Source organism: Dromiciops gliroides, chromosome 4, assembly GCF_019393635.1.
Source record: "Dromiciops gliroides isolate mDroGli1 chromosome 4, mDroGli1.pri, whole genome shotgun sequence".
Taxonomy (NCBI): domain Eukaryota; kingdom Metazoa; phylum Chordata; class Mammalia; order Microbiotheria; family Microbiotheriidae; genus Dromiciops; species Dromiciops gliroides.
Window position 1 is genome coordinate 162,431,933 of NC_057864.1, and position 72,089 is coordinate 162,504,021.

Consider the following 72,089-nt stretch of genomic DNA (forward strand, 5'->3'; position numbering starts at 1 on the left):
AAAGAGGTTATCCCTAGAACTAACTTCCCTTTCATCTAAACTGATGAAAGGAGGGCAGAACACACACACACACACACACACACACACACAATGAGTTTACTGTAGATTTTTAAAAAGTAGAGATGTGGAGGGCGTGTTACAAATATGAAATGGTACATCAACCAATCAATAAACATTTATTAAGCACCTACTATGTGCCAGCTACTGAACCAAATGTGGTGGATACAAAAAAAGAGGCAAAAGACAGTCCCTACCTTCAGGGACCTTACAGTCTATGGGGGAGAAAACATGCAAACAAATGTATGTAAAGTAAGCTATATACAAGATAAATAGGAAGTAATTAAAAGAGAAAAGGCAATGGAATGAAGAGGGGTTGAGGAAGGCACTTTCAGTTAAGGTCACTGTATTATGAATTTTGAGTAGCCTTTTAACCTCTGATGAAATAAGAGTAATCTGCAAATATTTGTAATATAAAAACACATCCATGAAACTTCTTTTAAAAGTCTAGTGGTGGGGGCAGCTAGGTGGCACAGTGGATAAAGCACCAGCCCTGGATTCAGGAGGATCTGAGTTCAAATCCGACCTCAGACACTTGACACTTACTAGCTGTGTGACCCTGGGCAAGTCACTTAACCTTCATTGCCCCAGATCTCCCCCCCCCCCGCAAAAAAAAAAAAGTCTAGTGGGTAAGACAGCAAACAAATAACTACATACAAACAAAATATGGATGGAATAAATTGGAGGCAGATCTCTAATACTATGAGCTGCAGGGCAGCTAGGTGGCACAACATTGAAATCATGTCCAGAATGTCCTCCCTGCTCCCTGCACCCCCCAAATCAAAACCATTGTTGGGAAACCACACCAAGATATACATGGCTTTCCAGTTCCAGGTGATGTCATTCTTCCCTGTCCCTTTGACAGTGGTTCATCAACTTGTAACGACTTGTTGAGGAATTATCAGGTTTCAAGTTTCCCAAGAATCCTTAAGTTCATGCCAGTGTCAAACAGGATGCTTTTGCAATAAACAGAGAAGCCTTTCTGTCCTGTCACCTCTGGGGGGCAGTGTTGGCACTATTGACTGATGTGTGAGTTTAGATTCCCAACCTGCTACCTACTACCTCTATGACCTTGAGTTACCAAGAACCTTGTACAGAACTAACAAAGAAAATAGAAATTGAAAAGGATCAGTTAAAGATAATATGTGATTTGATCACTGAATCGTTAGGGAGTCACTGGAGTTTATTGAGCTGGGAAATGACATCGTCAGATCTACACTTTAGGAAAATCCCTCTGTCAGATACAGGGAGCATGAATTAGAGAAGGGTGAGATTTGGGCTGGGAGACCATCAGAAGGCTAAGGTCACAGGTCATAAGTGGTAAAGCTAGGACTTGAACCTGTATCTTTGACTTTCCTAATAATGGTCTTTCCGTTCCATCAGCAACAAGGTGTCAGCTGGATAAGAGGGAGGGGGCAGCAGCATTTGGATACTGGACCCAGGGATACAGTGAGGGGCACCACTCCTAATTCTGAACTGGTAGCTTTAGAAAGAGGGTGGTATTACACCAACATGTTACATAATTAATATTTACTAGTTGCCAAGGCTCTGTGTTGAGCACTGGTGACACAAAGAAATAAGCAAGACCCTCTCTGTCTCAAGAAATATGTGTGTGTATGGGTATATACATATATACACACATGTATTTATGGATGGATGGATAGAAATGGATGGATATATATTTGCTTATTTCTTTGTGACCCCAGTTCTCAGCATAGTGCTTGGCAACTAGTAAATGTTTAATAAATGTTTGTTGCATATGCGTGTGTGTGTGTGTGTGTGCGCATTCTGTTGTTGTTGTTCATTAATTTTTCGGTTGTGTCTGACTATTCATGACACCTATTTGGGGTTTTCTTGGTAAAGATATTGGAATGGTTTGTCATTTCCTTCTCCAATTCATTTGGCAGATGAGAAAACTGAGGCAAACAGAGTTAAGTGATTTGCCCAAGGTTACACATCTAGTAAGTGTCTCAGGCCAGATTTTAACTCACAAAGATGAATCTTCCTGACTCTAGGCCCAGCATTCTATCCACTGTACCACCTAGCTACCTATAGATAGATAGATAAATAGATTAAATAGATTAGATAGATAAGATGGATGATAGATGATAGATATACATACATACATACAAATATGTGTGTATACGTATTTACATATGCATACATATATTTTGTATACAAATATACACACATATGTTTGATCCATAAAAATTAGACACAAAATTATGTCAGAAGGGAGTATACCAGCAGCTGGTTCACTAGAAATCTCATGTGTAGGGTGACAATTGGACTGAGACTAGAAAGAAACTAGGGATTCTAGGAGATAGATGCAAAGAAAGACAGCATTTCAGGAACATCAAGTACACCCATAAGAAGAGTAAAATTGTAGGAAAAGGACCAGCTTGTGTGGTCTGATGGAAAAGAAGACTGTGCTAAGAGGCAGGTAGATGGCGCCATATGCACAAAACACTGCACTTGCAATCTCAAAGACCTCAGTTCAAATGTGCTGTTTACTAGATTACTATAGTCATTTACTATAGTGTAATTTCTACCTATTCTATTCCACTGACCCACCTCTCTATTTCTTAGCTAGTACCACATTGTTTTGATAATTACCACTTTATAATACAGTTTGGGATTTGGTACTGCTAGACCACCTTTTGTATTTTTTTCATTGATTCCCATGATATCCTTGAGCTTTTGTTTTTCCAGATAAATTTTGTTGTAATTTTTTCTAGATCTATACAATATTTTTGATAGTTTGATTGGTATACAAATCATTCCCCAATTGATAAATGATCAAAGGATATGAACAGGCAGTTTTCAGACAAAGTAATCAAAGCTACCTATAATCATATGAAAAATGCTCTAGATCACTATCGATCAGAGAAATGCAAATTAAAACAACTCTGAGGTTATCACCTCACACCTATCAGAGTGGCAGATGTAACAAAAGAGGAAAATATTGGATGTTGGAGGGGATGTGGGAAAGCTGGGATGCTCATCCACTGTTGGTGGAGTTGTGAAAAGATCCAGCCATTTTGGAGAGCAATTTGGAACTATGCCCAAAGGGCTACAGAACTGTGCATACCCTTCAATCCAGCAATACCCCTTCTAGGTTTATATCCCAAAGACATCCCCAAAAGAGAAAAAGACCTATTTGTACAAAAATATTTATAGCACCTCTTTTTGTGATGGCTGAGAATTGGAAATCAAAGGAATGTACATCAATTGGGAAATGGCTAAACAACGGGTGGTATATAATGATGACGGAATATTACTGTGCTATAAGAAATGACAAGCAGGATGATTTCAGAAAGGCTTGAGAAACTTGTATGATTTGATGTATAGTGAAGTGAGCAGAACCAAGAGAATGTTGTACACGGAGACAGCAATATTGCTTGATGAAGAACTGTGAATAACTTAACTATTCTCAGCAGCACAATGATTGAAGACAATCCCAAAGGACTATCGATGAAACATACTACCCACCTCCAAAGAAAGAATTGATATTGATGGAACACAGACTGAAGCATGCTGTTTATCACTTTCTTTTTTTTCTTTTACTCAAGTTTTCTTGTACAAAATGACTAATATGGTAACGTTTTACGGAATTGCACACATATAACCCATATCTGATTGTGTACTGCCTCACAGAGAGGGGAGGGGAGGGAGAGAAGGGGAAATAAAATTTGGAACTCAAAACTATAAATTAAAATATTTATTCTTCACACTGACATTTACAAGTTCTGTGATCCTGAGCAAGTCACTTAACCTCTGCCTGCCTCAGTTTCCTCAACTATAAAATGGGGATAATAAATCGCATATATTTCCCAGGGTTATTGTAAGGATCAGATAAGTTTAACATAATGCCTGGCACATAGTGGCTGCTTAATAAATCCTTTTCTCCTTCCTATGAGTTGGGAGATGAGTTTTAAATCTGACTCTGCCATGAATATGTTGTACAGTCTTGGGCATGTCATGTTTTTCTCCCTCTAGACCTCAGTTTATTCACGTGTAAAGTAATTGAGATGTGACCAGAGAATCACTTACAGCTCAATGGGTATGGGTTGAGGGGTGGGTAGGGGTATAAACCCCATGTCTTCTTTGGATGAGTGGGAATTTGCTTAACAAAAGAAATCATAATGGGATTGCATATCAAATTTAAATGTGACTTTCCCTTACTTAGACTCCAGGAGGTAGAGAGTGAAAATATCATTATCTCTGTTTTAAAGAAGAAAGCTAGAGTAAGAGGAGTACACCCATTTGTCTAAGTTCACAACAATAGCAATCAATAAAGCCAAGACCTGAAGCTCTTTGGCTTCCAGTGCCAATGGTCTTTTCATTTCACCAGCAGCACGGTGTGAGCCGGTGCAGGAGAGGGAGAGGTGCAAGTGGAGAGAGGGGTAGCACCATTTGGATTCTGGACATGAGTTGGACGCAGGAGTAGAACCAGGTTTGCCAGGCCCAACTCTGGACTGAGTAACCTTAGCAAGAGTGTGTGCATAATCATCCATCCTATGCTTGGCTTTTTTGTTTGTTTATTTTGGGGGTTTGGGGGAGTTGGGTTTTGGGGGTTTTTTGTGGGGCAATGAGGGTTAAGTGACTTACCTAGGGTCATACAGCTAGTAAGTGTCAAGTGTCTGAGGTTGGATTTGAACTCAGGTCCTTCTGAATCCAGAGTCTGTGTTTTATCCACTGCTCCACCTAGCTGCCCCAATCCTATGCTTGTCAAATCTCTGCTGGGTGCCCATAGCACTGCCAGCTGGTCTGGAAACTCATGCCAGGATTAGATACCCTACACCTTTACCCACCCTAGCCCCAACCTTGGTTGAGAGACCCCAAACCAGTGAGGGATATTCTCTAGTTTCCCTATAACCTCCATCCACTTCAAACCTGGAAGGAAGAAAAAGAAATAGAGGACAAAGAAGCAATCAATGACACATAGCCCGAATAGCATGAAAAGGGAGTTTAATGGATGAGGCAAGGATTTAATGATTTCTGGATTGAAGCCTTCCTGGATTTATCATGAGTCTGACGGCTGAGTAGCCAGAGGGCAGGCTCAGGAAGATGTCACTTCAGCTTGATCCTCGCGCTTGAGTCCCAGGGTGGAGACACATGATGAAGGACTCAGATGAAGGGCAGGGCCCTTGCTAATTGATTGGAACATGTGAATTATAGGCTGCAAATCACCAGAGGAGAACTTTCCCAGGAAACACAGAGAGTTTGAGCAATTAGGACTGGAAAGCTGATTATAAGGGAGGTTCTGCTTACGGAAGTGGGTCCCGGGGAGGGTGTAGTCCTGAGCCATCTTACTTTTGCTTGGTCTTGGGGACCTGTGGGCACTTCTGTTGAGCAGGAGTGACAGTGGTTATACAAGGCTCTGGCACCTTGGGATGACAAGGCTCTGGCACTTTGGGATGACAAGGCTCTGGCACTTTGGGATGACAAGGTTCCTTGGTTTGGGAAGCACATGGCTTCTGGGGAGGTGGAGTACAAGGCTGCTTCTGCTGTTGGGAAGACATGGCTTGGTGTCGTGGATAGACCTGGAGAGGAAATGATAGCAATTCTTTTATCATGGGGAGAGAACAAGCCCCATCTAGAAAAGCATGATTTTTAAGGGCATTTCTGGGCCTCTCTTGCCCATTTCCTTTTTAGAATATACTTTGAATCTGGCTAACTTGGAAGACAGAATGATAGTCATCAATTTCCCCCAATTCTTTGTCTTCTCATCCTTACTAGCCCTGTTGCAGAAACTACCCATGAGCAGTGTCTGCTCTTGAAACTCCCAGAGACATTTTTCATCTTTGTCGCTGCCTCTCCTCCCACATCCCTATCTGCCTTTTTTTTTTTTTTTGCATGGGGCAATGAGGGTTAAGTGACTTGCCCAAGGTCACACAGCTAGTAAGTATCAAATGACTGAGGTCAGATTTGAACTCAGGTCCTCCTGAATCCAGGGCCAGTGCTTTATCCACTGTACCCCCTAGCTGCCCTACCTTCTTTTCTCCAAAGGTTTATTTCTTTCACCCTACACTTTTCTTTTCCCTTTTCCTCCCTAAGAGCATCATTGCAAAGGAGCATTAGAAAACATTCTTCCAATCTCTTCACTTTACAGAGAAGGAAATTGCTAAGGCCTAGTCAATTAGGATTGATAGTGCTAGGATTGGAACCAAATCTAGTACTCCAAATCTTGTGCTATTTTCCCAGCCTATGCCTGCTCCTTCTCTTTCTTTCTCTTTTCTTGTACTGTCCAAATCTACAGCAATGATGAGTATAATATAGTATATTTCTGGGATAAACTTAAAACACTTTAAAGTCACTTGGAAAAAACTATGTCAGAAAGATTCCGATCTGCCAATTAAAAACCATTAAAAATTGCTGCATCTATAGGATAATTAAATTGAAAACCTTAGATGTATGCTTCTATATAAATCAGGTATTTTTAACCTTTTTTTGTGTCATGGACTCCTTAGGCTGGTAAACCTTATAAACTCATGTTTTTAAATGCATAAAATAAATTATATAGGAGTTCAACTAATTATATGAAAATGTAGTTATCAAAACATTAAAAAGCAAAGTTCACAGACCCTATATTAAAAAGCCTTGAAACCTCCTAATGTGAATAATGTGTTATATTTTGGGGGAAACATAATCTGCTCACACACACACACACACACACACATATATGCATACACACACACACACACAAACACACACTCAGGATCAAGAGTCCTGGTGTTAAAGTCCTAGCTCTTCCACTAACTAACTGTGTGACCTTGGACAAGTCCCTTTGCCTCTCTAAAAATAATGATAATAGCTAGCATGTATATGGAAACATACTTTACAAATATCTAATCAGATCCCAAGAGGCAGGTGCTATTATTATCCAGTTTTACAGATGAGGAAACTGAGGTAGATGGAGATTAAGTGATTTGCCAGAGACACACATCTAATTTAAACTCAGGTGATTTAAATTCGGGTCTCCCTGACCCCAGGCCCAGCACTCTATCCACTATACCACCTGGCTGTCTCCAGGTTCTCATCTGGGTAATAAAGCATTTTGACTCTAGTACCCAGAATCACATCATCTCAAAGTCAGAAGTGAATTCATAGGGGCAGCTAGGTGGTGCAGTGGATAAAGCACCAGCCCTGGATTCAGGAGGACCTGAGTTCAAATCCAGCCTCAGACACTTGACACTTACTAGCTGTGTGACCCTGGGCAAGTCACTTAACCCTCATTGCCCTGCCAAAAAAAAGAAAAGGAAAGGAAAGAAAGAAAGAAAGAAAGAAAGAAAGAAAGAAAGAAAGAAAGAAAGAAAGAAAGAAAGAAAGAAAGAAAGAAAGAAAGAAAGAAGTGAATTCATAGGCCAACTAGTCCAACCCTTACCTGAACAAACATCTCCTCATTCTATAACATACTTCATCCAACCTCTGCTCGAAGACTTCCACTATCTCCCATGACGTTCCCAAATTTCGGATAACTATCAGGAAGTTCATTCCAGCAAAATAAAATGGCCAATGATGCTTAAATCGCTCAGGTCAGAAATGAGGAAATGCGAATTCTAGCCTTAGTATGTTACTACGGTAACTAATTGTATGACCTTAGTCAAGTCACTTTTCTCCAAAGGTCTGATTCTTCCTCTCCAAAGGAAAGTTCTAAGATTATGAGATCCCAAGGCTCAGGTTATTTGATAGAAATGCAGAGTAAAGAGACTTACCTGGTGTCCAGAGAAAGGAAGCTTGTGAAAGCGTTCAGGTCTGTTGCTCAGTTGTGGATATGTTGGGAACCTTTTATATAGTGTCTTCTCCCTGCCCCAAGGAAATTAGATGGCTTGGGGCTTTACCATTCATTCTTTCCCTGCCCAACTGTGAATCATGTCAATTTTCCTCATTTACCCGTCCATTCAGTCTTTTTGATGAAAACCACCCATTTGACAGCTATTTGGCACCAGGAATCTGACATGATGTCACCTCACTCTTCCCCTTTCCCCTTCCCCTGCTGCTAGTGAATGGTGGGAGCAGAGACAAGGCCCTCCTGGGGTTGTTCCATGTTAATAGCAATAGTGCTTTAATATTGGAAAAGCATTCACTTATGTTACCTCATTCGAGCCTCACCACAACCCTGTGAAGTAGATTCTATTGGAATCCTCATTTTATACAGGAAGTTGTAAGAGTTTAAGGGGCTTTCCTAGTCACATAGCTATTAAGTATCTGAGGCAAGATTTGAACTCAGGTCTTTCTGACTCCAAGGTGGGTGCTCTATCCACTGTGTAATATAGGGAGCGGGAAGATCAAAGCCATCTAGAAGTACAACCACTGTCTCTATGTATACACCATTCTCTCAGGGGCCAGTGCCCCAACCCCAAGCTTTGGGGGTCAAATCCCTTCCTAGTGTTCTCTGTGTACAAACAGATCATTTCCTGTAGTTACTTAGTATAAGGGCAAGTGAGTAGGGAAGGGAAATAAAGGAAGGAGGAATGTGGCCTAGTGGAGGTGGGTGAGGGGAACATTGAATGAGGATATTAGCAATTTCTTAGTAGAGGTTTCCAGGCCCAGCTTTTCTCCTCCCTCCCCTAGTAATACATCTCCATTCCTTATTACTCACTTCCCCAGTGATTTATTCAAGGCAGCAAAGCTGCTTCCCATCTCCTGACCATGTCTCACCCTCTCTGGACTCTGAAATTTGCATAGGCTGCAAATGACATCAGTGGATTCTGATGTCATTGGTTTGAGTATTCCTTCAAAATTATACTTTACATGGTTTCCACACCTTATCCTGTGCAAGTTTTGCCTGCGTCTTTTCTGCGTCTTCCTTAAAGGATTTTTCTATTAAGAAGGCATACTGATGAAAAAGGATCTTTACCGGTAGATATATGATTCATTTCAATAAGACTCCATTCAAATCAAATCAATAAGAATTTATTCAGGACCCTTTGTATGGAAGGCACTGTCTCAATGCTGGGGGTACAAGGACTTCTACCCTTGAGGAGGTTATATTCTTAGTCTAGCTATTGGAATCTGGTTAGATCATAAGCTCAGGAATCTACAAGAGCCCTTTCTTTTCTTATAACCTGCCCCCCATCCCAACCATATTATCTCCAAACTCAAGTACCAAACCAAAAACTAAACACAAACAAAACTAAGGATCTCTACAAACTGCATATTGACTTTGAAACCTGCACATGTTTATATATGTATTTTTATTATCAATTTATTTTGTTAAATATCTCTCAGTTACATTTTGATCTGGTTGGGGAAGCACTTGGGAGTGTTGTTGGCTTCATGTGTCTCATGCTCCATGTCTATGACAGCTCTGATCATCATCAACTTCATTAAATTCAGTGAAAGTTCAATAAACTCTTATCATATTCAAAGCACTGTTACTTGATGTTGGGGATTCAAAGACAAAAAACTGAAATTATCTATGTCCTCAAGGAGCTTTCTGAAGAGAGAGAACATATCCACAGTGTTAAGGGGAAAATATCTCCTCTTGGAGTTCATGTGGTAGGTAACTGTAGCCAAATATTCATTTAGCACAGTGCAGAAATTATAGAAGTAAAAACCTAGATTTTATTATTATGCTCAAGCATAGGTTCAAGCCCCAGAGAAACTCTAATAAGACTTCTTATGGGCAAAATGAAATCCAAATGACAGAAATAATTCTTTTACATATTGCGATCTTGTGCATTCTTCTTAGGCTATAAAAATTAGAGAAAAAAATGGATCTATAATCCCATATGTCCTTCAATGTCATAAAAGTTGAATAAACAGGATCATAATCTCAAACCTCCCCTAAGGAAAAACATTTTGTCAAACAAACCTCTCTAGGTAAATTAAGTCAGGTTACAGATTAAACAACATTTAGAGAGTTTACAAATAGACTCCAGGGAGTCAGGGACAATTAGCTTCTTAAAGAACATTTGGACCAATGCAACCAAGATTAGAAGGAAAGCAGAAAGCTGGGAAACAATTTTTACAGCCAGCATTTCTGAAAAAGGCCCCATTTATAAAATATATAGAAAATTGAATCAAATTTATAATATAAATCATTCTCCAACTGAGAAATGATCAAAGGATATGAAGAGGCAGGTTTCAGATGAAGAAATTAAAGCTATCTATACTGACATGAAAAAAATGTTCTCAGTCACTATTGATTAGCAAAATGCAAATTAAAACCACTCTGAGGTACCACCTCACACCTATAAAATTGACAAAAAAGGAAAATGATAAATGTTGGAGAAGATGTAGGAAAATTGGAAAACTAATATATTGTTGGTGGAGTTGTGAACTGATACAACCATTCTGGAGAGCAATTTGGAACTATGCCCAAAGGGCTATAAAACCACGCATGCCTTTTTTTTTTTTTGTCATGAACACTTTCTAATTTATTTATTTAATGTTTTGAGTTCCACATTCTATCCCTCCCTCATTCCCTCCCTCCTTCCCCAAGGTTGCAAGCAATCAGTATAGGTTATACATGCACAATTATGTAAAACATTACCAAATTAGTCATTTTACATAAAGAGACTCAAGTTTAAAAAAAAGAAAGTGCAAAATAGCATGCTTCAGTTTGTCTTCAATCAATATCAGTTCTTTCTTTGGAGGTGGATAGTATGCTTCATCATTAAGTCCTTTAGGATTGTCTTAGATGATTGTATTGCTGAGGGTAGTTAAGTCATTCACAATTGCTAATAGAGCTATAATGCTGTCACTGTGCACAATGTTCTCCTGGTTCTTCTCACTTCACTATACATCAGTTCATATGAGTCTTTCCAGGTTTTTCTGAAATCATCCTGCTTGTCATTTCTTATAGCACAATAATATTCCATTACAATTATATACCACAGCTTGTTCAGTCATTCCCCAATTGATGGACATTCCTTTGATTTCCAATTCTTAGCCAACACAAAAAGTTGCTATAAATATTTTTTGTACAATTTTTTTCCTTTTCTCTATTTCACAGTTACTGTTATTAACTGTTTCCTTTTCCCATTTAACTGTTTCCTATTCCCTTTCCCATGATATTTACTCTATTATCTATCTTCTTTCACCCTATCCCTCCTCAAAAGGGATTTGTTTCTGACTGCTCCCTCCCCCAATTAGCCCTCTCTTCTTTTACCCCTCCCTCCTTATCCCCTTCCCCTCCTACTTCCCTGCAGGGTTAGATAGATTATTCCACCCAATTGAGTGTGTATGTTATTCCCTCCTTGTTTTTTGTTTTTTTCAAACAAGAAAGTTGTGAGGATTTATTGTACAGGTGCGCTACACTAAGCCACAACTAACAATCAGTCCGGAATGATAGGAGTTCCACAGCACAAAATCAAGAATTAGGTAGGTGGAATCTGCATTAAGAGGTGGTATGTCCTTTTGTCAGGGAGGTGTCAAATGGTGGTGAGAGTCCTCCATCAGATGGTAGAGCTAGCAGCATAGTGCTTCATAGGGAGAGTGAAGTTTCCAGATGATTTCTGCCTTCCCGAGAATATCACCAAGGGTCATTCCATCTCTGCTTCTGTGGCCTCAGGGCTCAACATGGTCTGATTACTTGGACTTCTGGCTCATCTTTCTCCTCTTGCATTTCATCCTACACATTCGCTTCTTCCTCCACTTGGCACAGTGGAAATTGACAAGATGGCACTAAGAAGAAGAGCTCAGCCAACTTTTGATGAGATTAAGCTCCCACTATACCTTTTGGCCCAGCAATACCACTACTAGGCCTGTATCCCAAAAAGATAATAGAAAAAAAGGAAAAGGATGAACATGTACTAAAATATTTATAGGAGTTTTTTTATGGTGGCAAAGAATTAGAAACTGAGGGGATGCCCATCAATTGGGGAATGGTTGAACAAGTTGTGGTATATGAATGTGATGAAATACTATTGTGCTACAAGAAATGATGAGCAGATGGATTTCAGAAAAACCTGGAAAGACCTACATGAACTGATGCTGAGTAAAGTGAGTGAAACCAGGAGAACGTTGTACACAGTAACAGCAATATTGTGTGATGACCAACCATGGTAAAATTAGTTCTTCTCAGCAACGCAATGATTCAAGGCAATGCCAAAAGACTCATGATGGAAAATTTTCTCCAGATCCAGAAAAAGAACCATGGAGTCTGAAGGCAGATCAAAGCATACTATTTTCCTTTTGTTGTTTTCTTTCTTGAGGTTCCCCCTTTTGTTCTGATTCTTCTTTTGATATGGGATGGAATTTAGGTCAAATTGGTCGTGAGTCATCCCCCAAAAAATTACAAGACTCAGTGACTCAGTTTCCCAAGTTTTATTGCAATACTGTGAGTGATTACAGGGAGAGAACCAGAAAAGTAGAAAGGTATCTCTCGAATAGTGAAAGAAAAGACAGTTATATTTATAGAATGGATAAATTGATTATCAGTCTCATTATAATAATATCCACCTTAGGGAGGTACAGGGGAGGCCTATCCTAATTTGGAGTTCCTGGGGTCCTAAGCCAACCCCCAAGGTATGAAGGTGTGTTTTCGGCAAGTCATTTAATCCTGATTGCCTCCCCCCCCCCAAAAAATGTTTAAGACTGAGTAAAATTTTACATTCCTTCACAGGGATTTTGGCCAGGTAATGTTAGTATTAACAGAATATAGATTTTTAATTAACTGAAATTTGCAGAAGGAATGGCCCTGAGTCCTGAACAATAAAATGAAAATTTTAAATCCCATGACAACAGGTAAGTATATACAAGTTCCTTTTGGCAAGGAGAGAACATTGACTGCAGAGACGAGCCAAGAGGAGGTAGAACCAACCTCAGTTGAATCTTGAAGAAAGGCTGGGATTCTAAGGGACAGAGGTGAGTAGAGAGTGCATTTCTGGCATGAATAACAAAAAGCACAGACATAAGAGCTGGGGTGCCAAATATGGAGAGCATCTTATAGAACAGTTTGGCAGGAACGTAGAATATGTGAAGGGGTCTGATATGAAACATCCAGAAAAGTAAAATGAAACCTGATTGTGCAAAATTTTAAATGTGAGGATGAAATGTGTTTCTTTGGCAAGAACTATATGAACTGATGTAAAGTTGTATGGAGCAAACTGCCTCAGTTTACCCAAATAACTCGAGGAGACCACCAAGTCAAGCAGAGACAGATTTATTACATCCTCATGAGGACGGGCAAAACCCAATTACACATTGAAGTCTTGCAAAGATATGCCCAATCCTCTAGGTTTTTATAGTAATCTTGAAAAGGACTGTCCCCACATACACCTAGGGTGGATGAGCTCACAATCTAACATCCAATCCTGTCTCACCCAGGGTGCGTATGGAGACATGCATACATGTTCCAGGGACAAGGGAGAAAAGGGGAGGGGGAACAAGGTCAAACCAAAGGAAAAGGAAACAGGGGAGTGAGAGTCAGATGTTTCACATCTCACAGTTCCCACTGACTCCCCTCTCCAGGCCCCTGTCTCTAAAGATAAGGATGACAGGGTTAAAATTTATCTTTGGCTATGTTGGGAAGAAAAGAATAATCCATTGTTGGGACCCCAAGGCCAAGGGGATTCTGCTCTGAGAAAAAGAGACAATGTTACTTAACATCTGGTCTCAACTCAATGGCTGCATTCTGTGCCTAGTCCCATCCTTTCTTCTTGAGTCCCGAGTATTGAATTGGTGGGCAAACTCCCTGACCCACTGACTGGGGTTCTGACACATGATAGATTGCAGACAAAACTAATATGTAGCTGACAAGTGGGGAGACTGAGCAGAAGTAAAAATACTGTTAATTGGCAATAAAACTTAAAGGAGACAGTGAGAATTTTGACAAGCAATAAACTTCTAACAAACTATACTGGGGCAGGTCTGGGTACCTTCCAGACCCCATGGTCAGAGTTTAATCTGACTCAAATCCATAATCATATCATACAATCCTCCATTTTTCTTTTATGCTCAGAGAGCATATTCTGGATTTGAGTCACTGTCATTGAGCCCTTCAGCCATGCAGGATTTCAGCCCATCAGTCCAAGTCCAACTCATCACCAGTCTCTCCTTCGTGAAGTTTCAGAATCAGGGTCTTTAATCTTTTCTCAGTGAACTGCTGAGTCACCATCAGCTGCATCTGTTGAACTGCACGTTGTATCAAACCTATAAAGCAAGGGACTAAACAGGGACAAATATAAGGAGAACTCCAAAATTACAAATGAATACCTAATCCTGTCCCATAGGCATCTTTCAGGAGGTAAATTGGGGTCTAATTAATTATCCCAATATACCATATACATGTCAATAACTACCAATATTATAACAACAAATATGATTTAAAAACCTCTTTATAATTTCAGTGATGTGCTCCCAGTGTCCATTCACTTAGCAATTTTCATCTTTGACCTCAGGTACCCCTATTAGAACCTTTTACAAAGCAAATTTAAATAGCAAATACAACTGTTTCCCAACTTTATCCAAGGAAAGAGTAATCTCTAATTGACCTCTTCTAGGCCTGAGTATCCCCAACTAGACTCAGGCCCACCAGGCTACCACTACATTTCCCCACCCCTCCTTCCAATAGCTAAGGAAAAAGAGGGCGAAGATCTCTTCTTCTGTAACTGCTTCCAGCTGAATATGTGTGTAGAGCTGACAGTGGAAGGTGCAGAAATCCTTGCAGGCCTGGTCCAGATGATGAAGGGGGTATATAGTCTGGAATTGCTAACATAAAATTGAAAGCCTTGAGCCTAGATAAAACAAACTATCAAGAGGTTAAAGAGACAAAGACAAAAAATTTTAAAAGACAACAATAGGGAAAAGGGGCAAACCAAAAGAGTGAATCCAGGAACCCCCAGATCCTGCATCAGGAGCGAAAAGCTGTTCACAAATGTCCTTCATCCAGTGAAAGGTGTCATGAATGCCCCGTGCTGTTCAAAGCTTTACCTAGTTCTGTATCTGACAGACATTATTAACAACAAGTCAAAGGGTTACCACTATCTTGCTACATGCAAGCCATATAATCTAAATGTTTCAAAATGCCACTGATGGCAGAACCCTTAAATTTTTCCAAATTACATCTATATCCATTTCACTTTATTTCTCCAAAAGTTTTCACTCAATTGTTTAAGATGTAATCCTCACATAAAACTTAGGTTACAAAATACCTTTGTAAGAAGATGACCACAAATGAACTTACATAAGAGTTACCAAGTTAACTTCAATTCTAATAAAAGACTTAGGATGACATTTAACCAATTAATTTCAAAACAGTGCATGTCAAATAAGTTGTCCATAATAAACCATGTTTGTATTACAGGACATGCTCTATAGACAGATATTATTTCTACATTACACAATAAACTTATATAACAAAACATTCTATATTTTACTCTTCTCTGTTTTCTTGAAACAGACTTGAGATGTCTCTGGTTCAATTTCTAACATGCATAACTAATAACAGACAGATGACAAGGCTAAATGCTTATACATTCTAGTTGTTCAGATTCTGAAAGGGACTAGAATTTCTAAGGCAAATAGCTTAAATCTTAAACCTGCATCTCACCCAGATGTTACAGTATTAATCTAGGGATGAAGAGACAATATTGTGTTCGTGCTTATCAAGTGACATGATTATAGGAACTTGCCACAAAAGAAAAAGAACAAAGCTCTGGGGGAAAGGTACTTTCCCAACTCCCAGTAGAAGTTTTGTGGACAACCAATGCAATATGCCAGACCTAAAATCAGCCAGGTGGGAAAGTTTGCATTCCATATGTAATATTCGGGGAAACCGAGTCAGGAGACACCTACCTCAGCCTTTGCCAAACAGTCGGTCTCCCATCCTTTCCCAAGAGAACTCCACCTGCAGTGCACACATGTAAAACCCCTATAGGGTTGCTGGTATCATGAATCATATGGCTCACCATTCCTTGATAGTAATAACTGGAGTCAAACTCAGAGCAATAATGATTAATAGTCCCATAACATCTTAAATAGCAAGTCCCAACAATCAGCACTAAAAGTGAATTCATTTCTCAAGGATCGCATATCCTAGACAGCAAGTATTAACTATACTTGTACTTAAATAGGTTTCTCTTTTCATCCATAGGTTAGCACTACACAAATGAATCTGCTTTGAGATGCTCAATAACAAGCAATGGTTGAAATAAGTGTAAGCAATCCCAAATTGCATACTGGGAACAAACTAGAAAATGCCCCACACAATAGCACATGGTAAAATGGGTTTAGATGTTAAACATAAGATACTGTCCTCAGAATTCCTCTAAACAATGGGAACATCTTTAAAGTGACAACTAGTTTGCATGTGTTTCTACACATGTTCTAATTCCAATTAAATAAAAACATAAGTAAACTTCAGATTCCCTATTAAGATGATACAAGATAGCTCATAAGTTATTTATTGTTCACTAACATGTCATACATGACAAGTTCAGGCACCAATTTAACTATTACTTAGCACCAATAAATCCAGATCAAAACAGCAAGATCTTTCTCATAACTTACAAATTATTTAGATGTTCTTGTATTAATTCAATAACCAATTAATTCAATGTTGCAATAACAAACTTCCACTTTGTCCATTCTCATAATAGAAATATATACCAAACCTTAAGAATAAAACTCAAATATTCAGATATTCAGGATTCCAGAAAAGCTTTTTCCATTAATTAACACAATTTCACAAATCACAGTAAGTTTGAACATGATTGTTATCAATATCAAATCACCATTGCAACAAATTAGCTTAACTTTATCTCTGCTCCCCTTCTCTCTCATCTAAAGTGTTTGCAGTGGGGAGGAATTTCAGCTTCTTCCAAACCAAAGAGGAAATATTCAAATAACCCGTTCCAATCATAATAACAAATTTTACTAGGCCCCTTTTTAAATCCTCTCATTATCTCTTGTTGTAGTTGTAGTTGTTCTTTCAAACTACAGTATACCAGATCACAATACAACTTGAAGTAATCCAGCAGTTTCTTTTGCCAGTTTTTTTTTTTCTTTATCTCTAGATTTCGTTTCTTCCTGTCCTTCAAGGTAAGAGACTGCACTAAGGATTTCAAGTCCCATCCCCCTCTAATACCAAATTACATTTCACAAAGAGATCCCATCAAGCTTCTAACTTTTAGAAAAAAAAGCAAATCACTATACTTTACTGAGGATCTGTTGGATCTTAAAGCCTTAATATACAGCTAAGAATATTCTTACTATGCCCACTTCACAGAAAACCATTATCACATTCAATTAAATTCATAACCCAAAGTAATTTAGAGAGTCCAAATCTGACCATATCTCCAATACAATAAACTATTAAACTATTGGGCACTTTTCCTTTCCATATTACAAATCACCTTGAGGTAGTCAGCTTAAAGTTACACAAATAGAACAGTATATATTTCACTTAGAGTTAAATCAGAATTAATTCAATTAAACCCCAATTTATTTTCTGAACGATATCGTATAGAACCTCATTGATAATTTCATATTAGTATTAATTCATCCCATAATCACTTAATCTAAACACTTCCTATTTTCCTGTTTTTGTTTCTCCTTAAACAGTTCCATTACAAAAGAAAATTTTTAAAGTGGCAGTATATAGTTTGTATGATTCCCAAAGTTTCTTAAATAGATAGCCCAATCAAATTCAATTACCCTTCTTGATTCCCTAATTACACAAACTTTTCTTTTGCTAGTTTAAAGGAATATTTTAATGCCACATTTAGTCCTCCAATTCAGTCTGAAAGACAATGCCAGAGCAGCAAGATTCCCCCTGCTCCTCCCCCACTTCCTTAACCTAGCAAGTTGTTTGTTTTTTTTTTTTAAGGGTAGCTTCTTCAATTAAACAAAACTTTTCCCTCTAAATTCCAAGCACAGACTTATGCTCTCTCCTCCCCCACAGCAGAAAAAGGGGAAGGGGTGGCTTTCTTTTCTTTCTTCTTTCTCTCTCTCTCTCTCTTTCCTTCTACTTTCCTCTCTTTCTCTCTCTCAAAAATCCTAACTATTCACTCTCATACCCCTGGTCACAGTCAATGCAGACAGGGCAGACCATGTAGGCTAGCAAACAACTTCCTAACCATTCATTCCCCCTCACTTAATCAAACTTCCTCGTACCTTCTCAACATACTTAAACCATCTGAAACTAGCAAAGTGACAGCTTAGCCAATATCTCACCAAATAACCCCATTTATCTATTTTAAGATAGACCCAGGGGATTCTCTTCTTTAATCTGCCTATTACAAACTTTAGGTGTTCCCTAAGAACAAACTTCACACTCACTCTTTCTCCTTTGTGGTCAGCAGCCTTTTACCTAGGGCTGCAGACAGATCACATTTCAATGGCTCAATTCAAATTCTGAGTAATTTACAATTCTACAATCCCCTTCTCAGTCCCTTCTCTAACCCAGACTGCAGGGATCAATTTCCCTTTCTTCTTCTTTTGTCAATACAGTTATTTTGATGGAATTTTTACTCCTGGACCTCTACTTTTAATTTCAATTGAAAAGGTCTCCTTCCAATTATCTAATCCAGGATTTTTTCCAGCCTCCTCTGGCTCTTTAAACTTGCCCTACTCTAGATGTTCTACCCGTATTTTGTTCAAGATCCTAGCCTGGTCTGGACTTTTTAACCCTGAACTCACCGGGCTCCTGTTTTTGCTCAGGATGTCTATTCAACCCTGGCTCAGCATGGACCTCCACCTTTAAAAGGTCTCTACCATCTAGCCGGTTTTTCAATCCTGCAAACAACAGGTACTAAACCCCCCCTAGGGGCGTTCCTATATTTTGTTCGGGGTGTCTATTGTTGGTTGGGCGTCCCCAGACCTTTTCAACCCCGCAAACTCAATAGGACCTAGAGGGCACCCTAAGGTTAATTCTGTATCTCGTATCAGGGTGTCTATTCAGTCCTAGTGACCTGTTCAACCCTGCAAAACTTCAACAGACCTTAGGATGATAACTAGGGGTTCCCCGATTTCTTCCTAGAAATCCCCCTGAATGGTCACCCAGTTACTCACCAGTCTGGGTCTGTGCACACGTTGTGACCGAACCAATCCGGATACTCCTCATTACTTTAGCCGGCATCCCTGTGTCTGGTTGGCTTTTAAGTCTCTCTCTTTCCGGGCATGGATGCTGAGAAGCCTCACCAAGAGCCAGACCCCTGAACCTGCTGAACTCAGCAGGGACGTCCTTGTTCAGAAGGACAGGCTCCTGGGAGTCTCCAAAGATCCCCAAAGAGATCCCGGACGCGCCCCCATCTGTATGGAGCAAACTGCCTCAGTTTACCCAAATAACTCGAGGAGACCACCAAGTCAAGCAGAGACAGATTTATTACATCCTCATGAGGACGGGCAAAACCCAATTACACATTGAAGTCTTGCAAAGATATGCCCAATCCTCTAGGTTTTTATAGTAATCTTGAAAAGGACTGTCCCCACATACACCTAGGGTGGATGAGCTCACAATCTAACATCCAGTCCTGTCTCACCCAGGGTGCGTATGGAGACATGCATACGTGTTCCAGGGACAAGGGAGAAAAGGGGAGGGGGAACAAGGTCAAACCAAAGGAAAAGGAAACAGGGGAGTGAGAGTCAGATGTTTCACATCTCACAGTTCCCACTGACTCCCCTCTCCAGGCCCCTGTCTCTAAAGATAAGGATGACAGGGTTAAAATTTATCTTTGGCTATGTTGGGAAAAAAAGAATAATCCATTGTTGGGACCCCAAGGCCAAGGGGATTCTGCTCTGAGAAAAAGAGACAATGTTACTTAACATCTGGTCTCAACTCAATGGCTGCATTCTGTGCCTAGTCCCATCCTTTCTTCTTGAGTCCCGAGTATTGAATTGGTGGGCAAACTCCCTGACCCACTGACTGGGGTTCTGACACATGATAGATTGCAGACAAAACTAATATGTAGCTGACAAGTGGGGAGACTGAGCAGAAGTAAAAATACTGTTAATTGGCAATAAAACTTAAAGGAGACAGTGAGAATTTTGACAAGCAATAACAAACTTCTAACAAACTATACTGGGGCAGGTCTGGGTACCTTCCAGACCCCATGGTCAGAGTTTAATCTGACTCAAATCCATAATCATATCATACAAAGTGAAGTGAGAAGAATTGGGAGATAATTGTACACAATAACAACCATGTTTACTGATGATCAACTGTTTTTTTTGTTTTGTTTTGTTTTGGTTTTTTTGTGAGGCAATTGGGGTTAAGTGACTTGCCCAGGGTCACACAGCTAGTAAGTGTTAAGTGTCTGAGGCCAGATTTGAACTCAGGTACTCCTGACTCCAGGGCCGATGATCTATCCACTGCACCACCTAGCTGCCCCACTGATGATCAACTGTGAAAGACTTGGCTACTCTAATCAATGCAGTGTAAGGGGCTAAAATTCTAGCTAGTCTGTCTAAAATATCTAAGGAGTGGTTGCCAATAAATTAGAAGCTTTAGCGAGAGTTTGACTTTTAAGCATTTATTAAGGAGAATAAGAATTTGGTGAAGAGAAAGAGAAAGGCCTAGATTCATCTATTTATTAAAGAGAGAGCACATTTCTCACTCCCTTCTCCACCTGAGTCCTGAGGAAAGAAGGCGAGAGAGCCAGCCTTGCCCCTTCTTCCTCCCACAAGCAAAAGTCACTTCCTGACACCAAAGAAAAGCTGCATGGCCTTGCCCTCAGAGGCCTTCTCCTCATGGTGGAGCTTTCCTACAGTAAGTCTCCAGCAGGTGGCATCATTCCAATTGTTACAGCAGGGATCCAAGACAATTCCAAAGGACTCATGATGGAAAAAATGCTATATATCTACAGAGAGAGGATTGATGAACTCTGAGTACAAACTTGAGTATAATTTTTTCACTTTTTCGGAAATATGGATAATAGGGAAATAGGTTTTGCATGAATTCACATGTATACTTGACATCTTATTGCTTGCTTTCTTAGTGGGTTTGGGAAATGGTGGGAGAGAGGAAGAGAATTTGGACCTCCAAATCTAAAAGGAAATGTTTAAAATAAATAATATATTTTTTTAAATGTGTTTCTTCTCTTTGGAACATTTAGAAGATTTTTGAGTCTCAGAGTAAAATGCTCAGACTTAAGAATATTGCTTTGGTAGCTGTACAGGCAACAGATTAGAGAGAGGAAATGCTGAAAACAAACAGGGAGACTAATTAGAAAGCAATTTCAATAATCCATATGATAGGGTTTGTCCACAAAAGTAGTCATGCAAATGGTGAAATGGAAACCAAATACAAGAAATCCTGTGAAGGTGGCATCAATGGGACTTTGTAATTGATTGGATATGGGGCAGGGCAGGGAGAAAGAAGAGAGAGGGAGTGATGGAGGGAGAGAGGGAAGGAGGGAAGAAGGGAAGGAGGGAAAGAGAGAGAATGATTGAGATTGATTGAGGTTGCGAAACTGGGTAAAAGGGGAGATGGTAGTGCCCTCAAAAGAAATGAGGAAATCTGGAGGAAGAGTGGATGGTGGGGGGAAGGAGGGGCAGACAAAATGAGTTCTGTTTTGGACATGCTAAGTTTGAGATCCTGCTGTGGCATCTCCTTGAACAATGTAGAATGAAGCTGGAAGTGAAAAACTGGAATTCATGAAATTGATTAGGCCTGGGTGGATATGTAAAGTTGGGAGTCATCTACTTTGAGATGATAATTGAATTCACTAAAACTGATGAGATGACCAAATGACAGATTAAACAAAGAAGAGAGGATACAGGACAGAACCTTGGAAGACACACACACTAATTGAATGGAAGATGGAAAAGAGCCCAAGGAGGAGTGGTCAGATAGGTAGAAGGAGAATGGAGAAAGAGCAATTTCATGTAAACCAAAGGAGGAGAGAGAATATCTATGAGGAGGGGATGGTCAGTGATGTTAAAAAAAAAAAAAAGTACTAAAAGGCCAAGTAGAGTGAAGCCTAAAAAAAACAAAAAAGACCTTTTCATTAATCAGCTAAGGTACATATTTTGGAGAAAACAATTTCAATAGAATTGGGGCCAGTTCAAAATCCAAATTGCAAATGGTTGAGAAGTGAATGAGAGGGGCAGCTAGGTGGCATAGTGGATAGAGCACTGGCCCTGGGGTCAGGAGGACCTGAGTTCAAATCTGGCCTCAGACACTTAACACTTACTAGCTGTGTGACCCTGGGCAAGTTACTTAACCCCAATTGCCTCACACACAAAAAAAAAAGTGAATGAGAGTTGAAAAAAATGTATTAAATGATCATAGAGGTTTCTTACCAGAAGTGTGGCTGCAAAATGGAGAAGAGACATAGAGCAGTAGCTTTAAGTTAGGTGGTACAGTCAATAGAGTGTTGGGCCTGGAATCAGGAAGCTCTGAGTTCAAATCTACTTATTAGCTGTGTAACCCTGAGCAAGTCACTTAACCCTATTTGCCCCAATTGTCTCATCTGTAAAATATCCTGGAAAAGGAAATGGCAGACCACCCAATTATCTTTGCCAAGAAAACCCCAAATGGGGTCACCAAGAGTCAGAAACAACTAAAATGACTGAGCAACAAGAAGAGTCAAATGTAGGTTTTAGAGAAGAGGTGTGACTTGGCCATATTTGTAGGTAACATTGAAGGAATCAGTGGATAAAGAGAAATAGAAAATGAGAATATAAGATATTGTGTGTAAAATCCTTAAAGGCAAGAACTATTTCAATTTTTTCTTCTTCTTTTTTTAAATAAATGTATCTTTTCACAAGAGATTGTGTCTCAGTATAATAGCTTACACATGTCAGGTTCTTAATGAATTTGGAAAGGAATAAACTAGTGTTGGGATAAGGGGGAAAGATATCCTAGGATCTTTTGGGATATTGTGGTATTGACCTGATCCAACAATAGGATCAGGACAGTGTCAGGAAACAGTAAAGGGGTAAAGAATTTGGGGGATAGGGAAGGGCAGAGGAACTGCTGGACAGGATAAGAATTGTAAGTTTAGGAAGAGGAAGACTGAGGGAGAAATGGGAGGACAGTTTCTCCTTAAGGGAGGGACAGATTTCAGGGAAGAATTTCAGAGTTCTGAGTCATGGAGGTACCACAGTCATCACGGATGAGGAGAACAAGGGTATGACCATCTGGTTAGGTGACTGAAGTGAATTAAAAATACATGATGGAATTTGAAGTGGTGAATTTAGAGGTTGGTATGTTTAAGAAGAAACTCACATGCCTATTGGAAACCTTCAAGTATGAGGACAGGGGTCGTAGCTGGAGAAGAAGATGAAATACTGACTTTATTGATAAAAGAAGGAAAGTGGACTGGAAGTCAACAGAAGACAGCAAGAAGGATCTGAACTGAATGTCAGAGAAGAAAAAAGTAACCTCAAAGAAAGAGACTGATGAGTGATAGTAATAAAGGTTCTATTTTGAAATGATGGAGAGTCAGGGCTTCTCCTAACTGGCCCAGTGTGTCAGAGGACATGAAAGAAGGTACACTCATTGCTGGAGATGGTGGTCAGGAATGCAATGTCTTCCAAGGAAGCTAAGTGCATAGAACACTGGACCTGGAGTCAGGAAGACCTGAGTTAAAATCCAATCTTAGATACTCACTGTCTCTGTGACCCTTAGTGGGTCATGTAATCTCTGGTGCCTCAGTTTTCTCAACTGTAAAATGGAAACCATATTGGCAACTACTTCACAGAGTTCTTGTGAGGATGAAATGAAATAAGATTTGTGAGGCATTCAGCACAGTGCCAGGCACATAGGGGGCACTTAATAAATCTTTGTTCCATCCCCTTCTTTTTCGAGGGAATCAGGCTTCTACAAATACTGGCTCATGGAAAGCATAAACTGAAGAGAACAAGACTGAAGGGGAGTTTCTTAACAATAGAGTGGAGGTCCCAGAAGGCATAAAGAAACAGGGAGCTAGAAGAGGGTATGGGTTTAGGTGTAGGGTTGAAGTGTTTAGAGAGACTGGTATGGAGAGAAGTACCAAGGAGGAGGGATTATTTGCTTCTACACATGGCAATTCTGAATCACAGGAATAAAAGCTAGGATCTTGCCTGTCATAAGATGTGGGAAGAGTAGTTAATTAGGGCCCTTACCTTCCAGGGTCCTATGATAACTGACCAGGGTACCTGTGTGGGTACCAGTGGTGTCAGCTCTTATAGTTGGTCACTCCAAATACAATGGAGCTGGGCTGGAGAATATAAGATACAGAGAATTCTGTCTGTGCTTTTTATCTTTCTGAGACCCCAGTGGGGGCAGGAGATATCTGTTTTAATTAGGTCCTTGGAGGCTAGCATGAACTTACTTTGGGTGCTGGCCCCACAGCCCCACCTTAAGATAATGGAGTTTGAGTCACATCCAGCAGAAAGTATCAGGGCTGGACCTGGACTCAGGGAAACTTGGTTTTGAATCCAGCTTCAGACACAAGCTGACTTACCCCTAGACAAGTCACTGACTTCTCTGCAGCATCCTAATCTATAAAACGGGGAAAATAATAAATGGCCCTTTCTTCAGAGTTCTTGTGGGAATAAGATGAGATAATGTACATAAAGCATTTTTGGAACCTTAAAATTTATTTCAATGTCAGTTATTATTATTAAGATGGGATAAAAGCAAAGGCTCCTGGGGATGGGGATGGGGCAAGGGGGCAGAGCCAAGATGGTAGAGGAAAGTCAGTGACTTGCCTGAGCTCTCCCCAAGACCCCTCCAAGTGTCTTCAAATAATGCCATAAGACAATTCCTGGAGCAGCAGAACCCACAAAAAGACAGGTTAAAATAATTTTCCAGCCAAAGACAACTTAGAAGGTTGGCATGAAAGGTCTATTTTACCAGGGTGAGAGTGGAGCATATCCTAGCACAGGCCACACCAATGCAGACCCAGCCACATCCACGGCAAACCCGGAGCAGGCCTTGGGAGCCTCTGAATCAGCAGTAGCAGGAACTGCTTCTGGAACTCAGCTCACAGATGGTAAGGGGGTTGAACTATTGGCCAGAAGGAGATTACAGGGATCTCTTTGCTAGCACTGAGGCAGGACTGTTGTTTTGCCCATACTGGATCCAGGTCACAGCCTTGGATGGTGGTCCCAGTTGGGGGAGGAGCACAAGCACACAAGATCTTGAAGCCACAGTGGAGTAGAAATCTGTTCATAGTTCCAGGGAAGAAAAGCAGGCCTGTGGTTGCTTGTAGACCAGAGCACAGGCCAGCATAGTGGTAAACATACCTCTCTTTAAATCATACCACCTCGGAAGAACTAAAAACTTACAAATACCTAGAGGTATCTCTGAAAACAGCTGCACAAACTCCCTGAAGCAGTATACCCTCCACCCTGGAAGCAGTGCTCCACTTTAACAAAGAGTTAAAAGTCAAGAAATAGGTTAGGAAAATGAGCAAACAGAAAAAAATGCTGACCATAGACATTTTCTATGGTGACAAGGAAAATTAAAATACACCCTCAAAAGAAGATAACAAAGTCAAAGCTCCTACATCCAAAGCATCCAAGAAAAATATGAATTGTTCTCAGGCCATAGAAGGACTCAAAAAGGACTTTGAAAATAAAGTAAGAGAGGTAAAGTTAAAAATGGAAAGAGAAATGAGAGTGATGCAAGAAAATCATGAAAAAAAGTCAACAGCTTGGTAAAGGAGACACAAAATAATACTGAAGAAGATAACACCTTAAAAAACAGACTAGGCCAAATGGTAAAAGAGGTACAAAAAGCCAATGAGGAAAAGAATGCCTTGAAAAGTCTAATTGGCCAAATGGAAAAGAAGATACAAAAGCTCTCTGAAGAAAATAACTCCTTAAAAAATTAGAATTGAGCAAATGGAAGCTAATGACTTTATGAAAAATCAAGAAAAAATAAAACAAAACCAAAAGAATGAAAAAATAGAAGGCAATGTGAAATATCTCATTGGAAAAACAACTGACTTGGAAAATAGATCCAGGAAGAGATCATTTGAAAATTATTGGACTACCTGAAATCCACGATCAAAAAAGAGCCTAGATATCATCTTCCAAGAAATTGTCAGGGAAAATTGCTCTGATATTCTAGAACCAGGAGGTAAAATACAAATTGAAAAAATCCACTGATCACCTCCTGAAGGAGATTCTAAAATGAAAACTCCCAGGTATATTATAGCCAAATTCCAGAGCTCCCAGGTCAAGGAAAAAATATTACAAGATTCCAGAAAGAAACAATTCAAGTACTGTGGAGCCACAGTCAGGATAACACAAGATTTAGCATTTTCTACATTAAAGGATAGTAGGGTTTGGAATATAATATTCCAGAGGGCAAAGGAACTGGGATTACAAGCACGAATCACCTGCCCAGAAAAATTGTGTATAATCCTTCAGGGGGAAAAATGAGAATTCAGTCAAAGAGAGGACTTTCAAGCATGTAGAAAATTTGACTTTCAAATACAAGACTCTAGAGAAGCATAAAAAGGAAAACAGAAAAAAGAAACCATAAGGAATAATAAAAGTTTAAACCGTTTACATTCCTACATGGGAAGAAGATACTTGTAACTCAAGAACTTTCTCATTATTAGAGAAGGTGGGTGGAGTATATTTAGACAGAGGGCACATGTGTGAATTGAATATTAAGGGATGATATATCTTAAAAATAAAATTAAGGGGTGAGAGAGGAATGCCCGGGGAGAAAGGTAAAGGGAGAGGTGGCATGGGGTAAAGTATCTCACATAAAAGAAGCAATAAAAAGCTTATACAGTAGAGGAGAAGATAGAGGAAGTACTGGGAAGTGAGTGAACCTTACTCTCATCAGAATTGGCTCAAAGAGGGAATAACATACACACTCAGTTGGGTATAGTAATCTATCTTACCTTTCAGGAAAGTAGAAGGGGAAGGGGATGGGGGGGTGATAGAAGGGAGGACAGAGTGGGGGAGGGGGCAGTCAGAAGTAAAACACCTTTGAGGAGGGAAAGGGTGAAAGTAATGACATGAGTCAAAAGGGTGAGAGTAAATGACATGGGGAGGGAGTAGGATGGGGGAAATTCAGTTAGCAATAGTAACTGTGAAATGATGAGCAGGATGCTCTCAGAAAAATCTGGAAAGACTTACATGAGCTGATGCAAAGTGAGATGTACCGTATACAACATAACAGCAATATTGTACAATGATCAGCTATGAATGACTTGGTCCAGGAGAGATAATTTGAAAATTATTGGTCTACCTGAAAACCATGATCAAGGAAAGAGCTTAGACATCATCTTCCAAGATATTCTCAGGGGAAAATTGCCCTGAAATTCTAGAAGCAGAAGCTAAAATAGAAATTGAAAGAATCCACTGATCACCTCCAGAAAGAGATCCCAAAAAGAAAACTCCTAGGAATATTATAGCCAAATTCCAGAGCTCTTAGGTCAAGGAGAAAATATTGCAAGCTGCCAAAAAGAAAAAAATTCAAGTACTGTGGAGCCCCAGTTAGGATAGCACAAAATCTAGCAGCTTCTACATTAAAGGACTGGAGGACATGGAATATGATATTCCAAAGGGCAAAGGAAATGGGATTACAACCAAGAATCACCTACCCAGCAAAACTCATCATAATCTTTCAGTGGAAAAAATGGGACTTTAATGAAAAAGAGGACTTTCACGAATTCATGATGAAAAAACCTGAACTGAATGGCAAATTTGACTTTCAAATACAAGACCCTAGAGAACTATAAAAAATTGGAGTTGGGGGACATACCTGGGGTCGTACAGTGGGTGACTGTCTTGTGTCTGAGGCTGGGTTTTGGCTGGAATCCCCCTGGGTCCAGGGGTGATGCTTTGTCCAATGTGTCACTTAGCTAGGTGATGACATCTTTTGGGTTAAATTGAGGGATGAAGGGAATTCACTGGGGGAAGGGGAAGGGCAGAGGTGAAATCCTACATGAAAGAAACAGGAAAAGGCTTATGGAATGGGGGAAAAGATGGGAGAGGAACAGGGCAGTAAATGAATTTTACACTCATCAGAAAAGGCTCAAAGACCTTAAACTCATCAGAGCTGCCTCAAGGGGGGACTAACAGACACACCCAACTGGGTGGAGTAATCTATTTAATCTGGGTAGCAAATGAGTTTAACACTCATCAGAATTGGCTCAAAGACCTCAATCTCATTAGAATTGACTCAAGGAGGGAATAATGTATGCACTCAATTGGGTGGAGTAATCTCTCTAACCCTGCAGGAAAAGGTGGGGGGGGGGGATAAAGAGAGAGGGGCAAAAGAAGGAAGGGCAGAGTGGGGGAGGGGACAGACAGAAGCAAATCCCTTTTGAAAAGTGATAGGATGGAAGAAGATGGATAATAGAATAAATATCATGGGGAAGGGAATAGGATGGAAGGGAAACAGTTAACAATAGTAATCATGAAAAAGAGAAAAGTGGGAAAAATTGTACAAAAAATATTTATAGCAACTCGTGGTAGAGGCTAAGAATTGAGATTCAAGGGAATGTCCATCAATTGAGGAATGATGGAAAAAGCTGTGCTATATGATTGTAGTGGAATAGTCTTGTGCTACAGGAAATGACAAACAGGATTGATATGGGCTGGAATTTGGGGTCCAGTTGATTGTGAGTCGTCCCAAAAGAATTACAAGACTCAGTGACTCAGTTTCCTAAGTTTTATTGCAATACTGTGGGTGACCACAGTGAGAGAACCAGAATATTGGAAAGGTATCTCTCAAATAAGGAAAGGAAAGACAGTTATATTTATAGTATGGATAAATTGATTATCAGTCTCATTATAATAATCTCCACCTTGGGGAGTTACAGGGGAGGGCCTGTCCTCATTATAATATTCTCCACCTAGGGGTGTTAAAAGGGAGGGCTTATGCTAATTTGTAGTTCCTGGGGTCCTAAGCCAACCCCCAAGGTGGGCACCTTTTTCAGTGGAGGTGTGTGTTTGGGGTTTACACATCATAAGGTGAATCTGGGGACAAATTTGGCCTTTTCTGTGCATGTCTCTTTCTGATTCCCGTGGCTAGTTTCAAAATATAATGATTTTTCATTAGAATTTCTATTGGTTGTCTTTTTCCTTTATTGTTATTTTGACCTGACCCATTCTGGTCCGTTATGGATGTTGACCACTATGGATACGAGAACCTAACATAAGTTATCCATTAACTGGGATCTGACTCCCTTTTAGAGCTAATATCTGTACTAGAGCTTGGGTCTTATATTTTTCTATTAACTGTTTTTTGCCTCCTACATCAGGATGATCCCCGAAAAACCTGGTAAGACTAATGAACATCAATGTATAGTGAAGTGAGCAGAGCTGGGAGGACATTGTGCATAGTGACAGCAGTATTGTTCGATGAGCAATTGTGAATGACTTAAGTAATCTCAGTGATGCAATGATCCAAGACAATCCCAAGGAAATAATGAGGAAGCTTACTATGAACCCCTATAGAAAGAACTGATAAAAATAACACTTGTGGATTATACATATATAACCTGGTTGCAATCTTGTGGAGGGGGGAGGAAAGGGAGGGAGGGAGGGAGAAAAATTTAGAACTCTAAATCTTATGAAAATGAATGCTGAAAACTACCCTTACATGTAACTGGAAAATAAAATAAATGTTTGTTGCTGGAAAAAAAAAAGACATCTAGGTGACACAGTAGATAATGACTTAGACCTGGAGTATGGAAAGCCTGAGTTCAAGTCCTGCCTCAGACACTTATTACCTGGCTGAGATATTACATGTCTCAATTTCAGTTTCCTCATCTGTAATATCTTAATAATAGCCAACATTTATATAATACTTTAAGATTTGCTCAAGTACTTTGCAAATATTATCTAATTTGATCCTCACAACAACCCCAGGGAGATAAATGCTATTATTATCTTCATTTTACAGTTGAAGAAACTGAGGTTAAGTGACTTGCTCAGGATCACGGGTTGGGGTCGGATTTGAACTCAGGTCTTCCTGACTCCAGGCTAAGGGTTCTATCCACCAGCCTTAAGATACTAATAAGTATCTGCCTCACAGGGTTATTGTGAGAATCAAATGTGATAATATGTTTAAAGTGCCATATAAATATTAGTCATTATTATTAAAGAGTGGGCCCTCTGCTACCCCTGGCTCCCTAAAACTTTGGTTCTTTGTGATTATGAGTGCCTTTGGCTATGCATGCCCTCAGTTGCCAAAAGTCTATTTGTCATTCTTTGATGAGTCTAAATAGGTCTTCACTGCCTGCCAGAGGCAATGGAAACAGATGGTTGCAGAGTTAATTGTTAATTATCCCCTAGGCATATTTAGCAAGACAAGATAATTCTCAATGAATGTTACTTGACCTTTTCTAGCGTTAGAGTCCTCAGTATAAGGGGGGGGGGGGCTTCAGTCAGGGTATGTTCTAAGATTTGGGCACTGCTGGCCCAAGGGCATATGTTAATTTAGAGCTGGGAGAGTGAGCCTGTGTTTAGGAAAGAGAAAGTCAGGGGGCCTAGGTGGTGATTCTGCTTTCTGAGTGGCCTGAACTAGAGGCTGTTGCTTCAGTCTCTGCACTGAGCCCTGAAGGGAAAGAGATGGAATGGGTCATTTCAGCATGAATCAGATCAATAGCAAGAGCATTAAAAAGATGAGGGAAGCTACTGAGGATCATGCTTCTTGGAGAAATAAGAGGTTCACCCAAACATACCACCCCACCCCACCCCCCTTGATTTTTATGGATAAGGACTAAAGCCATTCCCTGAGGTAGAAGAAGATCCTCATGTTCTGACTGCTTTCCCTAGTATTGCCAGGAATCAGAACCTTCCCTCTCCCCACATACCAAAACCCCCACTATTACCTCAAATGATTTAGACCATCTCTCTTTTTTTTTTGCAGGGCGATGAGGGTTAAGTGACTTGTTCAGGGCCATACAACTAGTAAGTGTCAAGTGTTTGAAGCTGGATTTGAACTCAGGTCCTCCTGAATCCAGGGCTGGTGCTTTATTCACTGTGCTGCCTCCTGGACCATCTCCTTTTGATGGGGAGTTACCCATCTAGCAATTCCCAAGTGTGTTCACTGTTCACTTTCCTGGGGAATCTAAACCAAAGAGTAATACTTCAAGGTTAGGAGAGACTCTATGGAAGAGTGAGAAGGAGGGATTTCACACAAAGGTCAAAGGATTGCTCTGCTTCAAATTCATTTCCCATACATTGAGAACTGTGTGTGTGAAGGAGTGTGAAATAAAGGGTGTCCTCTATTCACTGTGTCTTTTTAATAGACAACACTAGGGCCCCCTGGCATCTTGCCAGAACTTTGATATAGCTATAATTAAGCCAGACTTTCAGAAGATGAAGCAGAATCAGAAAGGTGGGGGGCGGGGGTGGGGTGCTGATGTGTGCTCACTTCACACTAATAGACAAGTCCTCTTTAATGGGGTGAGGCCACATCAGCTAGTGGGAAATAATTTCTGCTGGACCATAAAAGTGACTTTTCTGACCTGACAGAATCCCAACTTCACATAGATTGCTGTTATGCAGAGGTTATGAGCTGTCATTGATGGGAGGATAAGGAGAAAGGGGAAGCTATGTTTTATGATCATGTACCCTTGCTAGTTGTTTTACTGGTTGTTAGATGCTACTTGTTCATTAAAACTTTTGGTTTAATAAATCAATAAAAAACCCAACCGTTTAAGTAAACATGTACTTAAAATCAACATGCATGTAAGCAATACTTTGGCTCCAAATTCTCATTGCTATCACTCACCAGGCCTGGCTTAGGATAATTGGCATAGCCAGCAGGATCCATCAGGGGGACACTTTGGTTTTGAAAAGAAGGAACTGGAGAGGATAATAAGATTCCTCAGGTGTTAGGATAGTGAGACATGTCTTTTTAATCCTGAGTGAATAACATGATGAATTAGAAATGAATACAACTGGAATAGAAGAAGATTAGCTAAATTCACTGTGCTCTGTCACCTACTGATAGTTAGAGAAACAGGGGAAAGGCATTGCCCATCTAAAAAGATAAAAACAGAGTGCCCACAGGAAGAGATTTGGCAGATACTCAAAGGCCCCACCTGGAGATTAATCTAAATTGATTGAATTAAGTGAGAGTGATTGACTTTTCTGATTAGCTTAAAGCTAATTAGATTGTAACCACACCTGGCTGTCCCTTAAGAAGGTATTGTTCTCAGAAGCTAAGGACTTTGAACTCAACTCGAGACCACCTTCAAGTCCAATGAACCAATGGGTTTGGATGACGCTAACCAATCAGCTTGAAGCAGTGTGTTAGGACCGCCTCTCCTCTGGACCTATAAAAAGCTTCCACACTCAGTTTACTCAAGCAGTTCGTGGTTGAAGCAGGCTCGTGGTGGAGGAGTTGAGGAAGAACCAGACCAGGTTGGAACTCTAGGCTAGATAGGCCTTTTCTTAACTTTCTGAACTCCACTTGTTCTCCTTTTACTAATACCTAGTATGCTCTTTCTTTCTTTCTTTCTTTTTTTGTGAGGCAATTGGGGTTAAGTGACTTGTCCAGGATAACACATCTAGTGTCAAGTGTCTGAAGCCTGATTTGAACTCAGGTCCTCCTGACTCTAGGGCTGGTGCTCTATCCACTATACCACCTAGCTGCCGCCCCCCCCCCCCCCAGTATGCTTTAATAAATGCTTACTGCCCAAAGACTGGTGCTAAAGCTTCTAATTTAAGGCGACCACACATTTAGATTTTAAACATCACAAAACCATGGACAGTACAGATAAACCTAAGGTTCTCTAGCTGGAGCAAGGAATAAGAGGAGATAATGAAATCATGGGAATCCAATTATGACAAGTAAGATCTCCTTTGAGGAACCTCATCTTTCCAAGGAGGCACTATGTATTGGTCCCACATTTGCAAGTTCTGTCAGGCCGACATTTGGTTGTGCTGACCCTCCTTTGTACCAAAAAAATGATGGGAAAAGGAGGAAGGTTGGTCATGGAGTAAGAGTGAGAAGTAGACAGTCTACATGCTGTGTTGATAACCAAGAAATGTAAAAAGACTAGTACATTGGAGAGATCTTCTAGTGAGTTTTACTGGAAGAACATGGACAAGATTCCATGAATCGGCCCTTGTTTATTAAGTACTTCACTGTGTCAGAAGTTATACTGGCCCCAAGAATACAAAGAAAGAAAAAAAGAACTCCTTCCTGAAAAGAAAAGACTAACATGGTATCATGGAGATGATATGTAGACATGTAAGTATGTACAAATGAAATACAAAGTCCAAATCTGAACTTTTTCTCCTTTTTTTACTTTTTGTTTTTTGGGGGTTTTTTTGTTTTGTTTTGTTTTGGTTTTTTGTGGGGCAATGGGGGTTAAGTGACTTGCCCAGGGTCACACAGCTAGTAAGGACCAAGTGTCTGAGGCCAGATTTGAACTCAGGTACTCTTGAATCCAGGACTAGTGCTATATCCACTGTGCTATCTAGCTACCCCTCCTTTTTATTTTTAATAGTATTTATTTTATTTTTTCCAATTACACATAAAGATAGTTTTCAACATTCATTTTTGTAAGATTTTGAATTCCAAATTTTTCTCCCACCATTCCTTACCTCCCCTACCCAAAGCCAGCAAACTATCTGATAATAGGTTATACATTACAAACATGTTAAACATACTTCCACAAGAGTCATGTTGTAAGAGAAGAATCAGAAAAAAAGGGAAAAAAAACACAAGAAAGAAGAAACAACAGCAAACGTGAAAATAGTATGCTTTGATCTGCATTCAGACACCATAGTTCTTTTTCTGGATGTGGAGAGCATTTTCCATAATAAGTTTTTTGGCATTGTCTTGGATCATTGTGTTGCTGAGAAGAGCTAAGTCTGTCACAGTTGATCATCACACAAAGTGTATACTATTCTCTTGGTTCTGCTCATTTCACTCAACATCAATTCATTTAAGTCTTTCTTCACAGGTTTTTCTTAAATCTGCCTGCTCATCATTTCTTACAGCATAATAGTTACATCATAGTGAACTTTTTTCAATTTCTAACTTTTGTACCTAGTTTCATCCTGAACCATCAAACAAAACAATATGTAGATGAATTGCAATCTGAACTATTAAATGAAGAGGATGCACATATCAGTGAAAATACATATTAATTGAATTAGGGAGTATTTTCAATTCAAGTTAAGAAGAGAACAAAGAAAGTAGAATTTAAGAGTCTTTAGAGTAAAGACTTTTGCAAAGGAATGACCATCAATTGGGGAATGGCTGAATAAGTTGTGCTATATGATTGTAATGGAATATTATAGTGCTAAATGAAATGACAGGTCTGATGACTTCAGAAAGGCTTGTAAAGACATATGAACTGATGTATAGTGAAGCGAGCAGAACCAGGAGAATGTTGTACATAGTGACAACAATATTGTTCAGTGAAGAACTGTGAATGACTTAACTATTTTCAGCAATACAATGATCCAAGACAATCTCAAAGGACTATCCACCTCCAAAAAAAGAACTGATATTGATTGAACACAGATTGAAGCATGCTATTTTTCACTTTTATTTTTTCTTTTATTCAAGTTTTCTTATACAAAATGATGTTTTACATAATTGCACATGTATAACCTTTATCTGATTGCTTATAACCTCAGGGAGGGGGAGGAAAGAGGAAATTCCTATAGAATTTGGAACTCAAAACTTTAAATAAAAATGTTTATTATTGAAAACAAAAATAAAGACTTTTAAGTTTTTGTCTGTGTATCAGCCCCTCTAGCTGTTTCTTTCCTCCAGATGCTCCACATTTTTACCTCACTTCCACCAGCTGCTGAAAAAAGTAGAACTTTTTTGGACTGGGGAGAGAGATTAATGAGATAGTCTAGTTGCAACAATGGGGTACATGTTTAAGGTCAGAAGAACTTCAGAGTAGAATTTCTGTGCCCTGTGTTTGCTGGAGATGGTTGATAAGTTCATTCACCCTACTACTAGCCAAGGCTAGAATCTGTCAAATCTTCCTATGAAGGACAAGACAGCTAAGACCAGGGAAAGCACTGAGCTTCACAAGTCCTAGTTAACACTGTCTCCTAAAGTTCACACTCCAAGTATCAGAGTCACAAGTCCCAGGTCAGAATTTCTGCATCTCTACCAAAACACTAGCTCTACTGAAAACATGAGTAGAACATTGGGTGGAAACTGACTTGTACCATCTTTATTCCTTTGACCACTTTAAGAGAACAGCTACAGGAAACTAACCTTATTCAAAGCATGAATTTCCTAGATCTACTGGATTTGGAGTGATTCTATTTAGGGTTTGAGGTTTGAGAGAGATTATAGGCATGCAGCTGTTCCACATCTATTTCAATATATATTTTTCATTGCTTCTACTATTCCTACACAAAGAGAAAATGCTAAGTACCTGTCTGTTCTATGGAATGTCAACTCTAGTATATCAAGGTCATGTGACTAGGGCTTTGAAATATATCTTGTTCAGAACTCAGAGCTGAATTCTGGTTAGGTAGATTCACACGTCCTCATATCCTAGGTAATGTATGGATGCTGCAATTCAGGGGGGGTGGGGCGGGGGTAGGGGCGGGGCAGCAGGAGGGTGAGAGGGTGAGAGTGAAAGCAAGCTGAGAGACAGAACGTTGTCCACTACCTGAGAACTATAAAAATTTTAGAACTTCCTCAGTGTTTCTGCATAGTGGGATGCATACACATAAATGTCATAATGAGCATGACACATTCCAGGGCTAGAGCATTTTTTTTTTCTGAACAATATCAGGTTAAGTGTCTATGAATGCCACCTACTGGTTACCATTGTATTTTATATCACCTGCTATAGTGCCTAACACATAAAAGGTGCTTAGAAATCATTGTTAGGTAAAGCAATTTACCCAAGGTCTTTCAGCTAGTAAGAGGGATAAATTGGGTTTGAATCTAAGTCCTCTGATGCCTGATTTACTACACTCAACTACTTACCAAACAATCCTTCCCTAACTCTACCTATACTCTCACCCATTTTATTTGTAGATACTCTGTAGCATGTATACTCAGCTAAAGTCCTAGAAACCTGCTGCTCATCTCTCAAACATTCCTACCCTCATACTTTCATAAAGTGGGCATTCTCCTTTTTTTTTTTTCTTGCAGGGCAATGAGGGTTAAGTGACTTGCCCAGAGTCACACAGCTAGTGTTAAGTGTCTGAGGTCAGATTTGAACTCAGGTCCTCCTGAATCCAGGGCCGGTGCTTTATCCACTGCACCACCTAGTTGCCAGCCATTCTCTTTATATGGAATACCTTCTCTTTCCCGCCCTTATTTAAAATTCACCTTTTTTTTTTTTTACTTCTATGTTTTTTCAGTAGTGGCAGGTACAGGGCTCTGCACACAGTAGACAATCAGTGCAAAGTGTTGACCAAAAGCAAAATCAGTCTCATCAAGTGTTAGAAGGTGGGAGTGATTGAACAAAGGGCATAAAGGGACAGTATGATGTAATGAAAAATATAGTCAAACAAGCATATTCTACTGCCATAGAAAAGTTAGTTCCCCTCTCTGGGCCTCAGTTTATTCATCTATCAAATGAGAAGGTTGGCTTAGAATCAGAGGTCAATTTGGTAAATGTTTAACAATTAGCTCTCCTAAAACATAGAACACACTTTTAAGTTGAATCTGCATTATTAACATTTTCTCCATTACTTTCTTAAGTCTAAGCAATTAATAAAACAATAAACCGAGCCCTGTTTTGTAGAGATAGCCAATTTCCGGAGTGCAAATGCCCACACTGAAAATTTAACTATAAGCTTTCATAAGTTGCTTTGACTGGTTCTGGCATACTCCTGCCTAGAATGATCATATAACTCTATAACTGTATGGGTATGAATAGAGTAGAGAGTAGAGACATGTAGACCCAATTTCTCCTCCTAGTGAATGAGAACTTGCCTAACAGAAGAAATATTAATTCACATTTATATAGTGCCTTTATCACACACCCAAAAAAAGCCAATTAGCAATTTTGCACATAAGAAAGAAGTAGCTCAGAATGCTTAAATAACTTGCCCAGGTAAGTAGAAAAATCAGTACTCAGACCCAGGGCTAGAGACTAATGGTGCTTTCACTATAGGAGCAGGACAAGAGCTGGGCTTAGCTCTTAAGAGTAGCAAGACAATGAGGATTCTAGGAATGAGTTGGACCCAGAAATAAAGTCAGGTGTTGAGCAGTCTTAGAGGGGGAGTGGCATTACATAATCGCCCAATTTAAAGTTTGCTCAACACCTGCTGAGGGCCAGCACAGTGCCAGTTTAGCCTAAAGCTTGTGCCAGGATCCGGTACCCTATCCCCCTCCACCCTCCTCCACCCAGCCCCTCCCTGATCAGAGCTCCTGAGTCAGGAGGTTTATTTTCTAAATCTTCCAACCAACCTCAATGTCACACCTTTTTTGCCCACCTGGGAAGAAAATAAAAGAGGGAAGATTCTGGTTAGAGTCACTCAGGTTGTAATCAAGAACACAAATACACATGTGAAAGTAAGATGGAAAGTGACTTTAATGAAACCAGAGAGAGGAGGATTCAGTTGCTCCTAAATTTATCCTCATTGGAGCCTTGACAGCTGAGCCTTGGGCAGCTAGCAACAGCCTCAGCCTCATCCTGCTGTTTAAGAATCTCAGCATGGGGACAAGACTCAGTGCTTAATGTTTGCAGGGAACAAATAAAGGTAGAGAACTTGCTAATTCATCGCAGCATATGAATTACACAGGCTCAAAACCACCAAGGGGGATGGCAGAGGCATTTAGGCTTGAAAGCAGATTGACAAGGGAGTTTCAGCAGCAGAAGTTTGTCCCATGGAGGATGAGGATGAGATCTTGGGTCATCTTACTTCTGCTTGGTCTTGGGGACCTGTGGGTACTTCTCTTGGGTAACAGGTGGAGTAACCGGGATGGGATGGGGCTCTGGCACCTTGGTGGTTCCAGGCACTGGGACCTTAGGCTGGCTTGGCACTGGTACCTTGGTGGTATCTGGCACTGGGACCTTAGGATAGCTTGGCACTGGCACCTCAGGGTAGCATGGCTCTCCTATGTTGGTGGTGCCTGGCCCTGGGACCTTAGGCTGGCTTGGCACTGGCACCTTGGTGGTGCCTGGTTCCGGGGCCTTGGGGTGGCATGGCTCCTTTGTTTGTGGGACAAATGTCTCCCGAGGAGGTGGTTGGCAGGGCTGTTTCACCTGCTGCTGCTGAAGCTGAGGAGGCATGATATTGGGCTGTTTCTGTTGGTGGGAAGACATAGTTGTGCAATGTGGTTGTACCTGGAGAAGAAAGGACAGTTAGTCATTTTATTATCAAATGAAGCATAGCCAGGATCCCTGCTGGAGAAGTGTGGCTTCATGAACACTGCCAGGATTCTCCTTCTCTTCCTTCTAGTACTTCTTGCCCATTTCTCTTTCATAATGAAATGTGCTCAGAATCCATCTTGGTCAGAAGATAGGATGATAGTCATTGGTTTCCCTTGATTCTCTAGGTTCACTCCTCTCCTAGTTTTGCTCATGTCTGAGCAGAATTTCTCCTGAAAACTTCCAGTGTCAATATAAGATTAACCTCCTTGTCCCAGTGTCTTTCCCACCCTGTGCCCCACCCCCCACTCTGTTCCTCTTCTTGAAGTTTCAGTTTCTTTCTCTATATCCTCCTCAGATGTTTGGATCTAAAGTTGGAAAGACCATTAGAGGTGGTCACATCCAACCCTTTCTCGTTGCACATGAGGAAACTAAGGGATCATGTCACATGTCCAAAGGGCATGTTTCTCAGATGATTGTAAAGCAATCAGTAGGTCATTTGGAAAGAAATATGTCAGAAATTCCACTAAAAACCACACATTAAAGACTCTATGGATGATAATTCTATTTTGAATACCCAGATGAATTTTTAATGAAGTTGGGTTTTTTTGCAATAGTTTTTAGGTGGATGAAGTATTGGGGGAAAGGAGTTTAAAAGCATTAAAATTTTAGAGACCTGTGTTCAAATCCAAGCCCTACAATTAACCAGTTGTGTGACCTCAGGCAAGTATTTAATTCTCTTCACACTCCTTTCTTTCCTCATATGTAAAACAAAAGAATTTGACTTTCAATTAGCTTAAGATCACAGAATCTCAGCATCCATAGGGACTTCAGACAGCATCCAGTCCAAGCTGTACCTGAAAAATAATCCCCTCTACAGTGTACCTAAGGCAGGTAGGTGCCAAGTCTGGAGTCAGGAGGAGCTGAGTTCAAATCTGAACTGCCACACTTAGTATCTGTCTGACCTTGGGCAAATCACTTCACCCTGTTTGCCTCAGTTTTCTCATCTGTAAAATGAGCTGGATACGGAAATGGCAAACCACTCCAGTAACTTTGCCAAGAAAATCCCAAATGGGGTCATGAAGAGTCAGACACGACTGAACAACTACAGTTTACCTCATTAGTGAACATCCATTCCTTGACTAAAGAGAGCCACTGAGGGGAAACCCTCAAGCTCATAGGCAGCCCACTTCATGTTGTGATAAACCTAATTGTTAGAAGTTTTTCCTTTACATCAAGTCTAAATCTGCCTCTGCAACCTCCATCCACTGCTCCTAGTTCTGCTCTCTGGGACTGGGGCAAACAAATCTAAACCCCTTTCCATGTGACAACCTTTCAAATACTTGAAGGTGGCTATTATAGCCCCAGGTTGACAGAAACTTATTAAGCACCTATTATTTCAGCATATATTCTGAATTGTGTATATATAGACACACAAACATATATGTATATTGTATATAAACAGACACATGTAGGTGAAGTTACACATGTGCATATACACATACCCATACAAATATCAAAGGTACCTCATACACATACATGATCTTAAAGGTGTCTTCCAGCTTTGGCATTCCAAGATTCTATGAAATACCCTAAATGGATACCATGTCAGGTAAGGCAATACTGGCCATTTTGTTTTTCAGACAGAAAATAATGAAATGGCCAATGTTGCTTAAGAATTTTGGGTCAGAAATGAAGCAATCTAAATTCTAGTCCTGCCTTTGCTGTGTGACTTTGCACAAGTCATTTCCTCTCTGGACATCAAAATTCATCATCTCTATAATGAAGTTCTATGATTCTAGCAGACTCTGCATAGTGGGTTATAGGGAAGAAATTCAGAATAAAGAGGCTTACCTGGTGCTCAGAGGCAGGCAACTTCTCAAGGTACTCGAGTCTGTTGCTGAATCCTGGGTATGCTATGCGGCTTTTATATAGTTTCTTCTCATGTCGAGGAAATGAAATGGTTCTTGGCCCTATTCTTTTCATTCTTTCCCTGCCCTACTGTGAGTCACCTTAACCTTGCTAACTTACCTGTCTGTTCAGTCTTTTTTGATGAAAACCACTCAGTTAATATTTCTTTGGAACCAGATATCTGACAATCATGTTGCTGTCATGTAATCTTCACTTTTTCCCCTTCTCCCGCCTTGCCACTATTCAATGGTAGAACTAAGGGCACATGGACTTGATGCAGGGAGCAGGGAGATGAAGACCTTCTGATGGACAGACACTATCTCCCTTTCTCCAGGGAGCCAGCAACCCCTAAGTCTGGCATCTTGAGAAAAATCCCTTCCTGAGCACTTTGTGTATAAAAGTAAACAGTTTCCGTATAGTGTGTTTCTCAAGGAGGGGAAAGACAGAAAGTGCAGGATGAATGGGCCTGGTTGAGTTGGACATGGGAACCACTGAATTTCAGTATTGGGACTTCTCAGTGGGGGCTTCCAGAGCCCTTTTCTTCCCACTCCTATCTACTTATCCTCATTCCTTATTAATTACATTCTCAGATCTTTTATTGAGTTCAGTAAACCTGCTCCCTATTTCTTTGTCCACACCTCACCTGGTCCTTTTTGGTAAGATTTTTTCAAGGACTACAAATCACTTCAGGATACCAATGATCTCAATTTTTATGATACTTCTTCTATTTGCAAATATTTTAAGACTTCTGATATTGAATTAAGTCAAGCACCATCTTCTACTTGAAGCCTTTTTTGCCCCCCCCCAAATGGTAGCCTCTCCTCTACTAAAATTATTTTGTGTTGTATTGTTTTTACTTATACATACACACTATCTACCTATCTTTATAATGTATATATATATATATATATAATTTTACCTATGAAAATGTAAACATCTTGAAGGCAACACTTGTTTTTGTCACAGTATCTCTAGTACCTAGAACAATAATCAGCACACACTAGACTCTTCCCTCCCACTTCTCTCTTTCTCTGTCTCTCTTTGTCATGTCTGTCTGTCTTTTTCTCAGACCCCATTCTTCCTCAGAGACCAAAACAAAGGGGAGAGAATGGGAAACAATCCAGAGAGGTTTTGTTCTTTGGGATAGGGCAAAGGGGAGAAATGACTCCTATTTTTTCAGTAAAGGAGAAGTCCTCTGCTGATTCAGGTGCACTTATAGGGGGTTTGAAGAAAGAAGAGATAATTAGGAATAGCCACTGTAGAAAGTACAATAGACAGTCAATAATGCAAGAATAAATTAATTGCTGAATAGCAGCGCAGGGCCTGTTGCAATTAGATAACCTTAATTATAGTAGATCCGATCAAAACAATGATGTGATCTTTTTCAGCAGAAATTAGCATCATATAATTTGGGGTGAAGAAGACTTATGAGGGTGAAAAGGGTAACCAGAGTTGGAGTTTGACAAAGAGTAACTGGTATTGGTAAAAAAAAGGGTGGAAGAAATGTGATTCAGGGCAAGAGAATGGTGTAGCATTGAACTAGTATAACTCTTGAGTCCAGGTCATGAAAGGAAGGTAGTAAATGGGGTGTTGTACTTGGAGAACAGGTAGTTGTGGAGGAATTATTGGTCATTGTGAGTATGAACAATAAGCTTAGGAAGAGTGAGGAGGAAACAGAAATAGAATGACAGGGGGTTATGATCAAAAGGAATTAGGAAGTTATGGTACCATTGTGATACCACAGTCCTCAATGATGATGAGATCAACAGTACAGTCACCCACCTACATGGCTAAAGTTATAGGTATGTTATGGAAGTTGAAGAATTTTATAAACTTGGGTGCCACTGTGTTCAAGGAGACATCTGTGCTTATATTAAGGTCTTCAAGGAATGGGAAAGATATTGAGGTTGAGAAGTTGTTTAATCGAGTCTGATTCTTCATCACCCCATTTGGGGGTTTTCTTGGCAAAGGTACTATAGTGGTTTTGCCATTTCCTTATCCTGTTAATTTTACAGATGGTGGTGAGGTAAACAGGATTAGGTGACTTACCCAGGATCACACAGTCAGTAGTGCCTGAGGCCATATTTGAACTCGGGTCTTTCTGACTCCAGGGCTGGCACTCTATCCACTGCACTACCTAGCTGCCCCTAAGAAGACTATGAGCCATATAGTGATCTTAAAGGAGGCAGAATGACTTGCAGTACTGGAGTAATAAGTTTCTCAACTTGTTATACAGGTAATGATAAAGGTAGATGGAGTGGACTTCAAAGGAAGACAGGATACTGAGTGGTGATGTTGAAGGGGCCATCTGAAGGTGTCAGTGAGGTGAGGATTCCTGTTTTGTATAGCCCAATATGTCAGAGGGCATGAAAGAAGGTGCTAGAAAGGGTGTTCTGTCTTCTGGAATGAGATAGAATCCTATGAATACCAAAAGGGTTTTTTTAATAAAAAATGTTAATTTTTTTAAAAAGTGTGAAGGGAAAAAAAGCGTGAAGGAAAGAGAGCCAGGAGGAGGGAGATTTGTTAATAGTAGAGTGGATGCTCCAGTGGGTATAATGAAATGGGGGAGCCAAGGAAGGTGTTACCTCTGGAGGCATAGAACTGAAGTGAATAAAGAGGAGATTATGAAGAAAAGAAGCAGGGGAAAAGGTAAACCTGAATCACAGGGATAAAGGGACCAGCTGCTGAGAGTTTGCCTGTTATGGGACATGGAAAGAACCAGTTGATGAGGGCCCTCACCCTCCAGGATCCTGTGATGACTAACAAAGGCACCTGTATAGGTGCAGAGGTGTCAGTTTCCATAGCTGGTCACTCCAAATGTTGTGTAGCTAGGCCGGGGAATATAGGCTATGGGGAATTCCATTAGCACTTCTTAGAGTTCTGAGACCTGGCTGCTGGCAGATTACTGTCTTGATTGGGTCCCTGGAGATGGGAGTGGACTCATGGTAGGCACTGCCTCTATAACCCTGTTCTAAAGATGAGAGGGAATGAGATGCAATGAGAAAAGAGTGTGGTATCATGGATCATGCGCTGGGCCTAGAATCAAGAAGACCTGGATTTGAATCACACTTCACACACTTACATACCAGATCATGTCCAGTTTTCTTCTCCATCTCTATTACAGAGTGGTCACTTACCCCAGATTTCCCATCATTTCTACTCAGCATCTAGGTTTTTCTTGTCCATACCTGTAATGAATTTCTCTTGTTGTAAAGAATTCCTCTTGTTTCTTTCTCCACATTTTAAAAGGATAAATGATCACTAAGGCAAGCTAAGAAAATTTTGGCTGGTCAGGCCACATTTACAGAGTTCAGCTCTTGACCCCATTTTTTAGGGAAGACATTGACAAGTTTTTAGACATTCTCAGGAGAGCCCTAGGCAAGACACCTGGCCTCTCTCAGCCTCTGTTTCCTCATCTATAGGGAGGAGATGCTAATAATCTATGTAAAGTACCTGGGCTACCTTAAAGGTTATACAAATATCAACTATTGTCATTGGCACTCTATAAATGGAACAAGCACACAAGACTCTCAAGTTCCATGACTGGGGAGACCTACATACTCTAAAGCTTGGAATAGGTGTTCATCTCCTTTCCTATTTTTTGTTGTTGTTATTTAGTCATTTTCAGTCATGTCCAACTCTTCTTAACCCCATTTGGGATTATCTTGGCAAAGCCAATGTAGTGGTTTGCCATTTCCTTCTCCAGCTCATTTTACAGATAAGAAAGCTGAAACAAACAGGGTGAAGTGACTTGCCCAGAATGATATAGCAAGTAAATGTCTGCGGTCAAATTTGAACTCAGGTCTTCCTAACTCTATGCCTGCCATTTTATCTACTGTTTCACCTACCTGCACAGTCTTTTATAAAGTTCACAAGGGCTGCATCTGAGGCAGCTAGGTGGTATAGTGGATAGAATTAGCCCTTGGAGTCAGGAGGACCTGAGTTCAAATTTGGCCTCAGACAATTACTACCTGTGTGACCCTGGGCAAGTCACTTAACCCCATTGCCTCCCCCAAAAAACAAAACAAACAAAAAACAAAGGAGGCTGCATTTATGTACCAAAGACAGTGCAGTTGACTGCTAAAGATTTGCTCTTAATTATCACTCAGGGATATTTAGTAAGCTTCAAGGAGTATCCTTATTGCTAATATTGGAGAAGTCCTATGCATAAACAATGCCCATAGGTATGTACAGGAATTCTTTAGTGGTTGAGCCAGAAGGAAGAAATTGAGGTAATTTAAAGTAGGGAAAGTGAGCCTGTATTCAGGAGAAAGTAATAGAGTGTCCTGGAGCTTGGAAGCCAGTTAGTGACTCAGGAGAGTGGAGGTGGCATGAGTGGTAGGCCAAGAGTAAAGGCTGGTGCTTCCCATCTCTGCACTGAGCCCAGAAGGGAGAGAGACTGAGGAAGTCTGGGACTCATCTCCAAAAGTCATCAGTATCAATTATTTGATTGTCAGTGAGAAAAGATGGGTTGTGGAGGAGTGTGCCTCTTGGAGATGGTGGCCTCTACAAAAGAAGGACAGAATCACAGACCTCAGTAAACAGCTAGTGTATACCAAATATAAAAGAATCCTCACTCTAACAAAACAAAACAGAAGCCATTCACCCTCTGTTTGAAGATCTCCAAAGAGAGAGAAGCCACACTGCCCATTTCATTTTGGGACAGCTCTATTCATTAGGAAAGTTTTCCTGTCATTGAGTCCAAATTTGTCTTTTCACACCTTCTATCCATTGTTCTAGGTTCTGATTTCTGAGGTCAAATAGCCCAAGTCTAACTCCTCTTCTACATGGGAACCCCTCGAATATTTGAGCACAGCCATCACATCCCCTCCTTGTGTCTTATTTTTTCTAGGTTAAAAATGTCCAGTTTGGACGTCTGAGGGGGGCGGGGAAAGCCCTTCGTGGCACTTGTGAACACGGAAGATGGGTATAAGGCCTACTGGGCCCGCTCTCGGACTCATGATCTCGGCGGAGCTTTGAGGCAGCGTCCGAAGACAGCGCAAGAGACAAGAAAGGGAGTGCGAGGCGGGGGCTTTAGGGAGGGCCGTAGGCGAAGGCGGCCGAGCCAACAGCGTCGTCGGCCCGCAGAGATGGGCCGGTCCCGAAGTCGGAGCTCGTCCCGCTCCAAACACACCAAGAGCAGTAAGCGAAACAAAAAGCGGAGCCGGTCTCGGTCGCGGTCCCGGGATAAGAAACGGGTTCGGAAACGCTCCAAGTACCGGGAGAGCAAGAGGAACCGGCGCCGGAAGTCGCGCTCGCGCTCGCGCTCGCGCTCCACCTACGCCGCCGTGTCCCGCCGCGAGCGGAAGCGCGAGCGTGCCTCGTCCTCCCGGGACCGCGTCGACATCTTCGGGCGCACGGTGAGCAAGCGGAGCACCCTGGCCGAGAAGCAGAAACGGGAGGAGGAGGAGAAGGCAGAGTTCCAGCGGCAACGAAAGATTCGACAGCAGGAAATAAAAGAGAAGCTCATTGAGGAAGAAACATCGAGAAGAGTAGAAGAACTTGTGGCAAAACGAGTAGAGGAAGAATTGGAGAAAAGGAAGGATGAAATTGAGCGAGAAGTTCTCCGAAGGGTAGAAGAAGCTAAAGACACGATGAAAAAGCAGTTGCTCGAAGAACTCGAGCGACAGAGACAAGCTGAGCTTGCAGCACAAAAAGCTAGAGAGGAGGAAGAGCGCGCAAAACGTGAGGAACTAGAGAGAATACTGGAAGAGAGTAATCGAAAAATTGCAGATGCACAAGCCAAACTGGCTGAAGAACAATTGAGAATTGTTGAAGAACAAAGAAAGATTTATGAAGAAAGGATGAAACTAGAACAAGAGAGACAACGTCGACAAAAAGAAGAGCAAAATATTATCCTGGGCAAGGGGAAGTCCAGGCCAAAACTGTCCTTCTCAATAAAAACCACCCATTATTAAATTGAAAACTCTGAACTTTTTACAGCGAGAAATGGGAAAACTTTGTATGGTAGCTTCATGTTGAAGTGGTTGGTTTTTTGTTGTTGTTGTTGTTTTAATTTGGAAAATCTGGAAAGTTAGCTTGTTCTAATAGGAGCTGTGCTCTGCAACTTTTTTCCTTTTAATTTCCATTAAGTCAAATCTTTATCAGATCATTGTTGTCTTCTAAAGAGTGATATTTTCACCCATTTTAATTCTGTATTAGTGGTCTGAATCAAATCAGGTCACTTTAATATAAAAAAATTGCCCAGTTTGTTCAATTGATCCTCATATGTCATGAAATCAAGATCCTACATTATCTTAAGTGACCTCTGGATTCTCTCCAACTTATCAATGACTAAATGATGGTTCCCAAAACTGAACACAATACAACACTCTGATAAAGATAGACAGTATTCCCAATATTCTAGAAGCTATGACTCTCCTCCTGGAATTCAAGATAGAATTAGCTTTTCTAGCTGACACATCACATTGCTGGCTCATATTAAGCTTGCAGTCTACTAAAACCCCTGGATTCTTTTTTTAGTACAACTGCTATCTATCCGTACTACTTCCAGTTTTTGTTTGTGGAGTTGATTTTTTTGTACCTAAGTGTAAGACTTTACATTTATCTCTACTGGATTTCACCCGACTAGATTCCATCTTGTGGAAATACTTTTGAATTTGACCCTGTTACCCAGTGTGTTAGCTCTCACAAACCAAGAGAATATATAATGTTAGAGGGAGAGATGTGCACTGTTCATACTTGGCCCATCAAGGCCTCCTCTAAGGAGAAGGACGCCTGACAATACCTAAGAGGAACTGGAATAACAGAATCATAGATTTCCTAGTTTGAAGGGACTTGAGAAGCCATGTAATCTAACCCACCTAAACAGGATTCTAAATTTTCTCTTCTCCTATATATACATCTGTGACAAAATAATGGGATTTAGCAGGTACTCAAAGACCCACCTGGAGATTAATCTAGACTGATTGAATCAAGTGAGTGATTGACTGCTGATTAGCCTACTTCAAAGTTAACTGGATTGTAATCACACCTGGCTAGCCCTTAAGAAGGTATTATTCTCAGAAGCTAGACTGTGAACTCAACTTGAGAATACCTTCAAAACCAATGGATTTGGATGACACCAACCAATCAGTTTGAAGCAGTGTGTAAGGACTGCCTCTGTTCCAGACCTATAAAAAACTTCCACAATCAGCTTGCAGAAGAGTTCCTGATTGAAGCAGGCTCGTGGCAGAGGACTTGAGGAAGAACCCAACCAGGCTGGAACTCTAGGCTAGATAGGCCTTTTCTTAACTTTCTGAACTCCATGTTAATACCTGTATGCTTTAATAAATGTTTAATGTCCAAAGACTGGTGCTAAAGCTTTTAATTTAAGTCAATCACACAATATAGATTTTAAACTTCATATGTCCCTAGTTCTTTTGATTAACCCCCATCTGGACAAGTATCCTCTTATCTCACCATTCTGAGTTGTCTCCTAAGTTTGTCCCATAAGTTTGTCAGTGTCTTCCCTAAAAAATAGATCCAATTACTGAACACAGTACTGTAAGTGTAATCTGATCATCTAAAACTTTCTTAGCTTGTCTTAATGATAATTTAACCTTTTAAAATGTAAAGGAGGGAACAAGATGAACTCCTAGTACAGATATGAACAAGAAACTGTAATGATTGGAATGATGCCACCTGCTGGAGACTTACTGTAGCAAAGCTCCGCCATGAGGAGAAGGACTCTTTGGGCAAGCCATGTGGTCGAGGTCCTTAGCATCAGGAAGTGACATTTGCTCATGGGTACTGTCTAGCAAGGCTACCAGCCAATCAACTTGAGGAGCCTTCCATTTCTGGGAGGAGGACACGAAGTAGGAAGTGGATGCTGGTGGAGGGGTTCTGTCTCTTTTGGTTCCTGACCTCGCCATGGTGGGTCAGATGATATAGATAGATGAATCTAGGCCTTTCTCTTTCTCTTCCAAATTCTTATTCTCCTTAATAAATGCTTAAAAGTCTAACTCTTGCTAAAGCTTATAATTTATTGGTGACCACTCATTAGATATTTTAGACAGACTAGCTAGAATTTTAGCCTCTTACAAAACAATTAATTGGTGAAATAGGAATGATGGGGGCAGAGGTGTGGAGGAGAAGTAATCACTCTGTTTTAAATATTATAATAGAAATGGGGAAGAAAGTTGGGTATAGTCTGACATGTACTCTAGACTTTTAGAGAGTTGATTCCAAAGGATTTAGAGAAAAGAGAGAAAGGATAAAATTCTATAAAAGAAGTCAGCACATGTGGTATGGGAAGTTCTCAAGAATGAACTTTGGAAGACAAAAAAAAAAAAGAACTAGGAACACTAAGTTGGAATTGGAGCAGGTTGATTTAAGAACTTTTTCAAAATTATTCAAAAGGTAGCACTATCCAAATGTGGAATGGACTCTCTGAGAAGGTAGCATGTTTCCTCTCATAAGTAATCTTCAAGAAAAGGTTAGATGAGATCTTGTTAATTATATGGTCAAGAAGATTCTTGTTTACATAAGGGGTGGATAAGACAGCTTCTGAAGTCTCCTCCAATAGGAAGATTCTATGATGCTGTGAGTAGAGTTGGGGCCATCATAACTCATGCTTTGTATATTTTTCTACTTAATGCAAGACACAACTACTAGCCACCCACCCCATTCCCCAGTTGTGGCCTTGATTTAAGGAAAACTTTAAATATATATATTCAACAGGTAGTGATATTCTAATGCATTCTTCTATGCCTTCATTACGATTAGTACATTCCTTGGTGTTCAGGGTTCTCTTTTTCTAGATGAGTATGTTTGTAAATTAAGTAACTTGTTACTCCTTGATTTAACAAGATCTATCTCTTTAAGTAACATTGAGCTACTAAAGTTAACCCATCCTTCTGGTTGGGACTAAGTGCAACTTAGGGTGTAATAAAGAGTACTAAATTGCAACATGGTTTTGAGCAAATGTTTCCATCTCCCTGGACCTCATTTTCTCCATTTGACATAATGGTAAGACTTTAGGCATAATGGCAAAAACACTCATCTGAAAGTTAAAAGACCTAAGTTAGGATTCTATCTCTACTATTTACTACCTATGTGATCTTTCTCAGATCTCATATCTTCTGGATTCCAATTTCCTCATCTGTTAAGTGAAGGGGATACACTGGAACAGGAATTGTTAAGGAGTGGAAGGTCTCAAAATTATGTTTAATCTAAGCCACATGGAAGAATTTGAAGAAGCAACAAGAACATAGTAGAGCCTTTCTGGGGTACATCTAAATTATCTCAGGTCAAAAATATTATCTTTTATTTCTTAAGAATTGGAAATCAAGGGGGCAGCTAGGTGGTGCAGTAGGTAGAGCACTGGCCCTGGATTCAGGAGGACCTGAGTTCAAATCCAGCCTCAGACACTTGACACTAGCTGTGTGACCCTGGGCAAGTCACTTAACTCTCATTGCCCAGCGCAAAAAAAAAGAAAGAAAGAAAGAAAGAAAGAAAGAAAGAAAGAAAGAAAAGAATTGGAAATCAAAGGAATGCCCATTAATTGGGGAATGGCTGAAAAAAAAACCTGTGGTAAATGGTGGTGATGGAATATTATTGAGCTATAAGAAATGACAAGCAGGATGACTTCAGAAAGGCCTGGAAAGACATGTGAAGTGCACAGAGACAGCAATATTGTTTGATGAAGAGCTGTGAATGACTTGACTATTCTCAACAATACAATGATCCAAGAAAATCCCAAAGGACTATTGCTGAAACATACTATCCACCTCCAAAGAAAGAACTGATATTGATGGAATAGTGAAATATGCTATTTTTCATTTTCTTTCATTTTTTCTTTTATTCAAGTTTTCTTGTACAAAATTACAAATGTTAATATTTTACATAATTGTATATGTATAACCCATATCTGATTACTTGCCACTTCAGGGAGGGGGAAGGGAAGGAGGGAAAGAGAGATAAAAATTAAACCCCCAAAATATAACTAAAAATCTTTATTACAAAATAAAAGAATGTACTCCCTATCTTTACCCAGTCTTCTTTGACTCTGTGGCCCCTAAAAGGTTCTATGTCCAGAAAAATTTCAACCTAACTCTTGGATGGGAGATCATCTGAGATGAACCACTGCTGTGACATTCTTGATTCCAACTGGCTCATCAAGAAGCTTTGCCAATAATGGGGATTTATGAGATGATACCAACCCAGTAATGACTGTGGAATAAGACAATCTAGTTTTTCACCAGCAGTCCCTTGGGCAGGGTAGGGAGACTGAATCACCCAAAACCCGCTCCACCCAATAAAGAAGTCCCTTTGGTTCCAGTTTTGATTGTAATCTGACAAGGAGCCATGAATTTTAGGTGAGATCACTATTAGCTAGAATTCCTCCAGAGACAGACCCATTAGATTTGAGGAGCAAAGGAAACAGACTTTATCACTGCCTCAACTAGGATTTTCATGCTCTTATGAATTGCAAATTGCCTCAGTAGGAAAAAATTTAAAAGGAAACAAATAAAAGAACTAATGTGGCCTGGAGTTTCATTACCAGAAGTCTAGTTTCAATAACAAGGAAGGATATATTCCTTTATGCCATTCTGGTGAAACCCCACCTAGAGGACTATGTCTACTTCTGGGAGCCAAATGTTCAGAGCTATGTGTACAAGGGAGATTTATCTAGCAGCATTATAAAAACTTTGAGTGGGAAGAGATTTGATGGAAAGGAGGCCAATGAGGCCTCCATAATCCAGCAAAGCAGTAATGAAAACCTGAACTAGTGTGGGGGTGCGAATAGAGAGGAAGAAATGGATTCAAGATCTGTCCAAAAGGTAGGATGGACAATACTTGGTAAATGATCACCATGACCATAGAATGTAAGGTCCTCGAGGGTAAGGACTTTTTCATTTTTTTTTTTTTTTTGCATTCCCAGTACCTGTCAAAGTTCTCTATGCATTCATCCATTTGACAAGCACTTACTAAAATGCTTGCTAAGATCTGGGTTCTGTGTTAGGTGATGAAAACATAAAGACATTTTTTAAAGTTCCTTCATGGATTTCATATTCTACTAGAGGGAAGGGGCAGTTGGCAACATTTACACAGAGAAGTGTGTATGAGTACATAGTAGTCACTTGATAAAAGTTCATTAAATGTGTAGATGGAGACAAAGGGAAGAGGTTTGGAGCATGAATGATAGAATTCTGTGAAAGAGAAATGATCCTTTTCCCATTGGGAGCAATGATGCTGATCACTTCCAAGAGTCCCCTTACACCACACTCCAAATATCCTTCTATATAAAGAGTTCCGATTTATGGGACCTGGAATTTGGGGATAAAGAGCCCAGCTCCAGATTGTAGCGATGCTACCAGTGTTTGCTGCAATGGAGATTGTTCTTGGAGATATTGAAACACTACCTCTTTTAGGCCAGAGAACAGAGCTCCCTGGAAGGTCAGACCATCCAGACAAAAATTAGAAGATTCATCTCAGGGCATTCCAACCTCCTTGTCTTTTTGTTGCTATTTCTCATGCTTGGAATAGTTTCCCCACTAACACCTACTCTTATAATCTTAGTAGTAGTCAGTCAAGGCCCAGCTCCAATGTCTCCTTCTTAATGAAACTAGCTTTGGGACCCCTCACTCCCATGACCAACTTAGCATGAAGTTATGGTTCCAACATTAGATTTCATCTATCAACCCTACACTCATGCTGTCATCATATAATAATATAACATCAATGTAAAACCTTAATATCATAATATAATATTGTTAATTCATCTATATGCATTTGTCTTGACTGGACTCCTATACCATAAACTCCATTAGGGAAAGGAAGAATTCTTACTCTTCCTTGTATCTCCTACTGTGACTTGCATATAACAAGTGCTTGATCAATTTTATTAAATGAATGGATTTATGGATATAAAATTTTCTTGGGATCTGCCTCGAGGCCTCCATGATCACATCTTTTAAACAGTGTTTTTTTTTTAAACCAAATGCACATCCTCACCCACTTTCTCATTAAGCAAAAACTCCCCTGAAAGACCCATCCCATTACTGGAAAGAACTTTCTTTGGAGTCATCCCACATACCTAGAACACATTAAATGGACATTTCTCATTTTAAACATTCGAAGGGTTTTGGTTTTTTGTAGAAAAAGGATAATTATCTGGGAGAGAATGCCATATTCCATTCTCCTCAGTTTTTCCCCAAGGAAAAACCAGACTAATTGGGTCCATCTGGTCATGGCCTAGCATTACCATTCACCAGGCAGCAGATACCCAATTTGCTTTTATGGTACCTGGGGAAACAACATGTCCTTTTATTGATATTTACAAAACATATTCAAAAATAATAAGTGTAGGGAACCACTTTCAAGATAGCTTTGGGAAACCAAAGATGGCCATGGGAGCTGAGGTGACTAAAACATGTGTAGCCTTGGGCAAGGTACATGATATCACTAATTATTAACAGTAGTAGACTGTTAGATTCATAGACTTTTTGAGTTATAAGAAACCTGAGAGGACAACTCTAGAGAAAAGGGATTATCTCATTCTTTTTTTTTTTTTTGCAGGCAATGGGGGTTAAGTGACTTGCCCAGGGTCACACAGCTAGTAAGTGTCAAGTGTCTGAGGGCGGATTTGAACTCAGGTACTCCTGAATTCAGGGCCAGTGCTTTAACCACTGCGCCATCTAGCTGCCCCTTATCTCATTCTTTTTATTCATTTTCTCAGCACCTAGCACAATATCTGGCTAATAATTGGTGCTTAATAAATGTTTGGTGATTGATTAATAAACTCTCTGCCCTATGTATGAATCTCGTTAAACCATCAGCATCTAGCTTCTACTTGAATAGTTTTAATGAAAGGGAACTCACTATGTCAATTAGCAACAACAATCAAAACAAAGACAGTTCTTTCCAGTAACACCAAGGTCTAACAAATAAGTGGTTAACATTTACAAAAATATTTGCAAAATATCACAGATCTCATGGTAATACAATACAAATTATTAATGGTAAGAAAAATACACATTTTTTAAGTTCTCAGGTTGTCAGAGTAGAGCCAAGATGGTAGAGCATACACTCAAATGAACTCTCCCAACATTCCCCTCAAAATGACTTTAAAAATAACTTCTCAAATAAAATTTGAAGTGACAGAGCCTACAAAAATTTGGGGTGAGACATTTTGAGCCTTAGAGAACTTAGGACTGTGATGTTTAAAATCTAAATGTGATATCTAAAAAAATCTAATGTGTGGTCACCTTAAATTAGAAGCTTTAGCACCAGTCTTTGGGCATTAAGTATTTGTTAAAGCATACTAGATATTAGAAAAAGAAGAACACACGGAGTTAAGAAAAAGGCCTATCTAGCCTAGAATTCCAGCCTGGTTTGGTTCTTCCTCAAGTCCTCTGCCATAAGCCTGCTTCAATCACAAACTCCCCAACAAACTGAGTGTGGAAATTTTTTATAAGTCCGGAGCATGGGTGGTCCTTACATACTGCTTCAAGCTGGATTGGTTAGCATCATCCAAATCCATTGGTTCAGTGGATTTGAAGGTGGTCTCTAGTTGAGTTCAAAGTCCTTAGCTTCTGAGAACAATACCTCCTTAAGGGCTGGTAAGGTGTGGTTACAATCCAGTTAACTTTGAAGTAGGCTAATCAGCAGTCAATCACTCTTACTTAATTCAATCAGTTTATATTAATCTCCAGGTGGGCCATTGAGTGTCTGCCAAATCCCATTATTTTCTCACAGGAGGTTGGTAGGAGAGGTTAGTGACACCGAGAACACATGGTAGCAGCACCTGCCTGGGCCTTGGTAGAGGGCAGGGCAGGGAAACAGTAGTTTCAGGACCTTTCAGCCCAGAGATGATAAGAGGATCAGACTACTGGTCATAGACAGATTACATAGGGCCCTTTGCTGGCATTGGGTACAACTGGTTCTGATTGACAACTCTATTACCCATAAGCAGTTCTGTGTTGCAGTTTCAGGGTGGAGAGGAGTGATCACAAGGGAGCAGGATACCCAAGCCCAACAATGAATTTTTGAAGGAGTTAAAGAAAGAGATAACAGTGGTAGAGCAAAAAATGGGAAAAGAGAATTAATAGCTTAGTAAAAAGAAGCACACAGGGGCAGCTAGGTGGCTCAGTTGGATAGAGCGCTGGTTCCAGAGTCAGGAGGACCTGAGTCCAAATCCAGCCTCAGAGACTTCACACTTACTAGCTATGTGACCCTGGGCAAGTCACTTAACCCTGATTGCCTCACACACAAAAAAGAAGCACACAGAAATATTGAAGAAAAAGAATTCTTTGAAAAGAAAAATAGGCCAAATGGAAAGGGAAGTACAAAAACTGACTGAAGAAAATAATTCCTTAAAAATTAGAATAGGGCAAGTGGAAGTTAATGATGTCATAAGATATCAAGAAACAATTAAACAAAGTCAAAAGAATGAAAAAATGGAAGAAAATGTGAAATATCTCATCAGAAAAACAACTAATATGGAAAATAGATCAAGGAGAGATAATTCAAGAATTATTGGACTACCTAAAAACTATGATCAAAGAAAGAGGCTAGACATCATATTTCAAGAAATTATCAAGGAAAACTTCCCTGACGTCTTAGTTCCACAGGTCTGTATCCCAAAGAGATTAAAGGAAAGGGCAAATGGCATATGATTGTGATGGAAGTTTGCTGTGCTATAAGAGATGACAAAGGGGATGACTTCAAAAAATCACAGGAAGACCTATAATGAACTGATACACAGTGAAGTGAGCAGAACCAGAACACTGTACACAGTAACAGCAATACCATAATGACAGTAAACTGTGAAAGACTTGACTACTCTGATCAATATAATGATCTAAGAAAATTTCATTTCATGAAAAATGCTATCTACCTCCAGAAAAAGAATTGATCAACTCTGAGTGCAAATCAAAGTATAATTTTCTTGGGGGGGGTACTTTTTTTTTTAATATGGAAAGCATTGAAATATGTTGTGCATGATTTCACTTATGTAATTGATATCATTCTGCTTGCCTTCTCAGTGGGCAAGGGAGAGATGGGAGGGAGGAAAAATATTTGGAACTCAACTAAAAAAGAAAAAATGTTAAAAAAAATAAGTATTAAATAAAAAATAAATAAAATTCTAAAGTTTTCATGTTGGCAAACATGAAAAATAAGGAAATAGTCAATATTGGAGGGGCCATAGGAAGACAGTCCCACTGCTGTACTATTAATGGACCTGTGAAATAATGTAGTCATTATTTATTTCAATTTAGAATCATGCAAGGAAAGTGATTGAATATTACATACCATTTGACCCAGCAATGCTACTTTTAGATGTATACCTCCAGGGACATCTAAGACCAAAACAAAAGTCCACCGTAAACCAAAATATTTATAGCATCACTCCTTATGGTGCTCTTTCATTAGGGAATAGAAGAAAAAATCTATAGAGTATAAATGCTGTTAAAATTATTTTACAAAAAGAAATAAGGAATATGAAGAATTCAGAGAAACATGGAAATATTTGTATGAATTATTGTAAAAGGAAATAGAACTTAGAGAACAATATAGCCAAAATGTATGCAAAATAATATCTATATATTTTAAAAGTTGACCCCAGAAAACTTACTTAAAATATATACAACCAGTCTACCCTAGTAAGTCCTCACTTCTCTCCCATGATTAAATAAGTTGACCCCATCTTAAAGGAACTTTGACAGTTAGAACTGATACAACAAATACATTCTCATAAAATCACAAGAATGATTACAAGGCAAAATGTTTTAGAATATAAAACATAGATATCACAGTTTGAAAATGTGAACAAAAAAAACACCAAATGTTATAACATCCTTGAAACTTTTCCATCATTGCTTAAACCTTTCCCCCTTTAAACCTATTAAAATGTAAAGCTGTGCCCTGTACAATCAGAGCAGTATTCAGAGCAATCTATTTCCTATTCAACCTTTTGGCTTCTGTGACTGTGATATGATACCTTGTTTTTGACAGTGTCATTCCCAGGATCTTTTCTAGACTTTTAATTTGTTTTTCCATTTCTCAGAGTTCAGTTTAATTTTAGGGATCTTTTCTTTTACATTTTTATAGTCTTTGTATGTTGTTTTTCTTATTCTAGTTCTTTCATTTGGCTGCATCAGTTCATGTGTCTTCCCATGTTTTTCTAAATTCTTCAGAAATTATAATAGTAATAGCACAGTAATATTGCATTACATTCCTGGACCACAATTTCTTTAGCCATTCCCCAATGGATGGATACCTACTTTGTTTGCAGTTCTTTGTTACCAGAAAAATGCTAGAAGGAATATTTTAGTAGGCATGGGACTTTTATTTTGTTTGGTTTTTTACCTCTTTGGGATACATGCCTAGCAATGAAAGATCTGGGTCAAAGGGATGGACATTTCAGTCACTTTTTAAGCATGTGTAATAACTGTATTTATTTAAATATTTTTCCTTGACACAAGGGAAAGTTCCATCTGAGATGATGACTGAGATATAGAAATAAAAGGCATCAACAAAATACTTTTTTTGAATTGAATAGAATTTTATTTTCTAAAACATATGCAAAAACAAATTTTGACATTAATTTTTTAAAACTTTGTGTTCCAACTTCTCTTCCTCCCTCCCTTCCCACTCCCCACCTACAAGAACTCAAGTAATTCAAAATAAGTTATACATGAGTAGTTATGGTAAACATTCCCACATTAGCTAGGTTGTGAGAGAAAACAGTCAAAAAACCCAAAATTTCAGATTAAGGAATTGTCAAAAAGGAAAAAAAAATGTTTTAAAAAATGTGTTTACGTTTGTAACAAAATAATTTTAAAAGAAAACCAGATGATACAAGCTTGGCCTAAGATCTTTGCAGGATCCACTATTCCATTTAAAATAGGGATTCTAGGCAAAAAAAGACACTGGTTGAACAAATGGAATTTTCCTACCTACAGTTTACTGATAACTAAACAAAGGATACAGTCCAGATCCCATACTTTTGCTGTGATCCTTGGAAATGTCACGGCACACATAAGGTCTAGTGTAACGATTGGAGTGATGCCACCTACTGGAGACTTACTGTAGCAAAGCTCTGCCATGAGGAAAAGGTCTCTGAGGGCAAGCCATGTGTTCACGGTCCTTAGTGTCAGGAAGTGACGTTTGCTCAGGGGTACTGTCTATCAAGGCTACCAGCCAGTCACCTTGAGGAGCCTCCCATTTCTGAGAGGAGGACACGAAGTAGGAAGCAGACGCGGGTGAAGGGGTGCTGTCTCTTTTTGGTTCCTGACCTCGCCATGGTGGGTCAGATGATAGGGTCCCTTAGAAATAGTTAGATTTTTAGCTTTCTCTCTGATCCTAATGCTCTTTAATAAATATTTAAACATTTAAATACTCTTGCTAAAGCTTATAATTTATTGGTGACCACTCATTAGATTTTAGATAGTTTAGCTAGAATTTTAGCCCCTTACACTAGGAACCAGCCAGCCCTGATCAGGACAGTAGGCCAAAGGTACTTAGAGAAGTACAATTCATTAGACCCAGGAGTAAAACTGCTATTTAGATACAATTTCAAATATATCATTCTAAAGAAAGAGAACCTCATGAATATGCTAATTCCAAAGAAGGAATTTATTCCTACAGTAGAATTGGATGGGGGGTAGGGAGGGGGCAGTGTGGAGAGGGGTAGAAGGAGAAATACACATACAGGTTTCTAACAATTAAATCTTTCCTTATATCAATCCTGAATTTTTGTTGTTATTCCTCAGTCAGTCATTTAAGTCATGTCTGACTCTTCATGATACCATTTGGGGTTTTCTTGGCTAAGATATTAGAGTGGTTTGTCATTACCTTCCCCATCTTATTTTATAGATGAGGAAACTGAGGCAAACAGGATGAAGTGCCTTGCCCAGGGTTACATAACTACAGTTATCCCTTCTACATCACAGGGGTTAGGGGCATGGTGCCCCATCACAATCTGGAAAATTCATGTAAAATTTTTTGCCCTCCTTTACTACCAGAAAAGAAGTCTGAACTTTTTTTTTCTTTTTCTTTTGTGGGGGCATTTACAGTACCTTATTGTAAAATTTGTTTGGGTATGATGCAATACTATACATGCATTTTATGCAATTCTGAGTTTCTAAACTTTTTCTGTGTCATCTGCTGGCCTTCATGTGTCATTTGTGGCTTCTGCAAAACTCCCCCAAAATTCCCATTTAATTTCTTATGCTTATCTGAGTTATATCAAAACCTCAATGGGAAAAGTCACAATGTGGAAGGGATAACTAGTAAGTATCTGAGGCCAGATTTGAACTAGACATAAGTTTTCCTGAATCCAGGCCCAGCACCTTTTCCACTATGCCACCTAACTACCCCATAAGCCTGAATTTCAGTGCTCTAATTTCCATCCCTCACTCCGTATTCTCTTTGGGTCTTCAGAACTTCATTCCTGAGACCTTTCTAGGCCACCGGTGCTGACTTCTCCTATTGACTATTAGGCCATAGGTTCCTACTTCTCCTTTCTCTGAACTCTTTGAAATTGGCTTTCCAATAATGTAGGTTGCAAGTCAGATTATGCCTAGCTTTCCTCTACTTCTCTATCATGGACTCTAAGATGAAGTGATCCCTTCCTTCAAAACTTCCCATAATTTCTATTTAAGCAACTAATTCTTTTTTTGTAGGTGAATCAGATCCATTACAGTTGTTGCTGTTTCTTCCACCTTTTAATGAAAGAATTTATCATTAGAATTTTTTTAAATGATCATTACCTTAAAATTATTATTTGTTAGGAATTTATTATTGAGGCAAGCTAACTTGTCAGGTCACATCTAGAGTTATGATGTCCAGTTCTTGGCTCCATATTTTAGGGAGGACACTGGCAAGTTTATGAGTGTCCAAAAGAAAGTATCCAGAATAATGAAGAGATGGAATGTCTGCCCAAATGGAGATCAGCTACAAGAAATGGGGATGTATATCCAGGATAAGGGGAAATTTAGAGTCCTACTGAAATACAGGTTAGACTCAATGGTCTTTGAAGTTCTTTCTACTGTGAAATCCATGGTTCTGGTGTTTATGAATCATTCTAGCATGTTCTGTCAGACTTGTAAAGTTAAGAGCAATCTGACCCCTCCTTTTGGGAGGCCTTGAAGGGCCAAGTCCAAATAGTATACATTACACACACATACACAGACAAAAACAATGAGTCTCATACCTTTATTTCTACCCAAATAACCCCCCTATACATATACCTATCTCCAAATGTATAGCTTTCAGTGCAGACATACAGTTCCAATCAAAGGCCCTTCTGCCATCTATTCGTATCACACATTGTCCCCTTCCATGTAACTTACCCAACACAGACTTGTTGCCCACACAATGCCAACCCCTTTGTACAAACCTCCACCACCATCCCAATAGAACAAGAATTTATTGGGCACTTACAATGTGCCAAGTACAGTACTGGACCCTAGGGATACACACATAAAAGCAGTCCTTACCCTCAAGGAGCTTGCATTCTAATAGGGGAGACTAGATACCCAGAAATATGTAGACATGTAGAGTCATAGAATTGATACATATAGAGTTGATATCAATCAACTTTAGCATTAGGGCAACAGCAACTGGTGGGGGGGGGTGGCACAGAAGGCCTCCCAAAGAAGGTTGTATTTTAACCCAGTCTTGAAGGAAACAAGGGATTCCAAGAAGCAAAACTGAGACAGGCAAATATTCTAGTCATGTGTGAGGAATGGCACATAGGACAATATGACTACATTCTAGAGAGTGTGGATATTAAAGGGTAAGAAAACTGAAAAGACAGGAAGGGTCAAGGTTTGTTTGTGGGGGTTTGCCAGCTTGTCTTTTTTAAAGTATTTTATTATTTTTCAGTTACATATAAGGATAGTTTTCAACATTTGTTTTCACAGGATTTTTAATTCCAAATTTTTTCCCCACCCTCTCTTCCCTCCCTCCTCCCCAAGATGGAAAGCAATCTGATATAGGTTGTATATGTACAATAACATTAAACATATTTCTACATTAGTCATCTTGTGAAAGAAGAATCAGAGCGCAAGGGGAAAACCTCAAAAAAGAAGGGGGAGGGGGCAGCTAGGTGACACAGTGGATAGAGCATTGGCCCTGGATTCAGGAGTACCTGAGTTCAAATCTGGCCTCAGACACTTGACACTTACTAGCTGTGTGACCCTGGGCAAGTCACTTAACCCCCATTGCCCCACAAAAAAAAGAAGGGGGGAAAAACAGTCCAAAAATAGAAACAGTATGGTTCAATTTGCATTCATAATCCAGTTCTTTTTTCTGGATATTGAGAACATTTTCTATCATGAGTTCTTTGAAACCATTTTGGATCATTGCACTGCTAAGAAGAGCCAAGTCTATCACCATTATTCATCACACAATGTTGTTGTTACTGTGTACTATGTTCTCCTGGTTCTGCTCCTCTCAGTCAGCATCAGTTCATGTAAGTCAGGAAGGGTCAAGGTTGTGAAGAGTTTTAAATGTCAAGCAGCGTTTATAGTTGATACTCTAAGGAGACACTGGAGTTTAAGGAGTAGAGGGAGTGACATGGGTCAGACTCATACCTTAGGAAAATTACTTTGGCCTCTGAATGGAGCATGGACTGAAGTTGGAAGAAGATTGTGGCAGGGAGATCAATTAGGAGGCTACTGCGATTGTCCAGGCAAAAGGTGATGAGGGCCAGAGCCAAGATGGCATCTTTGTAAGTGGAAAAAATGGGGATGGAGAAAGATGTAGAAATAAAAAGGATCACACTAAATGTGGCTCATCACATCTACCTACCTCATCATCCATGGAAAGGCTTTAATGTTGAAAAACTTTGAAGTGCCCTGGGCCTAAAGTTGAAAGCTTTTTTTCCCATTCCAAGTATCTTTTCTCCCAAACTGTAGAGCTGTGTCTTCTCTAAAAAGAAAAAGAATTAGTAATCATATTTCCAAAATGGGCTAAACTGGGCTTGAAAGCAAAGAGAAAAACCCTTTGGGAATTGTTACCATTTGGAAGGGACAACACAGGACTAGTCCCCCTCCTTGATTCTTTCCACCACATACATACCATCATCCATTTCTAGATCTAGGTCAGAATTAGGGGGGATTTCAGATTAATAAAATGGTTCCCAAATAAACTAGTGGAAAGAAGCCCCTGATAAACTCTAAAATACTGAGAAGAGAAGCACCACTCATGAGAGAATGGGAGTGTCTAAGCTGATTGCCCAAGATAGGTATGTTTCCTTGCATGTTAGCATGGAATAAAAGTCACATCTTTTCTGCTTGGGGAGCACCTACAAAGTACAAATCATGTCCCCACGGCCCTATTTACAAGCCCTCAAGAAGCCCAGGGCCTGCTGTCAAAGCTGTTCAGGAATTTGGGGGGAATGATTTAACAGGAGAGTCGATCAGCATGGTTGTGGTTTCACCCAATGGGAGAATTGTCCTAGTCTCTCACCCAGCCTTGCCCACCTAATGGTGTCTTTTTTTTTTTTTTTTTGGCGGGGCAATGAAGATTAAGTGACTTACCCAGGGTCACACAACTAGTAAGTGTCAAGTGTCTGAGGCCAGATTTGAACTCAGGTCTTCCTGAATCCAGGGCTGGTGCTTTATCCACTATGCCACCTGGCTATCCTCAGTGTCATTCAAGCCACAAGGATGAACATCATTATCCTCAGAAACTCCCGTTCTCTCACTGATAGTCATTCTATTGACACCAAAGCATGAAGGAGGGGAGCCAGCTCTCTGTCATCCCTTCCATAAGTGAAGTGGAGTGGAGGGAGTTGATTTCTGAGAATCCAGCACTAGATTCCCACAGTCCTTTTCCCTTCTGGGCTCAGTGCAGAGATGGGAAGCACCAGCCTCCATCCTTGGCCTAGCACTCATGCCACCTTTACTATCCAGAATCACCATCTGGATTCCAAGTTCCTGGACACTTCTTCACTTTCTTTCCTAAATATACTTCCCCTACTCTAAGCTAACTCAATTCCTTCCTCCAGGTTCACCTTCACTTAGGGTTTGCTATACACACCCAGAGGCCATTGTTTATACCAGAGCTTCTCAGACACCAGCAGCAAGGATACCCCTGGAGGCTTGGATATCCCTGAAGTTTAATTAGCAACTAATCTGCATCAGTCAACCCCTTTGGGACAGCTTGGTGGCCTCAGTGGATAGTGTGCTGTACCTGGAGTCAGGAAGATTCATTTTGCTAAGTTCAAATCTGGCCTCAAACACTTAGTAGCTGTGTGACCCTGGGCAAGTCACTTAACCCTGTTTGCCTTAGTCCCTATAAAATGAGCTGGAAAAGGAAATGGAAAACACTGGCAAACACTCCTATATCTTTGCCAAGAAAACCCCAAATGGGGTCATAAAGAGTCGGATACAACTGAAGTGACTGAACGACATAAGTCAGCCCCTGTAAACTGTTGGGAATGGGAAAAAGACAGAGATCTTAAACTGCCAAAGTGAACTCATCTCTATAACAGATTCAGAGCTTCAGGAAGCCAATTCACCAAAGAATTTATATCTCTCAGAGATCCTGAGTGCCAAGGCAACCAAGGTACCAGATTGCATAGACTTTTCTGGACTCAGAGTTGGAAAGCCTTGTGCCTGTTCTACATATGAGATGTCATCATCATTATCAATATTTATTTAAGCTCTAAGAGTGATAAGGTGCTTTTAATATATGATCAGAATTCCCATTTTACAGATGAAGAAGCGGAAACTCAGAGAGGTTAAATGACTTGCCCTAGGTCACTAAAGTGTCTGAGGTGACATTTAACCTCTAGTCTTCCTGACTCCAGATCCAGCACTGGATTGATAACATTAGACTCTCTACATACTCTCCTGGATGTGCCATATTCCCTGCCATCTTGGGATGAGGCTGTTGAGCTTCATCCCAGCAGGAGTCTGCTCCAGTCCTCAGGGACCTAGTCACTACTGTCACCATCTGCTCTGCAATGCTAGAGTCTCAGAACTATAAAGCTTACCGACAGAATTCCTTACAGCCTCCATTCTCTCCCCCAGCTCTACTTTATTCAAAGTGAGTAGCTATGGAAGCTGACACTCACACAGATTTCATACTCAGGCATCACAGGACCTTGGAGGGTGAGGGACTCAGTCAACTGGTTTTCTCCCTATCCTATGGCTGGCAAGCTCCCAGTTAAATGCTCTACTTAATTCTTGTGGTTTCAGAATTGTCATTTGCAAAGACAGGAAATCCTTCCTGCTTTATGACTTCTTTCTATAATCTCCTCCCTAATCACCTTACCACCAAAGACTCCTTAACCAGATCTGCCTTCTCATTCCATCATACCCACTGGAGCCTCAGCTCTATCATGAACAATTTTCCCTTCATCAAGGGTCTCTTCACAAGCCTTCCATTTATAGAACTCATAGAAACCTGGCTCCTTCCAGAAGATACTGTATCCATAGCACCCCTTCCATCACTGGGTATGCCTTTTTTCCTTCCCTGTCACACTGGGTCAAGAAGAAGCCCTCACTCATTGCCACTTCCAGATTGTTCCTTTACCACTTTTGTTCTCTCTCTCTCTCTCTCTCTCTCTCTCTCTCTCTCTCTCTCTCTCTCTCTTTCTCTCTCTCTCTCTCTCCCACAAATAAATAGATAGATAGATAGAGACACACCTATACCTATACATATATACACATATTGTATATGTGCTCCTACCTATATAATTTTAAAATGTTATTCCAGATCTCCAGGTCATTAATCAAATTAGCCAGTAGATGGCTCACAGTGTTATATTTTATCCCAATTCCTGGACCCATTTTAATAAACTGCCCTCCAAATATATCAAATCCCTTAATTTCCATGATGTGCTTCTCTCTAACTTACTTGAACCATTCATGTTAAGAACAGAGATTCTTAACCAGAGTAAATTTAAGTGGTTTCATGAATTTGGATGAGGAAAAATTACCTCTTTATTTTGGTATCATTTATTTTTTTATGATTCTTTATATTTTATTTTATGCACATGAAAACATTCTCCTGAAAAGAGCTCTATAGGCTCCACCAGATTGCCAAGGGAGTCCATCACACACACACACACACACACACACACATTAATTATAGATCGTCATAACCTTGATCTCCACATCACTGATGAATGTGATATGATCATGATTCAGAGCTCTGTCATTCTCCCTAGGATCATAGCTTCATGTCCTTCTTTTCTTTTTCTGGTTCACTCCTCCCAAACCTATGTTTTGCCCTTACCATGAGTAACAAATAATTCCTCCACCCCTCTCTGTTCTCTGAGTACATGACCCATTCATTTCCCTTCCTTCATAGGCTTAGCTCTATGGTTGGACCAGTTCTATTCCACACTATCCTCTTTCCCTTGAAAACCCTGTCTTCCTATCCCAATTCCAGTTATTCCTTGCCAAACCACAGCCTTGGGTTACTTCCACCATCTGCCTTCCCCACCCGAATCACATGCTTTTGGAGATCACATAATGGTGTAGACTAGACCTACTTCAAAGTGCCATTCTCTAATCTCAGCAGGGCCCTCAAAGCTACATAGCATTTTTCTTGTATTGACCCTCATTACACTCCCCAAAACTTCCCAACCTTCCCTTCTCTCAAATCCCTTTAACACCTCTTCCCTGATCTCCTTTAAAGTGAACCTTACTTCCTACTTTTCTGAGAAAACTATTGCCATCTGCCATGAGCTCTCTCTTTTGTTTCATTCCACAGGAGGAGAAAAATAGCTCCCTACATTTTCTTTCCTCCATTCTCTCCTCATTTGTTCCAATCCTAAGGTTGAGGAGGTCCTTTTTCTAGCTAAGGCCAACCCTTCAACTTTTTTTCCCATATAAATATTTTATTTTCCAGTTACATTTAGAGATAGTTTTCAACTTTTGTTTTTATAAGATTTCTAGTTTCAAATTTTTCTCCCTCCCTTCCTTCCCTCCCCCCTCCCCAAGATAGCAAGTTATCTGATATAGGTTATATATGTACAATCACATTAAACACATTTCTGCATTAGTCATGTTATGAGAAAATCAGAACAAAAAGGAAAAACCTCAAAAAAGAAAAACAACAATAACAAAAACAATAGAAATAGTATGGTTCGATTTGCATCCAGATTCAACAGTTGTTTTTTTCTGGATTTGGAGAGTATTTTCCATCATGAGTCCTTTGGAACTATCTTGGACCATTGTATTACTGAGAAGAATCAAGTCTATCACAGTTGATCAACACACAATGTTGTTGATACTGTGTGCAATGTTCTCCTGGTTCTGCTCATCTCACTCATCATCAGTTCATTCAAGTCCCTCCAGGTTTCTCTGAAATCTGTCTGCTCATCATTTCTTACAGCACAATAGTATTCCATTTCATTCATATACCACAACTTGTACAGCCATTCCCCAATTGGTGGGCAACTCCTCAATTTCCTATTCCTTGCCACCACAAAATGAGCAGCTATAAAAATTTTTGTACATGTGGGTCCTTTTCCCTTTCTTATGAACTCTTTGGGGAAAAGACCTAAGAGTAGTATTTCTAGGTCAAAGGGTATGCACAGCTTTATCGCCCTTTGGGCATAGTTCCAAACTGCTCTCCAGAATGGTTGGATCAGTTCACAGCTCCACCAACAATGCATTAGTGTTCCAATTTTTCCACAGCTTCTCCAAAATTTATTATTTTCCTTTGTTGTCATATTAACCAATCTGATAGGTGTCAGGTGGTACCTCAGAGTTGTTTTAATTTGCATCTCTCTGATCAATAGTGATTTAGAGCATTTTTTATATGGGAATAGATAGCTTTGATTTCTTCATCAGAAAACTACCTGTTCATATCCTTTAACCAACCCTTCAACTTTTGAACTTGATTCTATTTCCTCAAGTGCCCTCCAGGAGCTACCTCTCAATGATTCAGCTCTTTAAATTCAACAGCATTTTATGAAATACCTGTTAATTTTAAAGTATTTGGCCAGGGTCAGTGATACAACAATAAAAAGGAAATAGGAGGGGCAGCTAGGTAGCGCAGTGGATAAAGCACCAGCCCTGGATTCAGGAAGACCTGAGTTCAAATCTGGCCTCAGACACTTGACACTTACTAGCTGTGTGACCCTGGGCAAGTCACTTAACCCCAATTGCCTCACCCCCCCCCCAAAAGCAAATAGGCCCTACCTTCAAGAAGTTTACATTTCTTCTTTATCCACTTTCTACTATATTTTTACTCTCTTTATTCACTATATTTCCATAACTTTGTATCCACTGGCTTCCTTCCATGTTACCTACAAACAGTCCTAGGTCTTATTCTTTCTTTAAAAATCCAGACTTGTCAATAGTGGTTGGGGGGCGGGGTGGGATTCATTTCTGTTAATTGGAAAAATAATTAAGAGGTTTAAAAACTCTTCGTTTAGCCTTGCTATCTTCTTAAGCTATTTTCCCATATCTCTCTTCTTCCTTTTATAGCCTCCATCCTAGTAAGAAATCTCTACACTACAGATTCTTAACTTCCTTTGTGTCAAGGACCCCTTTGGCAGTCTAGTGAAGTCTATGTACCCCTTTTCATAGGAAACTTTTAAAATACTATTTTTTTTTTTGGTGAGGCAATTGGGATTAAGTGACTTGCCCAGAGTCACACAGCTAGCAAGTTGTCAAGGCTGGATTTGAACTCAGGTCCTCCTGACTCCAGGACCAGTGTTCTATCAACTGCACCACCTATCTGCCCTGGAAACTTTTTAAATTCAAGAAATAAAATATATGGGATTATAAAGGAAATAAATTATATTGAATTTATATTGAAATATTATTTTTTAAAGTTCACAGACCCAAGGTGAAGACCCTTGCTCTATATTCACTCCCTACTCACTTCTCATCAGGCTTCACCTCACAGACTTTCTACTGAAACTCTTCTCCAAGGTTACCAAGGATTTCTTAGCTGCTAAATTCACTTGCCTTTTCTAATTTCTTAATCTACTTGAATTCTCTTCAGTTTTTGATATTGCTGACTATTCTCTCCTCCTTTCTTAGCTCCTATGCCATTTATCTAACTCTCCATTTTCCTTCTTCCTATCTAACCAGCCCTCAGTCTCCTTGGTTTGACTATCACACTTCTCCCATCTGCAAATTATAGGTGTTCCCCAATGTTCTGTCCTGGATCCTCTTTTCTTTCTATAATTTCTTATCACTTAGCTATCTTATCAGTTTCCAAGGTTTCAATTATAGTTATACTCAAGTCTCACAAATCCAGGCAAAATCTCTCCTGAATTCCACTTCCACTTGTTCATCTGCCAGCTAGGAATCTGTAACCAGATGTCTTATCAGAATATCAGATTCAACATGTCCAAATTAGAATTCATTTTGTTTTCTTCAACCTTCCCCAGGATGCTTGCCCCAGGCCCTGGGCCCCACATCCACTTCTCCAAGCAACCTTATTTCTGTTGAGGGCACCAGGATTCTTCCACACATCCTGGATAAATCACCTCTCCCCTAAAGTATTGCAATCACCTAATTTATCTTCCTGATATTTTTCCCCATCTCCAATTCATCCTCCACAGCTGCCAAATTTATAACTCAAGGAGAGAATCTGAACATTTCACCTCATGACTCCCAAACCTCCAGTGACCACTGATTGACAATAGGATAAATAGGAATTCCTGACCCTAGAATTTCAAACTATTGACAATCTATCTCTAGGGGCAGCTAGGTGGCGCAGTGGATAGAGCACTGGCCCTGGAGTCAGGAGTACCTGAGTTCAAATCAGGTCTCCAATACTTAACACTTACTAGCTGTGTGACCCTGGGCAAGTCACTTGACCCCAATTGCCACACTAAAAAAAAAAAAAAAAAGACAATCTATCTCTGACAGAGATTTCCAAGATTTTCACATTAGCCCCCTTCACACACTCTGTTTCTCCTAAACTGGCCTACTAACTTTTCCCTCTATTTGGCCTTCCATCTCGTCTTCTTGCCTTTGCACAGACTGGTACCCATGTCTTCAATTCATTCTCTATTCACCTCTTCCCCTCAGCATCTCTAGCTTCCTTCAAGGCTCATCTCAGGTACAGCCTCCTAGTAAATACTTTCCTGATGCCTCGTGTGTTCTCCTTGCTCAAATTGTGTTGGTTTACTTATTTGAATAAGCATTATATATCTACAGTGAAAGGTAAGTTCATGTATATCCAACACTTAATAAAATGCTTTGCCTTTAGTAGGTACTCAATCTGTTGAGTTGAATTGAGGAAGAATTTAGGGAACGTATAAGGAAAGAAAAGATGCTGGAGAATCTCTGAGATTATGAACCATCCAGACTTAGATAGCCAGGCTCAGAAAATAAGGTCCTTAAGGGCAGGGTCTATTCTATTACTGTCCTTGTATTCCCAACACCTGGCATGGTGCCTTGTACATAGTGGGTGCTAAATAACTACTTGAATTGAGTTGAATTGAATCTTATGAGAATAAATTGAATAGCCACAAATCTTTCAGCAATATTATTTCTGTAGGAAATCAACCATGGAAGTCTTAAGGACAGAGATAACAATTTACTCAGGATAAGTAAGCAAGCAAGCAACAAGCATTTATTAAGAGCTTACCAGGGGGCAGACAACACACCCCAGATGTGTGGATCTAGAAATACCAAAAGAAAAATAGGCCCTGTCCTCAAGAAGCTGACATTCTAATAGAGGAAAGAACATTCATGTCAGGAGTTACAGATAAAACAGATACACGCACATACAAAGAAACTTCCAGGATGGCCAGGAAAGGCTTCATGTACCAAGGGACACCACTTATATTTTAAAGGAAAGCAGGATGAGACGTTGTTGGAGTCTCACATTATGCACTAGTAGAGATAAGCCACCAACAATGACATCTCAGGAATACTTGAATATCAGGTGAGGAGGCTTAAGCAGATTTGCTGGGCTGGATAAAATATTGGAGAAAGTTCTTAGCACCCTGATTTCCCTGGCTCTCTTCAAGACTCAGAATAAATTTCACCTTCTACAAGAGACCTTTCCCACTCCTGTGATATCTCCCTAGTGCTAGTTCATTTTTTTTTTTCAATCTGGGATTATCTCCTCTGACATTGCATATATCTTGTGTATACATAATTGTTATCATGCTGTGTCCCCCATTAGAATGTAAACTCTTTGAGGGCAGGGAACACGTTTTTGTTTTTCATTGTATACCCAGTGGCTTGCAGAGTGTCTGACTTATACTTTTTTTTTTTTTTGGTGAGGCAGTTGGGGTTAAGTGACTTGCCCAGGGTCACACAGCTAGTGTCAAGGGTCTAAGGCCGGATTTGACTTATACTTATTTTTTTTAATGTTTGTTGATTGATTGATAAGGAATAAAGATAGATAGATGGGGTAAAGAGAAAAGGAAAACATTTAGTAAAAGGGCCCATAAACCCCTGCTGAGAAGTCAGTCTGTGGACAAGTATTTATCAATCACTTAAACTGTGTCAGGTAGACATTGCATTAATTGTATTGATTAAAAGAAAGGGAGGAAAAGTCCCTGTCTTCCAGGAGGTTACAGTTTAACAGGAATAACTACATACATACAAGAGATATAGAGTAAATATCCCATCACTGGACCTCATGTTCAACCCCACCAGGTCCATTGATCTTCTACTTTCTATCTTCCCTCGTCTCAAACAAGACTAAGTGGGAAAACTGTCTTTTTATACATAGAAGGTGCACAGGAAGTTACTCTACCCAATATGCCAGACTCAAAGGCAAGTGGCCCCCAGAGAAGGGATGTCAGTGTCTGCACACCAGGGGGGGGTCTACATCTTCCTCTGCTTGTATCAAATTCATGAAATAACACCAAGGGAGCTCCACCCTTAGTCTCACCATTGGCTAGTTTCAAGGTGGGAATAGGGGGGAAAGTGGAGATTAAGTGGCAATGACATTATCAGATATCTGGTGCCAAAGGAATGTTAACAGAGTGGTTTTCATCAAAAAGACTGAACAGACAGGTAAGTTAGCAAGGTTAAGGTGATTCACAATTGGGCAGGGAAAGAATGAAAAGAATAGGGCCAAGAACCGTTTCATTTCCTTGACATGAGGAGAGGAAACTATATAAAAGCCTCATAGAATACCCAGGGTTCAGCAACAGACTCGAGTACCTTGAGAAGCTGCCTTTCTCTGACCACCAGGTAAGCCTCTTTATTCTGAATCTCTTCCCTATAACCCACTATGCAGAGCCTGCTAGAATCATAGAACTCCATTATAGAGATGATAAATTTTGATGTCTAGAGGGGAAATGACTTGCCCAAATTCACACAGTAAAGGCAGGACTAGAATTTAGATTGCTTCATTTCTGATCTGAAATTCTTAAGCATCACTGGTCATTTCATTGTTTGAAAAAAAATGGTGAGTGTTGCCTTATCTGACATGGTATTCATTTGGGGTATTTCATGGAATCTTGATATGCCAAAGCTTCAAGATCATGTATGCATATGAGGTACCTTTGAGATTATATATATATACATGTGTATATATGTATATATATATACATGTGTGTATACATATACACCTACATATATGTATATAAATAAATCTGAATGTGTGTTTGTATATATGCATTATATGTGTACCTGCTGAAATAGTAGGCACATAGGAGGTATTTAATAAATGTTTGTTGACTTGGGGCTATACTGGCCACCTTCAAATATTTGAAAGGTTATCACATGCAAGGGAGTTCAGAGTTGTTCTCCTCAGTCCCAGAAAGCAGAACTAGAAGCAGCGGATGGAGGCTGCAAAGAGGCAGATTTAGGCTTGACGTAAAGTGAAAACTTCTAACTATTAGATTTATCACAACATCAAGTAAGGTGCCTTAGGAATTTGGAGGTTCTGCCTCAGTGGCTATCTTTAGTCAAGGAATGGATGATCACTTATGAAGTATACTGTTGTTGTCACTTTTTGTGATCCCATTTGGGGTTTTCTTGGCAAAGATACTGGAGTGGTTTGTCATGTCCTTCTCCAGCTCTTTTTACAGATGGGGAAACTGGGACAAGCAGGGTTAAGTGACTTGCCCAGGGTCACACAGCTAGTGAGTGTGTGGAGGCTGTATTTGAACTCAGGTCCTCCTGACTCCAGTCCTGCCATTCCCAGGCCTGCAATACCCAGCTGCCCTAAGTGCATTGTAGAGGGGGTTATTATTCACTCATGGCTAAGAATGGAGAATGTAAAAAATAAAATAAAATAGTAGTTTTTTTTAATGGAGGCTGTCTGAAGTCCCTTTGGTTATTAGGATTCTGTGATCTTGAGCTAACTTAGTCAATTCCTTTTGTTTTACAAATGAGGAAAGGAAGGAGTATCTAGAGAGATAAATTATTTGCCCAGTCAAATGTGTAATAACAGCAGAACTTAGATTTGAATACAGGTCTCCGGAATCTTGCTTAATGCTTTTTCCCTATATAACACCAAAATTTTATATAAAATATTCATTCTAGGGGGGTAGCTAGGTGGCGCAGTGGATAAAGTGCTGGTCCTAGATTCAGGAGTACCTGAGTTCAAATCCAGTCTCAGACACTTGACACTTACTAGTTGTGTGACCCTGGGCAAGTCACTTTACCCTCATTGCACTGAAAAACAAACAAACAAATCTTCATTCTAGAATTATAGACAGACAGAGTATTTAATGTGTTTTTTTTACATTGGCAAATTATCATCTTTTTGGCTTACATCTTCTATAAGTGAGCTGATACTGTTTTATATTCTTCTCAGAAACATGCCCTATGACAATTATCCATGTGGCAGAGTTAGACAATGTGAGAGGAGAGAGATAGCGAGAAAAGGGGATTGCCATAGTTAAATGGGAAGAGTGCTAGGTGTCCGATAACAGGAACTGCTGTCCAATCCCATTCTGTCATTTATTCCTTGCATGACCTGGGATGTGTTAAGTAATTACTTGGTTTCTCCATCCGTAAAATGACAGGGTTGGATGGGACCACCTCTACTAAGCTTTCTAAATTTAGATCTAAAGATATGAGGAGCTCATGGAGATAGAAAAGCCACAGAGTCAGAGACTGAAGCCTCAAGAAAACCAAGAGGGACAAGGCG

The 72,089-nt window shown here is 39.9% G+C and overlaps 2 protein-coding genes across 2 annotated transcripts; one reads left to right on the top strand and one right to left on the bottom strand.

The window, feature by feature from the left end:
• Window positions 1-37,724: 37,724 nt before the first annotated feature.
• On the bottom strand, window positions 37,725-38,156 carry LOC122726299 (cornifin-like). The gene has a single exon (XM_043963949.1). The coding sequence runs from the start codon at window positions 38,130-38,132 to the stop codon at window positions 37,725-37,727; it is 408 nt and encodes a 135-aa protein (XP_043819884.1). The 5' UTR covers window positions 38,133-38,156.
• A 7,022-nt stretch (window positions 38,157-45,178) lies between these two features.
• Window positions 45,179-46,006, top strand: LOC122754765 (arginine and glutamate-rich protein 1-like). The gene has a single exon (XM_044003227.1). It carries the CDS (start codon window positions 45,179-45,181, stop codon window positions 46,004-46,006), a length of 828 nt encoding a protein of 275 aa, XP_043859162.1.
• Window positions 46,007-72,089: the final 26,083 nt, after the last annotated feature.

Coding starts and splice junctions, on each gene's coding strand:
- LOC122726299 (XM_043963949.1), bottom strand. CDS start 38,132: ATGTCTTCCCACCAACAGAAACAGCCCAATATCATGCCTCCTCAGCTT.
- LOC122754765 (XM_044003227.1), top strand. CDS start 45,179: ATGGGCCGGTCCCGAAGTCGGAGCTCGTCCCGCTCCAAACACACCAAG.